Source organism: Dipodomys merriami, unplaced genomic scaffold, assembly GCF_024711535.1.
Source record: "Dipodomys merriami isolate MVZ:Mamm:240054 unplaced genomic scaffold, mDipMer1.0.p SCAF_1371, whole genome shotgun sequence".
NCBI classification, from domain to species: domain Eukaryota; kingdom Metazoa; phylum Chordata; class Mammalia; order Rodentia; family Heteromyidae; genus Dipodomys; species Dipodomys merriami.
In genome coordinates this window covers 11149-83237 of record NW_027202684.1, presented here as the reverse complement: position 1 = coordinate 83237, position 72089 = coordinate 11149, and the positions used below count along the sequence as shown (strand labels likewise).

The 72089-nt window shown below is 35.9% G+C and overlaps 1 long non-coding RNA gene across 1 annotated transcript; it reads right to left on the bottom strand.

Moving 5' to 3' along the window:
• Positions 1-19450: 19450 nt before the first annotated feature.
• LOC138825525 (uncharacterized) lies at positions 19451-70943 on the bottom strand. The gene is made up of 3 exons (XR_011371420.1): positions 70856-70943; positions 56891-56941; positions 19451-19622 (listed from the first exon to the last, which is right to left on the bottom strand). It is a non-coding gene; the product is annotated as an uncharacterized lncRNA (long non-coding RNA).
• Between the last annotated feature and the right edge of the window lie 1146 nt (positions 70944-72089).

Below are 72089 nucleotides of genomic sequence, written 5' to 3'. Positions count from 1 at the left end.
GAATCCTGAATGTAAACCAACAGAAGGAATGGGAGCCCAAGAAAACCATAACCAATCAACTAAGTGATTTGAGAATAAACACTGAACACCAAATTAAGGAAGTAAAGAAGTCCATACAAGATCTAAAACAAAGCTTCAACAAAGAATTTGAAGTCATCAAAGCTGACCAATTAGAAGGAAAAGAACTAAAAAAACAAAGTAGAAAGTCTTGACAGCAGGTTAGACCATGCAGAAGATCGAATCTCGGGGATTAAATATAGCCTAGATATTATAGAGAAAGAACATACAACCATCTAAGACAAGTCAAAGAAATATGATAGATCTATCCAACACTTGGAAGACACCATCAGAAGGCCTAATCTAAGGATAATGGGTATAAAGGATCACCTAGAAACAGAAGTTAATGGTCTAGGAATTTTTTTTAACAGGATCCTAGCAGAGAACCTCCCAAACAAACAAAAAGATAGTCCAGTAACATATGGAGGTTGAAGAACACACTGTTGAATCACGAGTGGGTCATGGAAGAGATTAGAAAGGAAATTCAAATGTTCATGCTATTCAACAAAAATGAGCACACAAATTACCAGCTCCTCTGGGACACAGCAAAGGCATTACTCAGAGGCAAGTTTATAGCTCTCAGCTCCTAAATCAACAAATTGGACAGATCTGAAACCAACAATTTAATGAGACATCTGAACCTCCTTGAAAAACAGCAGCAAGGTAAACCCCAATCCAGTAGACAGAAAGAAATAATTAAAATTAAATCAAAATTAAATGAATTAGAATCCAAAAAACTATCAAAAGAATCATCAAAACAAAGAGTTGGTTCTTCGAAAAACTTAACAAAATTGACAGCCCCTTAGCAAATCTTATCAGAAAAAGAAGAGAACACACCCAAATTAATAAAGTCAGAGATGAGAGTGGAAACAGAACCACAGAAAAAACCATGATTCAGAACATGATAAGGGAATATTTCTCAAAACTTTATGTTAATAAGTTTGAGAAATTGACAGAAATGGACCTTTTCCTAGCAAATATTGACATGTCAAACTAAACCAAGATGAGTTAAACCAGCTTAACAGGCCCATATCAAGCATTGAAATAGAAAGAGCAATAAGAGACCTCCCAGCTAAGAAAAGTCCAGGACCAGATGGTTTTACAGAATTCTACAAGTTCTTCAAAACCGAGCCCACACCAATACTCCTCCAACTCTTCAATGAAATTGAAAGAGAAAGTTCACTACCAAACACATTCTATGAAGCCACCATAACGCTCATCCCAAAACCAGGCAGGGACTCATCAAATAAAGAGGACTATAGACCCATTTCTTTGATGAACATTGATGCAAAACTTATCAAAAAAATTTTGGCCAATCGACTTCAACAATTCATCCAAAAAAATCATACACCACGATCAAACAGGATTCATTTCAGGGATGCAAAGCTAGTTCAATATACGCCAATCATTAATATCATTCATCACATCAACCGGAGCAAGATAAGAACCACATGGTTATGTCAATAGATGCAGAAAAAGCATTCGACAAGATCCAACACCCCTTTTTGATGAAGGTTTTAGAAAAATTAGGAATCCATGGAACATTCCTCAATACAATAAAGGCTGTAGATTACAAACCTACAGCCAGCATTATACATGATGGTCAAAAACTAAAGCCATTTCCTCTTAACTCAGGAACAAGAAAAGGATGTCCACTCTCTCTACTTCTCTTCAATCTAGTATTAGAATGCCTAGCTACAGCAATAAGACAAGATCAAAAACATAAAGCAGATCCAAATAGGGACAGAAGAAATAAAACTCGCCCATTTGCAGATGACATGATCTTGTATTTAAAGAATCCCATGGACTCCACTCCCAAGTTACTCAAGCTGATTCAAAATTTTGGCAAAGTAGCAGGGTATAAAATTAACCCCCCCAAATCAATGGCTTTTCTGTATGCCAACAATGAGAAAAGTGTGGCTGAAATTAAGAAAGTAACTCCACTTGTCATAGCCCTTCAAAAAATAAAATACCTATTAATTAACTTAACCAAAGAAATGAAGGACTCTCTGATGAAAACTTTAAAATCTTGAAATAGGAAATCCAAACAAAACTTAGAAAATGGCAAAACATCCCATGCTCCTGAATTCGAATGATTAACATCGTGAAAATGGCTGTAGTTCCCAAGGCTATCTGCAAACTCAATGCGATACCTATCAAAATTCCAACTTCTTTCTTCAAGGAAATAGAAAAGGCAATCCAAAAATTCATATGGAACAATAGAAGACCCTGAATAGCAAAAACGCTCCTCAACGGAAAGAACACTGCTGGTGGAATATCCATGCCAAATTTCAAACTTTACTATAAAGCCATAGTAATCAAATGAGTTTGGTCCTGGCATAAGAACAGACCTCAGGACCAATGGAATAGAATTGAAAACCCAGAAATGAACCTACAGACCTATAGCTAACTAATCTTCGAAAAGGGAGCTAAAATAATAGAATGGAAGAAAGACAGCCTCTTCAGTAAATAGTGCTGGCAAAATTGGTTAACTACTTGCAGAAAACTAAAACTAGATGCTTATATATCACCCTGCACCAGAATCAACTCCAAATGGATCAAAGACATCGGAGTCAAAGCAGACACTCTGAAAACATTACAGGATGGAATAGGAGAAACCCTAGGCCTCTTTGGCTCAGGCCGAAATTTTCTGGGTAGAGACCCGAAAACACAACAAATCATAGAAAGGTTGGACAAATGGGATTGCATGAAGTTGCAGAGCTTCTGCATGGCAAAGGACATAGCTAGCAAGATCAATAGAAAGCCCACAGATTAGGAAAAGATCTTCACTAGCCATACAACGGACAAGGGTCTCATATCTAAAATATACTTAGAGCTCAAAAAATTAAATCCCCCAACAACAAATCCTCAAAGAATCAACTGCCCAATAAATAAGTCGGCTAAAGAGTTGAAGAGAAACTTCTATGAAGAAGAAAGAATGATGGCCAACATACACATGAAGAAATGCTCAACCTTCCTAGCCATAAAATAAATGCAAATCAAAACAACATTGAATTACTACCTCACCTCAGCTAGAATGTCTATAATCAAGAACTCTAACAACAACAGATGCTGGAGGAGATGTGGACAGAAGGGAACCTTACTTCATTGTTGGTGGGAGTGTAAACTTGTTCAACCAATTTGGAAAGCAGTATGGAGGTTCCTCAAAAGACTTCACATAGAGCTCCCCTATGACCCAGCAATCCCACTTTTGGGCATTTACCCAAATGTTTACAAACAAGACCACACTAAATCTAATAGCACAACTATGTTTATTCCCGCATAATTTACCATAGCTAAGATATGGAACCAACCCAGATGCCCCTCAGTAGATGAATGGATCAAGAAAATGTGATATATATACACAATGGAATTCTATGCCTCCATCAGAAAGAATGACATTGCCCCATTTGTTAGGAAATGGAAAGGCTTCGAAAAAAATATATCAAGTGAAGTAAGCCAGGCCCAAAGAAACATAGGTCCCACAGTTTCCCTTATTTGCCATATCTAGTATATGTCTGAGTCAAGCAGAAAAGTTCAGATCAGGTTATGTTAGGGAAATGAACCCTAAAATATGTATTCAAATGTTTTTTTTTCATGTGACTGTTTCTAACATATATATAAGATTATTTCTTTGTTGCTTTGCATGTCCCTCCCCCACAGTACAACCCCTGCTTTCACTATATTTGATGTCTGTATAATTTGTGGAGGAGATGGGGAAAAACAAGTCGTTTAAGGATACAGGTGGACCCCATGCAACTATGAGAAGTACAAGTCGTCATGTCAAAAACTAACTTTACAACTTTGGGGGGTGTGGGTTTGGGTGGGGGGCGAGGTGAGGCTGGGAAGGGATGTGAAGGGTAAACAAAGGAGCAGGCTGCAATTCTTGATAAGAAATGTACTCATTATCTTGCCCATGTACTTGTAACCCCTCTGTACATTATGTTCACAAAAAATAAAAATTTAAATTAAAAAAAAAAACAAGTCGTTTAAGGATACAGGTGGACCGGATCTAACTATGAGAAGTACAAGTTGTCATGTCAAAAACGGACTTTACAACTTTGGTCCGGGAGGGGGGGGGAGGAATTGCTGGGGTGGGGGTGGGAGGCTGGGAAGGGATGTGAAGGGTAAACAAAGGAGGAGGCTGCAATGATTGATAAGAAATATATTCTTTGTCTTGCCCATGTAATTTTAACCCCTCTGTCCAGTATGTTCACAAAAAATAAAATTAAAATTAGAAAAAGAGAAAATGTTGATGGAGTGTTTATATGCAGAAAACCTGGGAAGGATAAATTTTTCCAATTAGCATAGTCAGTATTCTATGATCCCCCAGAGAGAAAACTGGGTAAGCATCCATTTACAACCGTCTGAATAATTCTGATTCTGCCCATATTAGTTATCTATCCATACCTATGCCCGAGTGAGAGGATTTTAAATGACTTTAGTGCTTTAAAATTTAAATTTAAATTTGGAATGAAATTAGTTCCAGTGCATTACCTTAAGATATTTCAAAACGACTAAAGGTCTATAAGATTTTTTTATTTGAAGTGAAGGGATATTGGAATTTGGTTCTCTATAGTTTAAGCAATTTGCAAAAAGAATTGGCAAAGTAAAATTTACATTTGCAGCAGACTTGACACTTATCAAATTTTGTATATTGAAAAGAGCATAAGCCTCAACAATATGTCAATGATATTCTGTTATTTATCTCTAAAGGTTTATGCTTCTGGTCTCTTAATATTAAAACCAATTTTTTTTCATCTTTAACTAGTTGTGCAAAGGGGTTTCACTCCATCATGTCAGTGTGGAATAGAGTGTATGTACATTTCATTGTACAACACATCTGGATCATTGTAAATCTTTCCACTTTTCTTCCTTCCCTTTCCCCAACCCCACCTATCCCTTCAAGTTTCCTACTTATATTCTCACATATGTACGTTGAGTGATATGACTGTATTAGTCCAACATTTCCCCCTCCATTCTTCTGTCCTACTCCCTTTAAGCCCAGCTCCTTATTTAAGACTTATTTCAACTTCATGGTATTTTGTAAAATATCTCTTACTTTGGCATTTGGCTTTGGGCTTGCCACATCCTCACTTCCATATTTGACCTACATAAATGAGGCTATTTCTCCACATTTTCAATCTGTGAATGCCTGAGATAGGTCTCCTTTATTATTCACCTTCTGTCCTAAATTTAGAATTGGACCTTCAGGGCCATCAAATAGAGCTTTCTCACTTTCTACACACTGAATTTGGAAGGAAAATAATTTCCATGCTCTCAATATTATGCTATCCATAATGAATGTCCATCACTTATCACTTCAACAGTCTAAATTTAAAGTTATGTTTTCTGCATTATATTCACACATTTTAAGAGAATATTCAGGACAATTTACCTAGTATTGGAAGTTTAGGGACGATTTTCAATTTCTGATGGTAGAAACAGGGGTCAGTTTTAATTATGCAGAATCCACTATGTAGTGAGTGCTGTAGTCTTCTAAATTTTCAATAAATTTCAAGTTACTTTTTATTAATAATTGAAAAAGTTTTATTTCAATATTTGAAATGCTGTCCCAATTATTTTAAAACTTTCACATTAAGTTAGAATGAAATCCCACCCCCCCATTTTCCCTACTAATTCAGGTTAAGTCTCCTTTGGCTTTATTGTTTGAGGGGATGAGGGTAAACAGATGAGGGTAAACAGAAAGATGATCATTGCTCAGATATCTACTTCCTCTTCTGTTTCTGCTATTCTTTTTTTAATTTTTATTTTAATTTTTTTATTGTGAAAATACTATACAGAGGGGTTACAATTACATGGGCAAGATAATGAGTACATTTCTTATCAAGCATTGTAGCCTCTTTCTTTGTTTCCCCTTCAGATCCCTTCCCAGCCTCCCTGTTTCTGCTATCCTTGTAGAAAGGAAGACTGGAGCAGGGAACAAGAGAAATACTTGGGCAAGGGAGCATTCCTGGCATATCAATTATTGTTTCTCAGAATCACTTAAACTGCTTACTCTTTCCTTGTCTCTAACAGTAACCTAACTGTGGCTTCCTTCCTGCAGGAATAAGCACACTAACAGGTTTTACACGTAAATTTGTATTTTATATCTCAGCTTACTACTACTCAAAATAGAAAGCTTTGGTTACATAAATGCAAGGGCACTATTGTTCAACAATACCTTGGTGAGGAATAGACAATTATACTCAGCTCCCCCCTCCTCTTCCATCCTTCCTTCCCCTTCCCTCCTATCACTTACCCTCGCTTCCCTTCTTCTTTCTTTATGTCTCTCTCCTCCATATTCATTTCTATCTTCTCTCTTTTTCTCTTCTAGTAGCAAGTGATTTGGTTTATCTGGCAATACATACGTAATTGAACAAATATGTTTTCTCCTCTTTTTGTGAATATTTATTATTAAGAAGTGAGTTCTAGCAGAGCACCAGTGGCTTACAGCTCCATACTAGGTGGGTTCAAGTTTGACAATTGTAATTCAAAGCTATTCCAAGTAGATAAACCTAAGAGATTCTTTTATCCACTTGTGGTAAAAGGAAGAAGTGAAAGTGGGTTTCAGGAGGTATAGAGTAACATTGAGAATTGCAGCCCAGATTGTTAGGTTTTTAAAGAGTGGTCTAGTAAGAACCACACAAACATGAGGTATTCAGGAAACGGATAAGTTTATTCATCATTCCCGCTGGCACCAGGCCATGTTGGCCCTCCATGTGGCTGGGAAAGTCCTGGGAAAGACCTGGAAAAGACCTGAGAAAGAGAGCAGCTAGGCCTTATCTAGGGTATGTGTGGAGAAAGGTGTGGCCACATCACTTTCAGATATAACCTCATCAGATGCAGTTGTGATATCTTCCAGGAGTGCCAGTTGCCTAGGTAACGCAGGTACTCGGAGGAGACTTTGCTTGGAGGAGGGTGGAATCTGCTCGCTATCCTGAAGCAGACCTTATATTCCAGCCTTTTAATAATCATGAAATAGGGTGTTGATCCTCTCTGGCTAATTCCTGCTGACAAGGTGTGTCGAAATTAGGGGTAAAAGTCTGGAATTTGGTCCCATCCCAGAGAAGGCAGTGAGCTGCAGCTGTCCCTTGGTGAGTGTGAGTCCTTTGATAAAGTCTGGCAGAGGCAAGTCTCTTGGATGAAATCTAGAGAAAGTCTCATGAGGCATTGAGGGCCTGGAAAAAATTATTAGATAGCAAATAAATGGCAAGTGGAAGGATTTGGGGCTGAAAAATGTTGGTAGAAATGTCCCTATCTGGTGATTAGGTAGAGGAGAATTCAGGTAACAAAGACAAGAATGTGAATTCCCATCCAGCTAAAAGGTAGACAGGTATGAACATTAGATGGTAGGCTTCTTACTTATATTCCGCGTGGCTCTGGTTAATTTTGAAAGGGCAGGCACAAAATGGCTGATATGACATCATCTCTTCTTACTCCTCTCCATGGTCCCTTGTTCCCCAGAATGGCTGAGTCTAGGTGCTCGTTTCTGGGATGACTTGTCTCAGTGAGTATTCATGGAGATTTGAACTCAAGGCCTGGGCACTGTGCCTGTGCACTTCTACTCAAGGCTAGTGCTCTACCATTTTGAGTTATAGTACCACTTCCAGTGTTTGGCTGGTTAGAGTTAAGAATCTTAAGCCATACTTCCAGCCTGGCTCTTTGCAGGTTAGTTGGGACATGGAGTCTTAGGGATTTTTTAGCCCCTGTTGGCTTTGAATTGCAATCTTTGTCACGAAAACTCTATTATTTCCAATTAAATAACATGGAGATCAAATAGAATAAGTAGAATTTACCTGGTCCTTACCAAGAATTGACCAAGTAATATCCTGAAATGAAATGACAAAACTCGTTAGATGTGAGAATCTTAGCACAGATATGCCCAATATTTTCGAATCACGTAGTCAGTACTAGAATACATAACACAACACCAAAAGGCAAAACTCAAAATCTAAATTTTTTTACATTAATATTTAGACATCTTTGCTAACAAATCACATCAGATAGTTGGGCCTCAGTTACCAGGGTCTGAGAAAAGAGCAAGTTGTTAGCAAGATACAATAGAATTGATGGATGGAGGAGTAGTATACTTGGTGGAAAGGTATGGGTCAGATAGGACCAAACCCTGAACCTACCATGTGGCCAAGATGGCAAACTCACGATGGTGAATTTCTGAAAGTATGCAAAGAAAGCCTGAACAAATAGATGAAGCCTAGATTGGCTAGTCTTTGATAGGGAAGCTAGAGGAGGTCCCCGGGACCCAACTCTCATTACACTCTTCAGGGCACAATCCAAAACGTTGTAGAAAAGAAAGGGAGAGATACACGAAGTTGGACATGATTAGCAGAGAGCAAAGAGATCCTGAAAATGAACAGACTTCTGACCGTTTAACATTGCAGAGGCAAAAATTGTCTAAATCTGAGAAGAAACTAAAAAATTAGGTGCTCTGGCTATCCAGGGAGTACAAGAGGCATTTCAGAGGGGTTTCAAGGCACTGGAGTTACACACAGTTCCCCATTAAGGGTGTAGGAGAGAAAAATAATCAGTGAGTGAAGGTGGGCTTATTGGAGGGAAGTGGTCCCACAACTTAACACTGAGCCCTCTAGGAGGGAGTGGCCAACCAACCAGAATCAAGTGTGCTCATCTCCAGACTTGACTGGGTTTCAGTTAAAGGCCTAGCAGGTTCTTCAGCGTGGAACCACATTTGGAGAGAGACTGAGGGACCGAGAAACCTTAGAGAGTAATTCACTCACCAAAATGTACAAGCATGGGGGTAGATGCAGAGTCCAGCAAGGAATTGATTCACTTTGTCCACAGCAGACAGACTGGTTCCCAAAAGGCCTTCAGAACTGTAGTATTCCTCAGAGCAAAAAAGGGAAAAACAAACAAAAGAAAGAAAAAAAAAAGGAGAGGAATCCCACCTCCTATCCTGACTTTAAGCCTTTCCCGGGTTCAAATGGCACCATTTATGTTAGGTTTTAAAAAGAGGTTGCTGAGTAAGAACCACACCACACATGTGGTATTAAGGTAAGCAGTAGGTTTATTCATCAATCCGGCTGGCACCAGGCCATGTTGGTCCACCACGCGGCTGGGAAAGGCCTGGGAAAAACTTGGGAAAGACCTGGGAAAGAGAACGTCTGGGCATGGGCTAGGCCTTGTCTAGGGGATGGGTGAAGATAGGTGTGGCCACATCAAATTCAGATGTGACCTCAGCAGATGCAGATGTGACATCTTCCAGGTGTGCCAGTTGCCTAGGTAACACAGTTATTGGGCGGAGACTTTACTGCAAGGAGGATAGAGTCTGCTCTCCATCCAGAAGCAGACCTTACACAGGTAGAGCGCAAGGCCAGGAGTTCAAACCCGAGTACCAGCACAATATAAAAAAAATGAGTCCTTTAATTTTGAAAAGAGATTTTTCTTCAAAAATTCATACCCAGGAAAATTTTCAAGGTCAAAGATTGTTTGAAAGGCTCTTTCACATCTTAAAATGATTTCTCTGTTTGATTCACATTATGGAAAATAGGAATCACACTTCACATTAAAAAGTGTGCACATTGTTGAACATTTTTAATGTTCAACAAAATGTAAAAATTGTTTGTATTTTTAATGTAAAGGAAGCATGGGAAAGGAATTCACCTCATTGGGTGAATTAGGTTTGACTCACTGACAGACTTTTGCAAGTAAATGAGGGTCTGTTTACATGTAAAGAAGTCTACACAGATGGATTTCTAGGAGGGAGAACAAGCTAGCTGCTGTCCAGGTTTGAATCAAAGTAATTTTATTCCTATGAAATGACAAAGAGTAGCTCATCTCATAGAATTCTATGCGAGCCAGCAATTTCAAAAGGTTTAAAAGACTCATGTCTATGTTGTGAACAACCAAGTTTTCACAAACAAAAGTGTTTCCTGAGCCAAAAAAATATGTTAGAGCAAAAGAAACTATGTTAAATATAGTTAATGGCTGAGGGATATTTGTAAAAGAGTTCTGTAATAACAAATAAACTATAAATTTTCATCAAGTCCCTAACAAGAATCTCCAAGATAGGCCTTGCTAAATCTGTCATAGAGGACTGGGTTTATGCAATTGTCAGTTTTGTTTAGGGTCCAACATCTACAGTCGCTTTCTTTGCAAATCACTCACACCACATGCAGTGTCTGGAAAAACGTGCTGTCTTGCTAGGCACCTAAGGGATTTTTGTGCCACTGTGAATATTTATCGTTTTACTTCTTGTAATTATACCTGTCAATGTGAAGTCCTTTCGTGGAAAGAATAATAGCTTCTGGAAGTGGTACCGTGGCTCAAGTGGTAGAGCACTAGCCTTGAGCTGTGGAGCTGAGGTACAGCGCCCAGGCCCAGAGTTCAAGCCCCATGACCGACACACACACACACACACACACACACACACACACACACACACACACACACACACACACACACACACACACACACACATACATATTTACCACTTTGACTCATGTTAGGTTCCTGACATTGGATATCGCACAATGATCTAATAATCAAACTTTCCTCCACAGACATAAAATACATTCATACTTCCACACAAACAAAAACACCAGATCATTCAAAATAATTACAATAATGAGCCATCTACTCCGTGATTTCATTCATTCATGACGATGCATTTTTCATATCATAATTAAAAATCTTTTTGAGTCTCTCTGATTAGTAGACAAAAGTATGTTATCATATAATAGAAACTGTAGGTAAAATTACATTTCCCAAGTTAATCTTTAATATATCATATCAAAGACTTCTCTTTCTTTCTTGCAGAGTCTGTTTCTGGCATTTTGCCCTAATGTCTAATATTAAATTACAAAGGATATGCCATATTCCTTAATTCATTTTTCCTAAAGTTTATGCTATAGAGTTGAATCTGATTTGTTTACTAATTCTAAATTAACTTTTCTCAGCAACTTGTATTATTGTTTATATTGCTCCTAAACCATTTGAAATGTCAAAAAGAACTGGATATTCACCTTAACAATGATTGTGAATGGCAGCAATGTTTGTGGGGAGATGAAGGACTTGAATTATCTGGAGTGCCTAAAAGATGGCAATGCTATCTAAAGGGCTGATCGTTTAGTTATCTTTTAAAGTGTGGTCTTCTTATTTCATCTAAAAAGATAAAAGTATGCTTTTCATCACATTCTGGCCTGTAAAACAGTGGAATCATTTCCTTCGTAAATCATATGCCCTGCTACTACTGTAGTGAAACCCACAAACAACTGCTCAGCTTTGTTAGCTGCTCTAGATTTTGAAATTTTCTTCCAGTAGCCCTCCCTAGTGATTCAAGCCCAGACTCATGAGATAGTCACATAATCCACAATTACAAAGCACCACAATATAAAAGACCACGTGCAAAATGAGGTTCATTTTTTTCTTTGTTTTTTCCTTTTTTTTAATGTACTGTCTTTTAAGGAGCGTGGGGCTGTTTATTTCTCATTATTGTTGGTATGACTTAAATAAATTTACCAGATTTTTGAAATAAAATACATATAAAAAGGCATATTTAGTCACAAAATAAAAGTAAACATTTGAGTGATTCTTTTCATTCTACTCCTGTTCACAGTTATTTTAAAATAACTTTGAGATGAGACAAGCATATATGTAAATTGCCACGCATCAAGCATACAGGACTCTGTAATCTTTGGGTTTTGATTTCTATATCAACTTCACCTAGAAAAGAAAATTATCACTTGCTTCATGTCTTAAATAATCTATTTAAAACAAGTTTTATTAATTTTATCAATACATCTCATAATCTATGGAATTGAGGCATTGCATAAGTATTTGATTTCTTATTTCCACTACATTAATATTACACTTATTGTAGTTTTTTGCAAAGAAATAATGACATTCTTGAGGATAAAACATTCCTGTTTTTCATTTTGGTTGCCGAAATGCAAGTATTAGAATTTTTGAGAATATAACTTTAAATCAAAACCTTCAAATTTCATAGGACTTCAATTGTGTTACTTACATCTTTAATGTTAGAATAAAAAGCATTATTAAATAGAAAGCAAAATTATGTTATCACTCCTCAATCTCTGAATTAATTTTATGATAAAAATAATTATATTTATATAATATATATACTGAAACAAAGTATGTGATATGGAAACAAAAAACTCCTTTTTTGTTTTGTGTTCATTGTTGTTGTTTATAGTTTGTGATGATTCTATAGTCTTTACCTCATGCCTGGTATATTCATTGTATGTCTTCAGGAAAGTATGGGTGGGCACAGAGCTTTAGTGAAAAATTGCAGCAGTGGAGTTCATTGAACATTGATAAAAGTGAACTATTTAACAAACGGGTAGGGACAGGAGGGTAGGACTGGGAACTAGTGAGGGAACTGAAGACATTTTATGAAAGGAAATGTACTCATTACCTGACTCATGTAATTGTAATCCCTCTATAAATCACCTTAATAATAACAGACTAAATTTATTTAAAGGCAAACAAAATATTGTTTCTTAGAATCCTAATAGTTTGCTTTGTTCAGTGGTTTGGGCTGGTTGAGTCTATCTCTGAAAATAGATACATTGACATTCATTGGGAGAAGTTGTGAGCTCATTGGGAGAAGTTGTCAGCTACTAGAAGATAAGTCAATTATGATTGTCTGTATGGTTTTTGAGACTCTGATTCATTTATTTCTTTATTCTAATTTGTGTTATTTCTGTCTACTGGTTTTTGGTTTGGCTTGTTCCTGTTTTTCAAGTACCTAATGCTGATTCAAGATTGTTCTAATTTGTTGATATACACACTCAAAGATATAAATTTTCCTTGAGTATTGCCTTTGCTGTTGTATCCCAGAGGAGGTAGCATTTTGTCTGTTTCGCTTCCACTGAATTCTATAAACGTTGGAACTTCCCTCCATATCTCATCAGTAACTCACTGATGATTTAGCAATGTGTTATTCAGTCTCTGTGTTTCAGAATTTTCTGTGATGCCTTTTGATGTCGAGATCTCATTTGGTCCCATCATGGGCTGACAGATTACAAGGAGTAATTTCATTTATTTTGAATTTTCACAGATTTTCCTTGTGATCTGAGATATGATCTATTTTGGAGAACGTTCTGTGGGCTGCTGAGAGGAATATATATTGTGACACTGCTAGATGAAATATTCTGTAGATATCTGTTAGGTATGGTTTGTCAATACAGTTATTTAGCACTGAAGTTATTTTGCTAAGTTTTTACCTGGCTGGCCTGTCCAGAGGTAAGAATGATGTGTTCAAGCAACCAACAATGTGTTTGGATGTATACATGTTTTTAGGGTAAGTAGTATTTGTCTGATAAATTTGGGAGCTCTAGGATTCAGGGCATTGATAGTTAGAATTGTTATATCCTCCTAATGGATAGTTTTCTTTACCAATATGTAATGTCTTTCTTTGTCTCGTTTTACCTTCATACCACTTTTAATTTAAAGCCTATTTTATACCTTCATACCACTTTTAATTTAAAGCCTATTTTATCTAATATTAGTATAGCTACTCTGGCCTGTTTATGAGGTCTATTTTTAATTTTTAAAGATGATGTACCGAAGGGTTACAATTACATTCGTCAGATAATGAGCACATTTCTTTTTGAAGTGTCATCTCTTCCTTAATGTTCTCCCAGTTTTTCCCTTCCAACCTCCTTCCCCTATAAGTTGTATAGTTCATTTTTAATGTAGTGTCTATTGAGTAGCACTGCTGCATTTGTTCACCCTTTGTCCCACCATTTCTGCTCCCCCTTGCCCTTTGAAAACTTACATATAAGACCAAAGGTGCAGAAAAAAAACCCAGCATCAGAAGAAAGAAGGAAAAAGCAAACCAATAAAAAATCTTTCATTATCATTTATTGGAGATCATTTTGATGAACATTATTTTATATGATAATATTCATATAACTATTGAGCTTTTGTGATCCTCTCCAAAGGGCATCCTGCTTTGATCTCAGTGTATACATGTTTAAAATCCCATATAATTTATCATGTCCAAGTGTAATGTTTTCTCTTTTACCATCCAAGTGTGTTTACTTGTAGAATTAGGGGCACATTCTAATAAAACAAATGAGGGAAATCAGGCAACCTATATTTCTTTGAGTGTGTCTTTCTTCACTTAATATGTTTGTTCAAAGTCTTTCCATTTCCTTATTAATGGTGTAATAGTATTCTATCTGGATCAATAGAATTGCATCCAACTGAAGTGTTTCTTCATATCAAAGGAAAAGTTAGCAGGATATATAGAAAGAGAACAGAATGGAAGAAGAATTTTACTAGCTAATCATCAGACAAGGATTTTCATAACTAACCCATATTTAGAAATGAAAAAGTTAAACCCAACAACAATAAACCCTCAAATAAAGAAGAACGCAATTAATATATGGTTAAATACTTAAAGATAACTTCTAAGAAGAAGTAAGAATAACAAATAGACACATCTCTCTCCATAAAAGAAATGCAAATCCAAATAACACTGAGACTCATCTCAACCGTGTTACAATTTCATTATGAAAAAATGAACTATCACAGATACTGATATGGCGGTGGCCCAAAGGAAACTCTATTTTTCATTGTTGGTGAGACTGTAATCTTGTTCAATCACTTTGGAAAAAACTATGGAAGTTGCTTACAAAACTGAATAGAGAGCTACCTATTATCCAGCAATCCCACTTACGGGATGCAAGGAGGTACAAATGAATTATCTGAAATGTCATAGTCCATGGAGAGTGAAAATACTATAATTCTCTTAAAAGACTGTCAAAGCCCAGCAAAATAAATAGCAGTAAATGCGTACTGCAAGAGATGACATTGGGGGGCAATGTGAGAGGGGTAGGAAATTGAAGGGGAAAAGGATAGAATACAGACAACAATCCATTGTATAATTCCTAGAATTGAAATATACAAAAGAAGGGGTAGTGTGAAATGGGAGTGGAGATGTTGATGTGGTAACACAATTACAGGTGCATTGTACATATAAACTGCTTTGTTAAATGGCAAGTAATTCCATAACAAAATATTTAGATACTTAAGGATTGGGCTTGATTGGGAGGGGTGGATGAGAATGTTGAAAGGGGTGATATTGATCAAGATGCACTGTATCCCATATACTGTTTCAGTGAATGGCAACTCCTTTGTACAACTACTTAAAGATAAAAACTTTTTGAACTTAATTATGATAGTTGAATGTAGTTGAACCTCAATTCAATTCCAATTTAAAAATATTTCTAACCTGGAGACTTGGTGAATAAAATTCAAATAATAAAATAGTATAAATATTATTATCAAAATTTGTGATATTTAACTCCAAACTACTTTGCTTTTTGTTAGCCATTGGGCTTTTATGAGAGAATACTTCAAAGTAAGTGGCATAAAATCAAAAGCAGTATATTACCCATACTCTAGAAGCTTGAACATTGATTATAAAAATGGTTGTTCCAAGCAATTCTTTTTCTCATGGGGGTCCACTTTCTGGTTCATTATAATTATTTGCTGGACATTCATAAGGCAGAGTAATCATATTGGGCTTCCTTAATCAGGATCATTATTGCAGGGTCATCTCTAAATGGTTGATTCTAATGTCACCCGACAGGGGAATCAAATTTCAACATGTGTATCTGAAAGGAGTTACATCGTCCAATACACTTTGCAACATTTGCTTTAACTTAGGGTAGTATATCATTTGGATATTATTTTATGGAAGATAATAACTTAAGGACAAGCTTATATCATTTGATTTATGTGGATGATTCTTCTTAAAATGGGAATAATTATAGTGATGGCAAAGTGAAGTATGATAGTTTAATGACTTTTGAATCACATCATAGGTAACCATGTAAACATTGTACAGCCTTTCTAAGGCCATTCTGATGTATTTGAAGAATCTCTGATGAGTTAATTGCTTTCAGAAATATTCGTTTAAGCCAACAAATACAAATATGTTTTCATTTTAATTACTTTCTGCTATTAGGACTTTCACAGACACCAAAATCAGAGGATATTAATTTCTCTGATAAAATACATAATAAATTTTTTGTAATTAATATAACATGAAGACTGTAACGTTAATAGCACTAAAATACTAATATGCACATTATATAATACATTGACATTCATTGGTTACATCATTTTTAGATTATTTATAATTTTTAGAATATTTATAAGTGTAAATTGTTTGCAATGTATAGACAATGAGAGAAAGATTTGCATGCATATTACTACAGATGCAAACAGATTCACCTGGTTATTCATGATCCTCAATTCGTTAGTTTCATTCATGCATGGAGAACATGCAAAGAAGTGAAAATTGCAAACTTGAATTTACTAAAGGGTTAATTACATCGAGTTTCTGTTGGACTAATAGATTTTAGAAATTAGTTTTGTCTCTTCCTTTCACCCTCCTTTCCTTCCTTTGTTCATTCATTTCTTCCTTCCTTCCTTTTTTCATCCTTCCTTCTTTATTTCTTTCCTTTCTCCCTCCTTCCTTCCATCCCTACTCTCTCTTTTTCTTTCTTTCCTTCCTTCTTTTCTTCTTTTCTTCCTTCCTTCCTTTCTTTCTTTCTTTCTTTCTTTCTTTCTTTCTTTCTTTCTTTCTTTCTTTCTTTCTTTCTTTCTTTCTTTCTTTCTTTCTTTCCTTCTTTCTTTCTATCTTCCTTTCTTTCTTTTACTGAGAATATTTCTAATGGCTATAGAAAATATACCAACTGTTGTACTCCAAGGTATTATGATTAATTATAAATATAACTAGTTTAATATTAATTTAAATATCCTGTTATATTTTGACAAATTATACTAAAAACAATTTCACAAGCGTTGCAAGATATGTAACAAATATTACTTTTCATGATATGGTTATTTCTTCAAACTAAAATAAGAATTTAGACATAATAATTTGTATGTGTGTGTTGTTCTTGTGATTTTAACTCAAGACCTAAAACTTAGTTTCATTTTTCCCTCAAAGATATTTCTCTATCATTTTAGCCAGAATTCCGTTTTTGGCTTTGTGTGTGTATGTGTGTGTGTGTGTGTGTGTGTGTGTGTGTGTGTGTGTGTGTGTGTGTGTATGTGTGTTTTATGATTTGTGTGTGATATGTGTGTGGGTTGTGATGTGTTTGGGCTTTGAACCGCAGCTTCCTGAGTAGCGAGGATTACAAGCTTGAGACATCTACGCTTAGCACAGATTTAATATGTGTAAGAATAAATTAAATTTAATATTATTTGAATTTTAGAGGCTCCATTTAACAAATTAACGTTTAGATTATTATTATTTATTAAACTTGAACTTGCAATGTGAAAACTAGTTTTCATTTTTATGAAAAAATATACACTCAAAGGTTTAGATGACAGAATTTTTGGACAAATTGAAATATTCTATTATTCAAAAGAGAAAAAGAATAATTAATCAAATTTCTCATGTAAACTAAAAGCATCAGGCTCTGTCAGGCTGAATGAAGCAATTTTACATTACATTAAATATTATATACTTTGAACATTTAATTTTCTCTTCCTTTAAACATAAGCTATATTTGACAGAAAAAAGTAGATTCATAAATTTTGGGGTATATAAAAATCTCAGTTATTTGTCATGTATTTCTAAGGTTTGAATAACAAGTCATTTCAGAGAAACACTGAATTTCATGTATTATATGTCAATAGTGATTTTAGAAATGAATCAATCTCAATATGAGATAACTAAAGCACGATATTCCATCAGTTATCCAATTATTCCAACAGACTTTAATAGAACTTATTTTTGAATAGCTACTCTCTATAGAATAACTAAAAAATAAATGATCATGATAGTATTTATTTTTCCTTCAACTAGAAAGAAAGAACCTCACTATAGATGACACATACCTGAATGGAAATGCCATAAAATTATGAAAAATTCAAGTCATTATGAGTTAGATGAAATAGTCATTTTTGAAAGTCAAAAATGAAATCTCTTGAAGCTTCCTTATCTGTCAAATAAAAAGTATTTGTACTTCTAAATATTTCATTCATTTCTCCAGCAATGGTATAACCAAACCACCTTTATGCCAAATAGCTTCTCTGATTAAGTCATGTAAATATTTAGGAACAGAAGTTATCACAATTGTATAGATGTATCTATCCACCACGCAATAAATTAAATCTGAAATCAAAAAGGATTGGGATTAATAATTAGCTTTCACTATGTTGCAATAAAGAGCTGAACCCTTTCAAGTGGGCATAGTCATAAAGATTTGGTCACTGAGAACTTGTGATCAAAGAGGATGTTAAGATCAAAGTCCTTTCTTCCTCTTCCTTCTTTTAATTCTCTTTCTCCTTCTCCTTTTCCTTCTCCCTCTCCCTCTTCCCCTGCTCCTCTTTCTCCCTTCCCCCACTCCTATTCCACCTCTTCTTTACTTCCTTGCTTCCATGAATACAAATAATCCATCACATATTCCTGACATGGGGTACTGTGCCACCAGCAATCCAAAGCAATGAGGATAAGAAACATACAATGAAATGTATACAATCAGAAGTCAAGATTTATCTTTCCTCCTTTTAAGTTAATTTTATAATGCATTTTGTTATATTAATAGGATACTGAAACACATGTTCTCATTTATGGTAAGCGATAAGATTTACTGGAGAAAAATCAGACCAACATCGCCATAATGAAATGATTGATTAAATTAATATTATATTAGGACAAATCTACTTTAAAATATTAGATATAATTGAATAAGAGGCAAAACATCACCTCTATGATTTCTCATGAAAAGACAGCAAAATACGATCTGTTAACAAAAATGGGTCCCATGGAACAATGGGAAACAAAATCTACACCTACAGATTGTGATATAGCTAGAAATTAGTTTTCACTATCCTAAGTCTTTGACATTTTAGGTTTGTTTACACAGCTACTGTCATCTCTTAGGAAATGACTTTATTAATACTCAAATGTTCGCAGCTTATAACCCAGCAACAAATAATTCTTCTAAATGTAAAAAGGCAGGGAGGTCTAGTTCAAAGCCTTGGCTTGGTGCCAGCTTAGTAAGGTATAGCTGCACCAGGGAAGATGAGTAAATCAGGGGTGGTTATAAAAAAAATAGCACTGGTCTGAAGCCTCAAAATAAGGACCCCATTCTGTGTGGACCAAACAGTCTCTAACATGAGGTTCTTTTTAAATTAACAAGCACGATTTTAGATTTTTGCAGAGTGAGAGGATGCATAGTTACAGACGAAGTCTGATATGTCAGGTAATGCAGTCTGCTCTTTCACATGTTACCCAATAGCCATGTTTCAACACATATGACTACAATGAGATTGTCCAAATTATACTGTGACTTTTACCTCTCATGAATCAAAATTCTAATAATGTCTGTCTTCCAGATGTTTTCACAACATTTCTCATGATCTTTTCTACTATGTTGTCTTCATTATTGATGCTCATACTACTTTTTTGTTGTTGTCTTTTGTGTATATGCCATTTTTAGTTCTTGAACACAATGTTTAATGGTCTCCCTTGTATTTTTTGCTCATGGCTGATGACACGCTATTCCTTGAGCCACATCTTCACCTTCTGCCTCCTGCTGGATAATTGGAGAAAACTTTTCACATTTTTGTCTGTTTGGACTGATATTGAGCTAAAATATTCAGGTGTTAGCTTCCTGAGTTTCTATGATTCTACACAAGAACAACTAACACCAAGCTTTGCTATACTATTATTTTAATTATGTCTTAGAAGAAAGTGAAGTCTATTTGTATTAAGTGTGCAATTTTCAAATACAAGTTTGAATCTACTTGATATAATGTAACTGTTATCAATTTTAACAGTTAAATCAATGAATGCTACATATTCCCAAAGAAATATAATTGAAAAAATGCATAATTATTTTCTTTAAACAAGGAACTATGAATTTCTTTCACTTTACAATTCATGTTTTATATAACTTTAATTAGCAAACTTCCATGACTAAAAGTAAATATATTAATTTTATACTACAAGAAGCAAAGTGATTATACTTAAGAATAGATATTTCATCACAGTCAGAAGATAAGTTTTTGAGCATTCTCCCCATAAAGAAAAGTTACATGCAGAAATTAATGGATATGATGTGGCTTGATCATTAAACAACATATAAATGAATGGGAATATCACTCCATATTTCATAAATGTGTAAAAAATAATTCTGTTGCTAGGCTCCAATGGCTCATCCTTGTAACGCTATTTACTAAGGAGGCTGAGAGGTGAGAATCATGGTTCAAAGTTAGCCTAGGCAGGAAAGACCATAAGACTCTTATCTCCAATGACCCACCAGAAAACTGGCTATGGCTCAAGTGGTAGATCAATAGTCTTGAGCTGAAGACCTTACCGACATCGTCCAGGTCAGGATTTCAATCTCCATGACTGACAAAAATTAAAAATAAAGTTACAAATAAACTAATATTTTGGTATAAATGTTAAAATATGTATTATAAAAAATCTTTAAATTCTCACTAGATATACTAGTTTATATAAACGTAGAGAAGTGAACTCTGGTTTTAAATGTCATTGAATCAATTGTGTAAATCACACATTTCTCACTCAATTCATATTTGTATGTTTATATACTTATATGCCATAAGTATATTTAACTGATATGTGATAGGCAGTGTGTTTTTAGGAATCTCCCTTGGCTTTCTAACATTAAACCTTCTACCGTAAAATAAATAGTCTCTCCAACCTTGTAAGAGGTTTCATCTCAATGAAGCAGAAAAATATAAACCATAATCATTTTTTGGAAGACCTGTAACATTTTACATGCATTTCACTTAGTTTAAGAACCAAAACATTCAAGTCATCTTAACTGTACAAGTAATAACACAATGTCTTCTGAGCTTTTCAGTCTCTTAAGAGATGAAAACCTTTAATTATATATCTATTTTTTTCTGCCTAACATCCTATTCCTTAGGAAGATCTTTTGTGTAACCTTGTGTTCCTGATTAGAAGACAGGAACAAAGGCAATAATGAAAATAGCTAAGGAAAATATTTGAAACAATTATAAAACAATCGCCTACACTCCTGTATTCACTGGTTTCAATGAGAATATACGTTAAAGTATCACGTTTTTGTTATCATTTAAAGAGGAATAAATGAACTTCAATTAACAGTGAAGAAGGAAAAAGAAAACTGAAGACAGCTAGACTTTGAACAATCCAACATAAGTAAAATGGATTTATCTTTTTTTTCTATGTAGTTGCCAAAATAATAGAGAGCAGCACCCAAAGGCAAGAAAACAACTAAGCCAAAGCAGTAAACGTTTGTCTATAAAATATGGTGAGGGTCTGACTCTTTCAAAGTCAGGCTTGCAAAGAGGAAAAGTGTATTTGCTTTAATGTGAACGATAAAAAATATAAAAATCCTTTATTGAAAATTTACATATCTAGACTAGGACTTCTTGTGTTGGAGAAGAGGAAAGATATGAAAAAGTTCAAGATTGACTATTCCCCAAGATCATTCTACTTTATCAGCTATAGCAATGCAAGTAGCCTTGGTTACTCTTAGTATCGTGCTTGTTTACATTTAGAAGCATTATTTGTTGCTGGGTTATAAGCTGCAAACCCTTGAGTATTAATGTAGTCATTTCCTAAGAGATGAAAGTAGCTAAAATGTCAAAGACTTAGTATAGGGCAAACTATTTTCTAGCTATATCACAATCTGTAGGTGTAGTTTTTTGTTTTTTGTTTTTTTTTTTACCATTGTTCCATGGGACCCATTTTTGTTAACTTCTTTTTCAACATCTGGTGATCCTATAACATCCTATACCATCCTGGGATTGCTTATCTTTACTGGATTCTCTAATTTCTGTTGGAAAGTTAAGAAGGAGAAAAGATTGAGTTACTGTTTCGGTTTTACCTTAATTTTATTACCTTAGAAACTGTAAATCAAAATAACATAAATTATCTTTATAATAACAGGAGACAGATTTCATTTCTATATTCTTAACCTAACCTTCTACATAACTTTGGTACTTAGTGATCCCCAAATATGAAAATGAAGATAGGGAGCTTCTTGTTTAAATATTATTTAGGAATTCAAGACTTCATTAATTCCAAGCCCTTAGTAGTATGTACATCATACATGTGTAAAAAGCTGGTGGCAACTTTTTCTTATTCTCAGAAACTAGGATTCGTGGTATCCTTGTAGTTGCATCAAGAAAAGGCTTGGTTGATTTAGCTTACTACACCAAATCTGCTGTAAAATATTTTTACAAGATAAATGTATTGAATAATCCGTATTTACCATTTACATTTCTAAAGGACAGAAATCTAAAATAAGTCTCACTAGATTAAAATAGAGCCTCCTACAGAGCTAAAATATTTTTCAGGTGAATCTAGTGGAAAAGGCATTTACTTCCTGTTCTGATTTCCAGAAACTTCAGTATGTTTGTTCTTGTCTTTTCCTTAATCTTCTAATGTAGCATCTTTACATCTTTCTGATGATTCTTACCTAATGATGTCCCGTTCGAACTACAGCTGGGACTTTTGAGTATTTTTGCCCATCTGATAATTATTCAAATTAGTGTTCCTTGGGTAATGAAAGGTGATTATTTTACAAACATATATAAAATATAAATCTACATTTGATTGATTAGATATTTCGGGACTATAGGTATTTTGGGAAGGTATTTTACTGCCTACCACAATGAGTGTGTAAGCATTCTTTCTACCTGTTACCCTTTCATTAATTTTGAACAACATATTTCTTCAATAAAATATAACGAGAAAAAATTTGGTTCCTGAAAGCATTTAATCCTGATTAAAAATTGTCATTTACTAGAAATCTTAAATATCAGACAGCAGCTGCTGAAGCAGTTCTGGCACTTTCACTTTTTGTATATTCTGCTTACAATCTTCTCTTTTCAAGAGAATTTGATTGTTATTATTTTGGAATTATGGTTAATAGTTATTTGACTGCTATTTTTAAAGAATGCACCACCAATATTAGTTCTCATCTTTTAACTTGTTTATGTATAATATATTTCTGAAAGAAACACAGCTATTTGAATTACATGAACTGCTTATTGAAGTGTGGAGAGGAAAAGAAGAAAAAAGACGTCCCTGTGTTTCATGTTGAAAATTTACCTAAAAGCTATTTTCTTAACATCATATATTTTTCATTTTGTTTGGATTCTGATAAAATTTAGCCTCTCAACTCACACAATGTTAATGCAGTCTTATTTCATGCTTACTAAAAGCAAACATCAAATTACTACATATTTTAAATTTTTTAATTGTCAAAATTATTATTTATTAAAAAACAATATTTTTTAAAAATTAGCCAAGGAATATTGTTTATTAGATGTTTAGAGTAGTGTTCAGTCTCTATTGTTGAAGCCAGAAAGGGAAAAACCATGCTTTTCTTCTTCCTTGAGCCACTCTGATTTATTTCATCTATTTCTGAAAGAATAAAATTCTGGCTTTGAAGCCTTTTGCTTGATATCCACAATGTGTTATTCTTTCTTTATTAATAGGAGAATTTGGAGAAAGGCTGAGAATTCTCACTAGAAAAAGGAGAAGAGGAAAAGAGAAGCGAGAAATCTAGGTATTTCTTTCTCATCTCAATCAGAAGTTCTTGATAATGATTGTGGATGTTAGATACAGTACTCTAGAGTGATTAAACACATTTATAGAAAGAGTTAACCCCACGTGATCACATAGAGAATGCTTATTTATTTAAAAAATGTAATAGCATCAAACAGGAAGTGTTATCTATTTGTTTAGTGCTTGTTTAGTATTTGTTAAATTCTGATGTGCTGTATTCATACAAGAATGGTAAGAAACTAACATATTATTATCACATACTAATATTCGCTTAATTCTTGCTGTGTTTGAGTTTTGCTTCAATTTTACATGCCATATTCTTCCAGTATATAAGTTGAAAAAAGTTTCCCTCTAGAAATATGCTATTTTTATCGGTAAGGGTAAAGAAGTTAGCTCTTAGACACAGACAACGGGATAGAAATCTTCCTCTAGAAATAGCCTTTGACCACTTCTGGTTCATTTTTGTAAGCCGAAGTAAGTCACATGACCCATCTTGACATTGCAGAGTAGAGGTAAATCTCACCTACAGTAAGCTGATACAGGACAGACTAATATGCCAAGATATGCAATACTTGAGATAAAGAGGAAAAAGAAGAGAACTATAATACAATCAGTCATACTTGCCATCACATATCTCTGCAGGAAGGAAACTATTATGTACTTTTGTTTCTAAAACTACTGAGATCTTCAAATCATGTCTTTTATGCTTCCATGTTACTGGAATTAGAGAACATCTTAATACTGTGAGAGCATAAAATCTCAAAGAAAGCTGCACTAATTATTTCAATGATACATTTTGTTCTGCTAGGACATGAAACGATTTTATAGACAATACTTTATACTGGTAACTTCTTTTTCCAGAACTGTATTTTGTTAATATATGTGACTATCCACCAGAATAAATGTCTTCATTTTCTGCATTTTGTGCAGACAGTATATTAAAGTAGATGTGGAGTTCGTCAGCAGCACTTTGTAAAAGTGCAAAAAATGTGGACTAAGAGCCAATATACATATTTTTCCAACTTCACCTTCTACATTCTCCTTCTTCCTTCCTAGGAAATACACCCAATCAATAAAAAGGTTTAGATTTTTGGCTCTTGAACTTAAAAGTGTAAGTATAATGTTGTGTATGTCAGGGATGAATTTTTGTTTTTTTATATAATAATGTAACATGCAACATCCCTATGAGTCCTGCAGGTCTTAACACTGTACTTCTTTAGGGTGATAGGAATGTTAGCCTTACTGGACTTAGTATTGTTTTCCACTTCCTTTTCTACCACCTAGCCTAAATTATAATACATAGTAATGGAATGAAAAAGTAATGCCATATTAAGAAAGTCATTTAGGGCTCTGGGAATGTGGCTTCATGGTACAGTGATTGCTTAGAATGCAAGAAATCCTGGGTTCAATTCCTCAGTACCACATAAACAGAAAAGGAAGTGGTGCTGTGCCTCAAGTGGTAGAGTGCAAGCCTTAAGCAAAAAAGAAAAGAAAAGAAAAGAAACATCTCAGGAAGTGTTCCCTGGACCTGAGTTCAAGCCCCAGGACTGGCAAAAAATCTTTAGCTAGTAAATGCCAAATAAAGAACGTATATTTGAATATATAATTGCTCTTTCCAATAATGACTTAATCATAGTTCTTAATTCATGTACTTTACCTATATTAGAAGGCTGTGTTGAGAAAAAAAAACATTTTGTTAGTAAGTCACGGCAATTAATGTCCGGAATGTGCTTAGATATCAAGTGAAGATTAATCCTGGAAATTCAAAGATTCCAAGATTTTGAGTGGTCACTGCTAATCACAATGAGAAGGGTCGTCTAAGTGAGAATTGGAAATCTTTTTGGTCAGCATGGCACCAAAAAGGCACCAGCTAATTAATAGTTGTGATAGAAGTGAAGGAATAAATCCAGATGGATGAAATAAATGAGAATTGTTAGTTTTTTTTAAAAAAAGAGATAGCCGAGCAAGAACAGCACCATGCACGTGGTATTCAGACAAGTAGTAGGTGTATTCTTCGTTCCAGCTGGCACCAGGCCATCTTGGTCCTCCACGTGGTGGGGAAAGGCCTGGGAAAGATTGCTGGGAGATCTGGGAAAGAGAAACAGCTGGGAAAGAGAGAGCTGGGAAAGAGAAAAGAGCTAGAAAAGAGAGAAAAGAGCTAGAAAAGAGAGTATCTGGGAAAGAGGTGGGAAAGGGAGAGCTAGGAAAAAGTGAAGAGAGCTGGGAAAGAGAAGAGAAGGAAAGAGCTGAGAAAGATCTAGAAAAGAGCAGAGAGAGGGCATCTGGGCCTGGGGTAGGCCTTATTTAGGGTATGGTTGCAGAAAGGTGTGGCCACATCAAATTCAGATTGACCTCAGCGGATGCAGATGTGACCTCTTCCAGGTGTCCTAGATGCCTAGTTAACACAGGTACTGGGTGGAGACTTTGCTGAGAGGAGGGTAGAGTCTGCTAGCCATCCAGGAGCAGACCTCACAATAATAATAACTAAATTATACCAGAAATTCTTCTAGGGAACCATATTTGATTATTGAAGAACTAGCTATGAACCAAGCTTACTCCTCATTACCTTTAGCATTCTATATCACTTAGGCTAGTTCTTAATCTCTGTGTGATAAATTGAATGCCATTCTTTGTTATTCTTTCCTATCTGATTTCCATTGCTTTCTAAAAATCTCAGTCTTTCTATATTTCTCTACTAACAATTATTTATACTAAGTCCACCGCCACAGACATCAGAAGATGCTAAAGTAAGAGTCCAATAGCTCATGAGTCTTTAATGTAACAACATGGAAAAGGAGGACATATTTATTGCTACCTCAAATTTTCTGAAAAGCTGAAATGTCATCATTTGATTCAAATTTCCATTATTTGTCTACAGTGTCATTAAGTGCACATAAATACAAATATGAGCCGGGTGCTGGTGGCTCACAGCTGTCATATTGGCTACTCAAGAGGTTGAGACCAGAGGATTGTGGTTCAAAGCTAGCATGGTCAGGAAGGTACATGGGACGCTTATCTTCAATTAGCCATCAGAAATCAGGAAGTGGTGCTGTATCTAAACTGGTAGAGCACTCAATTTGAGCTCAAGAGCTGAGGAACAATGCCCAGGATCAGAGTTCAAGCCCCACAACCAACAAAATAGTCAAATATCCTTTAAGCTTTCCCAAAAGGAACTACGAAGTGAATAGTAATCTTCCCAAGCAGAAAATTTTTTCCAATATGATTCAGTACACCTACTTTTGCTGAATTATTTAAGTTATGGCTTCTTTGCTGGATGTATTCTCTTCTTTTAAAAATGGTCAAATATTACCTTTATAATAATCTTAATCTAATATTTCTTGGTTCCAAAGAGAAGTCCATACAGTTGATGTCACTTAGCTTTCTTACTATCTCAGTTCAAAGCCAACCCAGGCAGGAGAATCTGTCAAATTCTTATCTCTAATTAAACACCAAAAAATCCGGAAGTGGACTTTTGGCTCAAGCAGTAGTGTACTAGCTTTGGGGGCAGGTGGGCAGGAAAGACAATTGTTCAGGGACAGGGTCCAGGCTCTGAGTTCAAGCCCCAGAAGCAGCACAAAGTAAAGAAACAAAAAAAGCAAACAAAGAACCCCACATATTTCTTTGGAACCATCCTTAAAGCACTGGTTTGAAAAGATGCTCCTTTTGCTGATCATACTCACTGTATCCTGCTTTATGGAATCCTTATGGATATGGCAAACTCAGGACCAGAAGAAAGGAATGATATCTGACTTTTACAACAAGAGAATCATCTCAGGACTTAAACATCCATGCATAAGTCATTTTAAAACCTCCTTGTCTTTGTTTCTTGGCAGTAGAACATTGTACAGCAATGTTATTTCCATTTTTTCTATGCTGGCCTTCAAATGGCATATTGTTTCCTTTTGTAATACTCTCAACTAGAAGTCTACAGAAAGTTTTATGAATAAAGAGCAAACTCGAAAAAGTCAGGGACAGAGTTTCCTTCAAGCCTTGGATTATTTTCTTGTACAGTAAAAGGACAACACAAATTAACTTGAAATTTGTCATTTCTCTATGTTCAATTTCTCTCCTGGATTCAGTTTCTACTTCCTGTAAAAGTTCCTTCCAATTACTTCAGTAACAATCTACGGTGCTTCTCCAGGCAAAGTGAATGTTTTCTGGCTTCATTGAAATAGCACAAAGACATCTTTGGGCATGAGGTAACACGTGTTTCAGAGACAACTTAGTAACAAGAAAATATGGAATTTACATGGCTTATAAAACATTATCCATGTACATATGGCCATGTAATAATATGTTAAGTGAAATGAGCCCCAAAATAGGGACACAACTTGTGTTTTTTTTCTTTTTTAATATTGTTTTTAATGTATCTAACATATATTATGTGGCTTTTTTTGTTTCTCTTCTATTTTCTTCCTCCATGATATAACCCATTTCCACTGTTTGATGTTGGTGACCTTGCACATACGTTTTTCTAATGTAGGGAGGGGAAGGGAAATAAAATAGTGAAACAAGGATACAGTATGACCTGTTGTAACAATGAGACGAACAAAACACTACGTTGAAAACGAACTTTACAACTTGGGGATAGGAGGGGAAAGTTGGGGTGGTGGGGAGAAAAGGCATGGCAGGGGGCTGGGAAGGTGGCCCAGTGGTAGAGTGCTTGCCTTGCATGCATGAGGCCCTGGGTTCGATTCCTCAGCACCACATAAGCAAAAAGCCAGAAGTGGCACTGTGGCTCAAGTGGTAGAGCGCTAGCCTTGACCTTAAGAGCTGAGGGACAGCGCCCAGGCCCAGAGTTCAGGCCCCACAACCGGACCCCCCCCCCAAAAAAAAAGAAAAAAAAAGAAAAGGCATGGCAGGGGAAAGACAAAAGTGGAGATAACAATGCTCGTTAGATAATGTAGTCATTAACTTACTTATGTAACTCTAACCCTTCTGTCCACCATTTTCACAATAAAAAACATGAAAAAGTAAAACATTATCCTGGAGTACATTAAGTTCAAATTTCCTAAGTGCTCTGTAAATTAAGACCTATTTTAAGTGGGAAGAAGGTTCTCAGAAACATTTTTTGTCAGTGTGTTGTGCATTATTATCCAAGTGTACATAAGTTAACAGAAGGAGAAAAAATAGGAATAGGAGAAAGAGAAGTTCTGTATTTAAGTATAATGGTTCAATACTCTATAGAAGACTCTGAAAATAAGACAACTTTCAAATAATAAAGCCAACGCCAGTATGTAGATCTATGGGAGTGACATAGACAAAGCATTACTACTAAGTGGAACACGAAGGATGAGACCAGTCTCCTTCTTCTACTAGCTCTAAATCATGATAGCTAATCATTCAAATTTGTGAAAAATAGAATGAAAGAATAATTTTGGTTCTAAGCAATTCAGATATAAGACCATGGACTTAACTGGAAAAAAGGCCATGTCAAGAGCAGGAATTATACTAGCAATGAACTAGTGGCTAAGATTACATTTCTTTTTCTTTTTCTTTTCTTTCTTTCTTTCTTTCTTGTTTTTTGATGGTAGTGGGGCCTGAATTCCGGGCCTGGGCACTGTCCCTCTATTCTTCAGCTCAAAACTTTTTCTCTACCTTTGAACCCCACACCACTTCCAGTTTTCTGGTGGTTAATTAGAGATAAATGCCTCAGAAACTTTCCTACTCATGCTGGATTTGAACTGCAATCCTCAGATCTCAGCCTCCTAATTGCCTAGGATTACAGTTATGAACCACTTGAACCCTGCTTAGGATCACATTTCTATCAGTGTATACTCAGCATATGTAATGTGTAGGTTCATCTATCTTTATATGAACTCGATTTAAAAATATGGGAAACAGCTTAGATTTTACACTCACAAAAATGGTTGCAGTTCAAAAGTTGATACCCCTGGAGAAATAAAACTTAAGAATGTAAAGGAGACTGGGAAGTTCAGTTTGCAACAAGCTTGGGCAAAACACTATAATTAACCAGCCAAAAGATGCATTAGAATAATGTCTCAAGTGATGGAATGCTAGTTATGAGCAAGATTGCTGAAGAAGAGCTTGAGGTTTTTTTTTTTTTGGGGGGGGGTTCCCGTAGTGGGTCCTGAACTCTGGGCCTGGGCGCTATCCCTCAGTTCTTCAGCTCAAGGCTAGCGCTCTACCACTTGAGCCACAGCGCCACTTCCAGCTTTTTTTTTTTTGCTTATGTGGTGCTGAGGAATTGAACCCAGGGCCTCATGCATGCAAGGCAAGCACTCTATCACTGAGCCACCTTCCCAGCCAGAGGTTGAGGTTTTTGCATACATATATACATACAAATGCGCACATACACACAGATGCACTTATATGTTCAAACACACGTATGGAACAACTCTCAGATTCTGTAGAAAAGTTAGAAAATATGTCCTGAATAAAAAGAAAATCAAGTGATAATTTTTAATATTTGAATGTCCTCAAGTGAAATTTCCCCAAAAAGCTTGAGAATATTACATAGGTGGGAACGGAGATAGTAAGAAAGTTAAGTCATCATTAATAAAGGGATTGGATCCAGAGTGGAATGAATCAGAGACCCCTTCAGTGCACCTGAAAATATTCATATCCTGTGCCAAATGTTAGAACATCTTTGAAAATAGTACATAAACAGCCTCAGCCATCATTCTAGTGGAAAATATTATTGGAGAAGTTCAGAATTGCTAGTCTGTATCTAGATTAAATAAATCAAAAAACTATGGTAGGACAATGTGATATAAGCCAGGAATTCTAGCACTCAGACTAAGACAGGTGATTAGAGAGTGGAATGACATAGTGATACTTTCAGTGGAATAGGTAGTATAATTTTGTCTCAATAAAACAAACCAAGAAAGGAATAAAAAATAAGCCAGAAAGGAATAGACAGTTGGAAGTATGGGCTAATTTTGTCAATATGTTTTGAGAAGTCAAGTTTCCTATTGAAATGCAACTCATATATAATCCTCAGTTGTGTTTAAATGTCGTCTTCATTACAGAACATTACTAGATGCAAAAGACCTCATGATTCCCAACCAAGAATTTGAAAAAGCAACCATCATTCTGTTAGATTCCAAAGAAATGATGAAGGATTTCAAAAGCTTAAGTCTAGAGAAATAGGAAAGTTCATTTAAAGTAGGACTTTGTAGACCTGGCTAAATAATAATTTAGATTTAAAATAAATATTTTTGTTTGTAATTTAATATTCTATAGGTTACTATAAAATTGTTTTTAAGTAGAAGATTTAATTTACAAATTCACAAATGATTCTGGCATTCTATTTGCCTAAAATATTCTTTCATGTAAGCTATAATTAGAACTTAGTTAACAGTTAATTTCAACAGTTCATAAGTAACATGATAATGTGAATAATCTAGATAAAGTTGACAACAAATTGATGCTATTAATTTATAAATTTACCAAAAGAGCAACTTTTTGAGACTTTGGTGTAACATGGTATGAAGAGAGTAATTGTGTGACATCTTAACTTCTAGGCCTGGGCACTGTCCCTGAGCCTGTTTTTGCTCAAGGTTACTGCTCTACCACTTGAACCTCAGTGCCACTTGTGTCAGGCTTTTCGTGAGCAGTTTATTGGAGGTAAGAATCTAAGGAACCGTCCTCCCAGAGTCTTCAGATCTTAATATTCAGACATTCAGATCTCCTGAATATCTATGATAGATAAAATATATAACTGTAAATAATATTTGCAAGTGTTCTGATCTCAAGGATAACACTGGGTGGAAAATGATGCAGCAACTTTAGTGTAGTGTTCTTTCAAGAATACGAAGGGCATCACATTAGCAGAAATGTAGTATTTTTTTACAATAGTTATATGCTTGTCATGTTGTGAATTTAAGGAATTTTAAGGTGCACATTACAAGTTGGAAATTTTGGGGCTAGGATGACTTTATGGCATAAAAACTTGGGATTGATGGTTATAGAAATGATGGCTTACTTTGATGGACAAATTTTTACTCTTGAGGAATTAATATAGATACTTCATAGTTTTACCTTCTACCAGACTGTGGCTATTTTTTCTGTTGAATTTAAATATGTAAGGCTCCATTGAAAACTGCACTTATTGCAGAATTAAATAAAATGCAAACAGGTACTGTTTTGAATGTCTCTAGTGTGGCATGTTTAGAATTTGAAAATGAGTAGTTAGTAGTCATAGGAATGTTGAAAAACATATATACTCTGTCCTCTTAACAATTATTCCGTTTTAAAAGTTAGGAGTTTCAACAGAATTGAACTTTTTTTGTTTTAGTATGAGACAATACTAAAACAATCTTTTTTTTCAAAATACTGAAAATATTGTATAGTTTGATAATATTCAAGTTGATGACCCTCTGATAAAGGGGTAATTAATTCAAATTAGCAGCCAAAAATGTTCATTTCTTTAAAAGGTAATACACATAGAATAATATTTACTATACCAATAGAGTAATATTATATTTTATACAGCTAATTTTTAATTTAATTATATCGTCAAGGTGATATATAGAAGGGGTTGCAGTAATTATAAGGTAGTGAATACATAACATGTGTAACTTTTTACCCCCTCCCTCATTTTTCTCACAGTTTTCCTTCAGCCCAATACCCCTCATAGTTGTAATGTAAATTTCCAACATGTTCTTTTGTGAGTATTGCTATTGCATTGGTTTGCCCTTTGTTCTTAGTCTTGCCATTTCGTTGTTCCTCTTCCCTTGCCAAATTAAGATAAATGTATATACAATACACAGGATATTGAAATCAAATATAACAGGGATAAACCAAAGGAAAAACACAAAAGAAAAAAGAAATCACATAGTACATTAAAAACAACCACAAACAGAAAATTCTGTTCCCATATCCAGGATTCCATTTTTCTCATCATCATCTTATATGGTCATACATATATAGTTATTGAGCAATTCTGCTCAACTGCTATTACTATCCTAGACATTTCCTACTTATTAAAAATGAGCAAACCACGGAATCTGTTTCTTTGTGTCTTGGTTATTTTACTTCGTGGGATTTTTCCAAGACTTTCCAGCTCCGTATGAATTTGAAGTATAGAATTCCACCGTGCATACATAAATCCATTTTGTAAATTCTTTCATCTACTGAGTGGCATATTGGTTCAAAACATGACTGCATGTAAGTATCACTTAGGGTCATTCAAAAATGAGAGATGCCACTTCCCCAGACATTCTAAAACCATGATTTCTAAGTAAGATAGGATTTTATGGTGGTACGATTTTTGAGAAATCTGGATGAGTCTTATGTATATCTTGCACTGAATTAGGCAGGAAGCTATCCAATATCATAGAGGATAAAATGGTAGTGTCAAAAATATTTCCCTTGAGAAAGATATAGGAGGCTGCCAGAAGTATAAAGTAGTTCAGATAATTTTGAAGAATTTAGAAATGCAAGCTTAAGTATGTCTCTTTAAATAATAATTATGTAAGTAGAAGGACAAAAGAAGGGGACAGGAAGAAAATAACTGACAGCAGATCATTGTCCCAAGATAGAGTAAAAAAGACATAGTCTATAACTATCAAAGAGAGACCAGTAGAATACATGCCATTTAATTTAGGTACATGCAAAATAATTACTTGGCTTTTTCCTACTTTAATGCTCCAAAACAATTGAAAACTTATAAGAAAAGTTATGTGATTGCCATTGCTTCAACCTGAATACTAACTGTGATGAGCCCTTTTTTTTCTCACTTTGCAGGTGGAAAATATCCCTAGTTGATGATGATGTGGCTGAGTAGAGTCAGAGTTATGGGCTTGTTCTTGTACATTTATCCCAGAAGAGGTTAAAGCAGTTGCCCCCCCCCAAGATATCCTAGTACATTGTCTGAATCTGTACTTTGAACACACCCTCACACCTGAGCACATTATTTGAAAATATACTTCAGCATGTGGCACATTCTACCTTGTGCCCTTGTCTTCTTTGCACATTCCTTTTGAGTTCATCGTTGTTCTATTACCATTTCATCTGTAAAAACTGCTAAGAAAATTGTTCAACTACCACTTCTTCTTTGACATGCCCAGTCTATGTATGAAGGTATATTGTCCATATTAAGCAGTAGGGTAGTGCTCACTCTCTGAAGAGAAAAGTTCCATAATATGACCCTGTGTCCACATTAGAGTGTGTAGAATTTAAAGCATTTTAAGACAAACTGTGATATTAGAATTGAAAGGCTCCTTATGGACATTATCTGGGAGCTCATTAGTTTTCCCAAGAAAAACATAAATATCCGAAAATCTGGATTAATATTTTTAATGTTACCACTGTGCATGCATCCATATTAAAGATTTGCACAAATAAATAAACAAAAAAAAACTAAACCATAACAGGTAGATTGACTATGTGCTTATAACAAATTATGGAATAGATTTTGGATGTATTGCAAATTCCTAACCAGAATGAATTAACTTCCTCTCTCCCCACCACTACACACAAATATTTAAGAGTGTGAACAGAATTATTTCAAGTAACATACTGTAAATATTACTGCAATATCATGTGTATATCTAAAATTCCCTTGAAAGTAATAGATTCTACATTCTATTGAAATATTAGTTATTTTATTCTACGAAACATTTGGAACAATAGACTGTATATCTTTGAAATGAAAAAAGTCAAAAAATAGTAGCATAAAAGTTTTAGAGGAAGTCTGTCTTCAGCAATATATATATATATATATATATATATTATATGAAGAAAGACATACAGTTTAGAGATTATTTGTCATCAGAAATATATACATATATATGAATTTATGTGTAGAACGATGTACATTATAGTGAAACAAAAATCTTAAAACATAATTAAAATTAAAAAAATACATCAACCAAGTGCCAGTGACTCACGCCTGTAATTTGAGCTATTCTGCTTAATGAGATCTTAGAATTGTGTTCGAAACTAGCCCAGACAGGAAAATACTTTTTAGGGGGCTGGGAAGGTGACTTAGTGGTAGAGCGCTTGCCTTGCATGCATGAGGCCCTGGGTTCGATTCCTCAGCACCACATAAGCAAACAGAAAAAAGCTGGAAGTGGCACTGTGTCTCAAGTGGTCGAGATCTAGCCTTGAGCTGAAGAGCTGAGGGACATTGCCCAGGCCAGAGTTCAGGCCCCATGACTGGACCCTCCTCCCCCTGCAAAAAAGTATTTGTTAGATTCTTATCTCCATTTAACCACTAAAAACAGGAGTTACCTCTGTGCCTCAAGTTGTAAAATGCTGGCTTTGAGCATAAAAAGTCTTAGGGATAATGCCCAGGCCTTGCAAACAACAACAATATATATCACATTAATTTCAAAAAAGCACCTTTTAACTGCTGTGAACATTTCTTAGAAACAAGAATACAAGCCCCTGGAAAATGTTAAGTAAAAACTATAGAATATTAAGTTTATGTTAAAGACATGACTATTTAATTTAAGATATTTAGGTAATGATTAGGAATTAAGAATAATGATAATATATTGGGACTGGTCTTTTATTTTATTTTACTATAGTAATAAAATGATATTTGTAATGATTGTATAAAAATAATCTTGTTTGGTATTTGAGCTATAATAAATAATAAACATTTTTAATTGATTTCCATAGGAAAAAATCATTTTCTTAATGGTATCAATTCTTTTGATTTTTTTTTCTTTTTTTCTTTTCTTTTTTTCCTTTTTTTTTTCCTTTGACTCGCTTTTTTTTAAATTTTATTTTTTATTGTGAACATACTGTACAGAGGAGTTACAATTACATGGGCAAGATAATGAGTACATTTCTTATCAAGCATTGCAGCTTCCTCCTTTTTTTACCCCTCACATCCCTTCCCAGGGGATCAATTCTTTTGTAATGTCAAAACAATTAAAAAAATTATTCCAAGGCTGGTTTGCTCTAAGACTATATTTGTTTTCTTGTTCTAGTTTTTATATGTTGGTAGAAATTAACATTCCAAAAATTCAATGGATATTGATATTCAGGAACATATTCATAGGTACTAATATTGGAGTCGCTTAAGTGGAATTGTTTTATTTAATTTGTTATTTTCACAAATAAATTAAAATGATTATGTATTTTGTTTCTTTTCACTGCTATTGGCTCTTACATTAAGAATAGTTTTTTTTTTTCCTAACAAAGTAGAGAATACAATTGGATTGAGGAAGTAACATATGACTTTCATAGAATGCAGATGCATAGATTTGGGTCATCTGTCATTTGCTAAAAGTTTCTTCCAGAAAAGGTTATCAATTACTTATAAGTGATGCATTATTCCTAGATATTACAGTTATCGCATACACTTTTTGATTGAGTTATCTCTGTATAAACTCAAAAAAAACACCGGATCAAAAAAACTCAAAGTACACAGAAATCACATCTTTGTTTTAACGCTGTAGTTTAACAAGGAATTTTTAGCCAACACTGAAAACATCTTTTTAGGTATTCTGCAATTTGTGTGAAGTGTTTTTAACAATAGTTTTCTTTTTTTGCTGACATGAAATTCACATCAATAAATAATCTCCTTTTATTGTATACATTTTAGTGCTTTGGAAGTAAATTGTACAATAATAGGTTTTCCAAGCATAATTTTCACAAACTTTCATTTCTTCAAATAGAAATGCTGTAAATTTTAGAACCGACATTAAAATTGATATAAAATTCACTTACAGGAATTTTCCAGCATACATCCTCTATAGTGTGTCTTTTCACATTTGTTTTTGGGGATTATTTCCAGGGTCTCACACATATTATTCAAGTGCACTGTCAATAAACTACATTCCCTGTCCAAACAAGTTTTTTACTTCTCTTTAATACATACATAGAAGTGTAATGGCTGGATAATATGCAATTCTCTTTGACCTTTTGAAGACTTGCAATTTGCTTGCTAAAATGATCACAGTATTATACAAATCATTCTCCTATGTAGAGTTTATCATTTTCTCCACAAATACATTACTATATTTTGTGTCATCTTTTTATATTAGGGTCATACTAGTGAGTTTTCTTTGTCTTTTTTCTTAGAAACTAAAGAAGAACTTATTTCATATGATCCTCCTATTGACTATTAATTTATATATGTTCTTCAAAGAAATATCCTATTCAGGTAAAATTTATATAGAATTAGAAGATATAAAAATACTTAAGATTCAGAAATATTGTAGCATTAACAAATATGTTCCCTGTATCTGTTGGATATGTTTTCACTTCGGTTATAGTATCCTTTGGATTATGAAAAGCTATCACTTGATATTATCCAGTTTATTCTTGTTTTTCTTTAGCCACTAATGATTTCCATGTCAAATTTTTAGAAATCCTTAGTGATGCAATGTCATGAAATTTTACATTTATGGTTTATAGGTTTTCACATCTCACATTTAGTTTGATAATCATTTTTATTTTAATTTTTTGTATAAGGATGGAGGTAGGACGGGTGCCTGAGGCTCATATCTGTAACCCTAGTTACTGAGGAGTCTGAGATCTGAGGATCACAGTTTAAAGCCATCCCGGGCATAAACGTCCATGAGAATCTTATATCCAATAAACTTCTAGAAAACCAGATCTGGTTCTGTGACTCAAGCGGTAGGGCACTCACATTGAGCGGAAGAGCACACAGACAGCGCCTAAGCCCAGAGTTCAAGCCCCATGAATGACAAAAATACAAAACAAAACAAAAAAGGTTTGAGGTAGTAGTCTAAGATCATTCTTTAAATCTCGAGAGAAAATAGTGTCAATACACCCATTTAAGATTTTATTTTTATTTCATAAAGTCATAGGATAGTTTTCAATATCTATTGATCATAAAACTAAGAATTTATTTTTGCAAATCTGTTACATTCTTCTATGTATCTGCTCTTATAGTAGAACTATTTTATCTTTACTACTAAACGTGGTAATAAGATTCAAAACTAGTTTGAAGGCTGAAGCTACACCCATTTTACAAGAATGTTCTGACTGACCTGTATTCCTTGAATTTACATACAAGTTTGTTGAGCAGGTGGACCAATATTCTACACAGATATCTAGATGTTTGTTAGTCACTCATATTTTGTACCTTGGAAAAACACAAGACCCCAGATATTATACATAGAGAAATGTCTTTAGAGAATACTGGAAACAACTAAAATTAATTTAGGAATGAGTTAAGATTTAGATAATGCTGTAGCATAATAAATCTGAATGATAACAACTTGAGCTTTACAACAGAGGAGAGTGAGAGGGGAAAGAATGATGGACCACATAGGAGGTATATGTCATTGCTATTGTGTTTCAAAACACAGAAAGACTTCAGAGAAGAGAAGGAGAAAAGTAAAGTGTCCTGAGTCAAGTTTCTTTTTAATCCATCTAATAGTTTGGACCAAAAGTCAGTGAAAAATGGGAAAAAATAGAAAATAAAGCATTGTATAATCCTGTTACAATGTAAGGAAATTTAGTAGGAATATGATAATTAATTCCCAAAGAAATAAAAGAAAGAATAGCTAAACTATAAAGGGAGAAAGAATGAAGAGAGAAAAAAAGCAAAGTAAAACCTTTATCAATAACAAACACAAGAGTTTGGAAGTGGAGAGGCAGTGGGAATATTCTAAATAACAATAAAAATTGCTAGCGTGGATAGAATATGGATCACATTTTATCATATATAATTTTGAAAAAACATACTAGGAATGAAAGTTTCAAAGTCATGATTTAAAACAATATTTGGACTATAGGCAGTATAGCCCAGTGGTAAAACATTGGCCTAGCATGTGTGAAGCAATGGTGTGATCTCTCAAACATTACAAAGTACACACAAAGCACACACACACAAAAACCACATAAACACACACATACACACCACATACACACATTTGGAATATTGATATTATCATATTAAATGGAGGAAATTATCACAAATAGGAAAAGTATGTTATATATGAAATCTTAATATTGCTCGTACAATTTAAAAGTTTAGTAGAAATAAAATAATCACAATATACTTGGATTTTATAGATTAAGTAAATTGAAAATTATTAGAAGACATGAGAATCTTTGCAAATAAGTTTCAATAAAAAACATTTTTAAATATGTGTCCTTTTATTTTGACAAAAGATTGATGTTACTGGTGTTTTAACTCAAGATTTAGTATATGATAGCGAGGTGCCCTATATAACACTAGCGATGGCTGTATCCCTAATCATTTCATTCTGAATAGTTTTATAATAAGGTCACAGAGTTTCTCAGTATCTCTCGAATTACAAACCCTATTTACACTTTCCACCATAGCGAGGAAATGGATGCCACAAATCACAATGCGGAGATCAAACTTTTTTTTTAATTCAAGTAAAAATATTTCCAAAGAGTGACCAAGTAATGAAGCCTTTCTTAATAAAGTATGTGCTTCTTGAAAATACAGTACGTATTTGTTACCTGGACAAATATGTTTATAAGTATAAGAAAATAAATTTATTTAAAATCAATAGCCATATAAGAATTAAGAAAATAATTTAAAATAGTCACATGTTAAATATTATAAAAGCAAAATACATGTGTCTGAATAGTTTACATGTGTAAAAACATTGCAAAAATAAATTAACTAATCGTACAACTCTGAAAAAATGAATTAACCTAAAGAAACAAATCATTTAAGCCCAAAATTTGAAATTTAGAAAATAAAATGAAGTGTACTCTTTAGTTTACTTACGTGTAAACCCTCTGTATATCGATTTTATAATAAAAGTGCATTAACAAAGAAAGCAAAAGTACCCATGGAACAATAGCAACTGCAAAAGCATCAGTAGTTCTCCTTTTGAGTGTACAAAAAATTGATGGAAGAGATAACAATGTTCCCTCCCTATGAAATGTACTCATTACTTTATTTATGTAACTGTAACCTCTGTGTACACTACCATTGAAATAAAATTAAATTGAAATTAAAAATAAACCAAATGATATACCAATTAAGAATTCTTAGAATCCATTGGTTAAAAACTTTGTAAAAAACTGCCATAAATACCCAAGGAATATACTTTGATGATACTATTTAAATACTTCAACTTCAGCAGAAAAGCAAAAAGTTTAAAAACAGTTACAAAGTAAAGTAACAAATCAGAATATATTACTATTAATGATAATCATAAGATGAATTTATAGTGGTAGTCAAATATGTAAGAAATGATGCAATTTGCCAATAATTTGCACTTAATAAGTGAGAAAGAATTTTTAAATTATCATAAGATTAATGAAGAAACTGTTCTGTCACATCATATGATAATCAGATGAAGCTGATATTAGAGCAAAGAAGAGATTTTACTAAGTTTTTGAATGTTCATGTATATACTTACTTTGGTTGTGGGAAATTGTGGATATTTCAACTTGGGGGTATATTTTTCTTGCTAGGCCGGCGTCATATCAGTGGTTAATTTTAGGATAGGGGTTTCCTTTCCACAAGAACATGCACCTGATCTGTCCTTTTAGCTTTCTCATCATCAGTGGCATCTGAGATAAACACCAACTTTTCCAACCTGCTACCTTGACTGCCCTGGATCCACAGGCCTTCCAATCGTAGTAACTAGGTAGTGAAGGATAGTGGAAATGATCCAATGCAGGCAGCTATAGATTGAGAAGTAATTCCACTAAACCTTTGGCCTGGGTTCTGTTCTCAAGCCTCCTAAGTAGTTAAGAGTTCAGATAGGAGCGCCTGGTGCCAAGCAGTAACAGTACTTTTAAAGCAATTAGGCATATATATGACTTAGGCTTGTGATTACCTCAGGAAATGAATAAAAGAGCAGTGAAGCATAAAGGACAGGCAGAATTTTAACTAGGGACTCAGAGGCTGAATAAGCTTAACTAGCTACTCGGGAGTCTGAAATCTCATGACCACTTCAAAGCCAGTCCAATCATGAAAATACAAGTGATTATCTAAAAAACAAAAAACAAAAAAAACACAGAAGTGGCTGAAGTGGTAGACCACAGAAGCTGAGGAATAGTTCTCAGGCACTATCAAGCCTCAAGAATGATGAATGCATGCATGAGCACATGCACATGTGTGTTTCCATACTCGTATGCGCATAAACACACACACACACACGAATGAGTATTTTATTGTGAAGTTCTTTATTTTTTTACCTTGCTGTACTTTATTTCCCTGTATTAGGTCACAAATTAACAAAATCAGCTAAGGACCTATTTACATAAAATTCATCATGTTTCTCTAAAATCTACACTCTTTTTGGATGCCTGCTTTTATTTGACCCAAAAGTAAATTATTCAGGAAGTCAATTCATCACTTTCAAGTCTGTAGTATTAGATGATAGCTTAGGTTCTTCCTAGCAATATGATTTTGTGAAATCCTGCATCAAGCAATATATTTCTTTCACTAGAAGGGAAGCCTCTGTCACACAATTAATAATAGGTTTTTATACTCCTGGCATGCATCTGTAGTTATATTATCTTCATATATTTCATGATCTGTGTATGACAAAGACTACTGTGAAAGTAAAAACACCCTTCTCAGCGCTTAACATTTGTATACCATTCATAGATATGAAGGTGTTTAAATGTTACTGAAATTGCTTTGGAATGAATAATGTTCACCCTGACTATCTTGAGAAAGAAGAATTCGTTTCTCAGCACTTTAGGTAAGAATATCAGGGAAAGAAACAAATGGAAAAGTGAGGAACAACTCAACACATTCATTCAAATGAAACAAAACAAGACAAGAAAACACAAATTAATTCAGTACTCAAGAACCTGCAGGAAATGCAAAGATTTTTTAAAAAATAAGCTATGACAAGCTTATGAAAATCCTGACTACATGGGAGTGCACTGATGTGAGAACAGTGGCTAACGCCGAGACTAGACAGAAAAAAATTATAAATAATACCATGCACTTGTTATTCTAAATTCCAGGAAGAATAACATAAAGTGGACTGAGGCCAAGATCTTACACATGTAGGAAGCCAGTTTCTATCTGAAAAATTGTCAGGATAATTTAGGGCTGGGCACATGACAAAATGGAAAGAACACCCATTTAGGGGACACAAGACACTGAATTCAAACTGTAATATTAAGGGTATTAAAGAAAAAAGGTATGATTTTAAATAATTGGAATAATTGTAACACTTGAGTATTTTAGTGGAGAAAAATCCATTAGAGAGATAGAATGAACCCACGTTCCGATGCTACTTTAGTGATAGTGCTTAGTGGTACTTCAGACAAAACAGATTTACCTTGCGAATGAGCATGGATGTGCATTTGGGTGATGGAAATACTCTACTTACACAGGTGTAAATTAAATAGATTTTTTTGGGTAGATTGTAGTTATTGAACTAAGAACCTGGGTGATGTCCCTGAGCTTTTTCTCTCAAGGCTACCACTCTATTACTTTGAGCCACAGTTCCAATTCTTATTTTCTGTTGGTTGTTTGGAGATAAGAGGCTTATGGACTTTCCTGCCCAGGATGGCTTTAAACGATGTTCATCAGATCTCAGGCTCCCGAGTAACCAGGATTCCAGGCATGAACCATCGATGTTTTTAATAATTTAGTAAATTGTATAGTTACAGAAGTTATAAATTATCATTGTAACCTGTGTAATATATGTATGTATGTATATATCAATACATATGGATAGAAATAGTTTAACATATTTTTGTATCTACAGTACATATATGAAATCATCCTTCATTATAAAATAAAATGGAAACAAAAGTTAGTAAGTAGCAAAACAAAGGGAATTGTTACAAGTTTCTTTTTGTTGAATGAAATATGTATCAGTTTTGAAAAAAAACATCTCTATTTTAACAAAATGGATAATTGCTATTAATTCCAATCCATCTATTTGCCCATATTGTGCATCCTCACACATGAGTGTCAAAATCAAACCAAAATTTTTATCTGTAACTCACCTGTTATAATTTAGGGGATAGATGAAGTAATCAAATAAAGATTAAAATAATAGTAAGTGAGGCTATGAGTTAGAGCTAAAAAAAGATTTTAAATATGATAATAGCTAATTAAAATATATATTTCTTACTTTTACTCTGTTGTTATGTCTCTTATTCCCACATTAGGAAAGTACATAGAAAGTTCTCACTAAATTTATGTAAGTATTAAAAATTTATTGAAAGAATATGGGCATAGTGTGGTTTTAGCTTATTGAGACATGTATGGTAGAGTGTATTTTTGAGGACTTGCAATATCTTGTGATAGAGATGAAAGGAAGGATGTGCTTATTTTAGAAAACTGGCTAGAGGATTGCTCCCAGAAAGATAGTGATGAATTCTTCCAAAAGGTTACAGTAAAATCACTTTCACAACCTTGTTCATTACTGCACTATTCACCACAGCCAAGTTATGGAAACAGCCAAGATGCCTTTTGGCAGAGGATGGTTGGAGAAATTGTGTCATATATACACCATTGGATTGTACCTATCCATTATGAGAACTGTTACATTATTTGCAAAGAAAGGGATAGATCTAAAAATATGTTAAGTAAAAGAAGTCAGAGCCAGACACACAAAGGACCCATGTTCTGTCGCCTATTTGGAAGCCAGAATTTTATGCAAGTTAAACAAGAATATTAACCAAAGTTTTCATTTTTCAGAGCAGTATTTAAAAGGTGTAATTTCTTATAAAATTGAACTTTTAATCCAACAAAATGAATACCAGGAAACTATCACTTGGAAGATGTGAGGGGAAGTCAAAGGGAAGAAATAAAGAGAGTTATGGAGTAAGAGTGAAGACATTATATTCAATGCAAATAATATGAAACTAGAAAAAATTAAAGGGGTGAGGTTTGGAAGGGTAGGGAAAAGTTATATAAAGAACCATTATACTTAAAAACTCATTTATTGAATGGAAATTCCCGTGTACACCTAGTTAAGATAATAAAAATATGATTAAAAACAATGGAGACATTTGATCTTCAACTGTGTTCTCTTAAACCATGAGTCAATAAAATAGTTTCCTCCTCAGAAATTTCCTTTGCTGGTATTTTCCTCAGAGTGACAGAAAACTGATCCATGCAATGAATATCAATACATCACATTGCACATATAAAATCACGGTAAAAATATTAGAATTCATCACATGATAAAATAACAGGTAGAATGTGCCAAATGCTAATTGATTATTGTTCCAAGTACTTTACCTATGGTATATAATTTAATCCTCACAATAATTGCATAAAGTGGAACTCCTTACATTTTTAATTCTCAGATGATGATATTGAAGTCTTCAGAGTTGAAATTACTAGTACAACATTGCACACATGGTAAGTGTGAGCCTGAGGATCATCTCCCACTGTATCAATTAACCTCATTCTATTTTATGACTAAAATACCAGCACTTAGTCTACAAATTCTAGGAAAATTTCCCAGAATTATTGTTTTCACTTTCACAATATTTCACTTTATCTTTGTTAGAAAACAGGGAACTATAATATGAATCTCAAAGTTCATAATCAATGCATACCTCCCTGGTGAAAGGAGCTGTTAAAGAATAATATTCTTGATTTCTAGCTCAAAATAGTAGAAATCATATTTTATGCCTTCACTCAACACTGCATTGCCTGGGGACCCTATCTCTGTTTAACACTGTCTTATTGAAATAATGACCTCCCAATTCCTGATGGAAACAGACTGCAGGTCTTATGGACCAATCATTTCCATACTGTAGCTCAACGAAGTTGTTTACCATTCGAAGTATTTTGATTACTTTTTATACCCAACATTTTGAGAGAAAGGAACTACTTTAAAATGCTATTAAAGCAAGACTGCTATAAAAATCACCTTTGACCCCCAGATAAATATTTTACCTTTCCTATACTCAAAAATGCACTCTGACCTATCATTAATGTTAGGAATGAGAGGATAAAAAATCATAGACACCAAGATCTAAGTATGAATTAAAGACTCTCCAACTTGTGAATACTATTGGTTTAAAAAGACATGAAGGGCTGGGAAGTTGGCTTAGTGGTAGAGTGTTTGCCTTGCATGCATGAAGCCCTGGGTTCGATTCCTTAGCACCAAACAAGCATAAAGAAAAAAGCTGGAAGTGACGCTGTGGCTCAAGTGGTAGAGTGCTAGACTTGAGCTGAAATGCTGAGGGACAGCGCCCAGAGTTCAAGCTCCACCACTGAACCCCTACCCCCAAAAATGAAGACATCAATACTACCAATTTTTTTCAAAATTTCTTATGATACTGAAGATTCAATTATAAACTATTAACACTTGAAAATAACTCATTTTCATGGGAGTAGAACACAAAACACAAAATTAATCCTAATCATATTAAAAGACATTTATTTTTACTACAAATTCACTCTTATAACTACAAAAATTCTAAAAATAACTGAAGCACAGTGATACAAAAATAATTTAACTGCATCATCTACATTCAAAGGACTGTGCTAATAGAAAACAAAATTATACTAATAATTAAGTTACCCAATTCACTTACATTCTTTTATTCTATTTCTTTTAGTTTCAAAAAAACTGGCTTTTCATAAAATGATCCATAAAAAATCCTATATACCCACTTACATTTTCAGATCTTAACAATATTTATTTCAGAAATGTCTTTAGCTGTATAATCAATGAACTAAAATATTACTAAAATATTTAAATGGTTTTCTGAAATTGCAAGACACGGTCTGGAATGTTATTTATATTGCAAAAGATATTCGAAAAGCCTTATTTGTTAAAGTTGTGATAGTTACTCCCACAAAAGAACTATTAATGAAGAAACCTTTGTATGTACAAAACAACTTCAAATGCATCCACAATCTAGAGATGACACATGTTTTTGTTTCTTTAAATATATATCTAACAAGCATAGCAACAATACTGATTTTCAGTCAATATGATGCGATATTCAAACCTTAAAAATACGGGGTTTATTATCTTAGTGTGAATAGATACGATCTTACAAAGAATGTTATTTTCAACAGAAATCCGGAAAGAGTTTATCCAACTTGTGTTTCACAGAAATAACCAGAGAGTAATACCTATTTGGTCAAGTTGGTCAAAATCACTCCATGAATATTTCTTAAAAATATAACCAATTTAAGAAGTCAAGTACATATTTTGTACTGACAGTCTTCTTACAGCAATAACTTACTACCTAATTATATGTGTATCTTTTTACCTAACATATATTAAGAACTGAAAATGATCTCTTTTATATAACTTATGTTGTAAATGCTTTGATTATGATGATGTTATTAACAAATAAAATGTACAGAAGGGTGGTTCCACTGAAATGACAGGACAGAACACTGATAAATAAAAAGAAACTTTGCAATACAGTTCTTTTTAGCCTCACCCTGTTCATGTTGGCAAGCAACATTACAACAGCACACACACATACACACACACACACACACACACATAAACACATATGTGTGCACACGTATACACACATATACATGCATGCCAAATTCAGGGTTTATTGTACAAAAAAGCTCAAATAAAATATTAGTGATTATGACAAATGATAATTTGCCTTATTACAAAATAATACATAATTCAGTCATCATTGTAGTTACATTTTTTCTGCCCCTCCACATGTGAACACTTCATTTATTTTAGGTAATTCTTTAACTAATTCATTCCTTCATTAGTTAAATACTAATACTAGAGCTTGAACTCAGGGCCTAGCTCTGTCCCAAAATTTATTATTTTTTTGTTTTAGTTTTCTCAAGGCTAGCATTTTATTGCTTGTACCACAGCTCCATTTCTAGCTTTTGCTGGTTACTTTCAAACCAGAATCTAATAGATTTTTTTCTTCATCTGGTTTCAAACCACAATCATCAGATTTCATCTTTCTGCTTATCTAGGAATAAAGACATGAGCCACCAGTGTGGCTCTTACTTTTTCATATACTTATCTATTGCACATACTTAGATAGCAATTTAATATTGACAGTATAGAAGCAAGATGTATAGTGATTACATTGTTCTGTCAGAAATTCAAGTTAGTAATGTAAATTTCTTCTTAAGACCATACACAAAAAATACTTAAGAAGAAATCTGATGATGATGATGATGATGATGATGATGTGTGTGTGTGTGTGTGTGTGTGTGTGTGTGTGTGTGTGTGTGTGTGTGTGTGTGATGTGTGTGTACTGTTGCAATATGTTTCACATATAAGCACTGTGCAGGGGTGTCCAGACATTCACAGTAATTGCGTGAATATCTGCCTTGAGCTACCAACTCGTGGACATTGTCTAAGTGTCCACTAGGCTTCCCGATGAAGAGGGGTATACTCATCCTTATCCCTAGTATTCATAGGGTGGCCTTTTTGGAAAGTAGTCTCCGCACTGTAATAAGTGGCAAGAAAAGCACTCTACCACTAGCCACTTTCCTAGCCCAAGGATTAAGATTCTTGTTTGTAATTTGTTCAAAGCTATGTCTCTTTATGTAGGCTACTAAAAATGTATTTACTAATTTCAAGTAAATATATAAATTCTATTTCCATCTCTTTTAACAAATGAAAAATAAAATTGTTTGCTTTGTAAATGGATCAGAAGCATGGATTTTTTGGCTAGCTAGGTCATTGCACATCTGTATCTCTCTTCCTCTCTCCCTTTCATGAGTCTCATAGACAATATGGTTGCTCCATAATTATCCTAATTTATTTTGCTTTTATATTTTTGGTTGCATCATTTCACTTTCTGCTCTGCCATTTCCCAAATCAGCACCACATAAACAGAACCACAGAAGTGGTTCTGTGGCTCAAGTGGTAGAGCGCTTGCCTTGATTTGAAGAGCTCAAGGACGGTGCAAAAGCCCAGAGTTCAGGCTCCACAACTAATTTTTTTTTTAAACGAATCTAAATCCTTGATAATTCTAGGAACCGATCTGACTGAAATCAGTTGACTCACACTTTTCCTGCAAAATGAAAGAAAAGGTCCAGGCTAGGAAAGCAGCTAGAGAAGGCAGGCAGATTGTATCTGTGACAAAACTTTGTGGAAAATGGTATAGAGGATTACCTACTGGAGATCCATTTGCACTGGAAGCATGATGTTGAACTATTGCTTGCTGATTCTGAACTATTGCTTTGATCATTATATTCTCCAAGAAGGAAAAATGAAATTTAATTGATATCAAAGGACGACTAATACATTTTGACTTCTCATTAAGCATCTTCAATCATCAAAATCACCTGAAGACAATAGATAGGCCTACTTTTTTTTTTTTTTTGGTCCTTTCCTGGGGCCTGAACTCTGGCCTGGGCGCTGTCCCTCAGCTCTTCAGCTCAAGGCTAGTGCTCTAGCACTTGAGCCACAGCGCCACTTCCGGCTTTTTTCTTTTTGCTTATGTGGTGCTGAGGAATTGTGTCTACACAGGATGGCAAACAATCCTAGCTTCCTGCCTGATGGATACAGATGCGGCCCAGTGAGGACAGCCCTGTATCCTTCAAGGAATCGGCCACCAGTTGAGGAAAAAGAAATCCCCACTGCCCACTTAGGGGCAGGTTAAAAAGTTGACTGGAGAAGGACAAAAGGTGTTACAATGCAATGGTAAACCTGTCCCAGCTGAGAACTTGTTCCTGGCCATGTGTGCCCTGCTTACTATAAACTCTGTCCATGCTAATGCTAATTTAAGTTATTAGGCCTTTATTCCTAATCCTCGTTATTGGAACCTGTTATTTGGGGAGACATGGATATAACCGTCTATACTGTTCCTGCTGTTTTATCTCCTCCTTGGAATAATTTCACATTTTGCAATAAGGATGATGGTAGCTTTTTAAATTTTACTTACTATACTCATTCCTTGCCTGTTTGACTGGGGCCTCCTCCATGTTTAGTAATGAATTGGCAACATTGGGTTTTACCTGGGAAACGCACTTCCAATTCTAAAACACAGCTGCAGCGAATAACTACTTGGCCATTAATAGTAGCTGGGAAAGTGTCACTGATGGCACGTTATCCTTACCTATGTGCCCTGATTTACTTATATTGATTTAAAATATCAGCCTTTTGTGTGGCAAGAGTGTAGAGGAATATTTGGAAAAATGTTCAATAATTTTATTAATTGAGGACCTTTTGGGCAGTTTATTAACACATGTTCAGAATGGAATATTACCAGATGTGATTTATCAAATGTTACTAGGATGCCGGAAGCCATTAATGGATCGCATACTGGAGCTCGATTGATGGCCTGGAGAGTTGGAGGCATTGCTGATGCTCTATGGGCTTTCATGGCTGCACCCACTGCTGTTCAGACTCATCTTTGGAAGGTCGCAGCGGCGCTGAAACCCGTGATGCTATCAAATGGATAGTTTTCAAGGACAGTGAACTCTGCATCGACTTATAATTTTACTTTGTACAAATCTTATGATGCAACTGCTTGTGTACCTCTGCCTTATGCATTTTTAGTGGGAAATTTTACATTTTATCCTACTATTTCTTGTTTTAATTGTCACCTGTGTTCTTGCATAATTCCTCTCTTAATTTTAGTGACAGTGATAGTATTATGATATTACCAGAAAGAACTCATATTTGGCTACCTGCTAAATTAGGAAGAGAGTGGTCCCAAAATCCTTTGGAGAGTGTTGTTATTGAATTTTTTACCAAACTACTAAAACGTACAAAGCGTATGATTGGAGCCATTGGAGCTTAATTGCTTAATTGCTTAATCTTAAGCTTAATTGCTATTACCACTGTTGCTGCGGTGTCTGGAATTGCCCTACACACTTCCTTACAAATTAGCACTTTGTGGAAGAATGGCACCGGGATTCACATGAATTGTGGGTCTCACAGGTAGAAATTGATGCTCTATTACAAACACATTAATATTCTTAAACAGACAGTGGAATGGTTAGGAAACAAGTTATTGGTTGTGGAAAAACAGTTATTGTTAAAATGTAATTGGAATTTTACTACCTTTTGCATTACTAATATAAAATATAATAAATCCATACATGATTAGAATGTAATACAGCAGTATTTATCTGGAAATTCTACTGCTGCTCAATTGATTGCTCAGTTACAATTTAATGTACATGAGATTTTTGGTAAACAATTTACAAATGATGATGCTTCTAATATTGCTAATGCATTCATTAAACAATTGGAAGGGTTAGATCCGAAAGAAATACTACAAAGCATTTCACATACTGCTAGTGGTATGGAAATTATGATTGTTATTATTTTGTCTGCACTTGTACTGTTATATTTGATTTTTATTAAACCAATGCAAGCATCTATGATAACTCTGTGGAAAGCTTTACTTTTAAAACAAAAGAAAAAAGAAGGAAATTGTGAAGACTCAGGGTCTATGTTGAGGGGGCCGAATGATGCAGGCTTCGCCTTAGGATTATCTGAAAAATGTATTTGAGTATTAGCAAAGCTCTTGGCATGCCGGGCTAGAGAGGGAAAATGTTCTCTCTCCCTATCTAAAAACACATGTCACAGACTCCTGAGAGCTGAGGAAGTAGCTCTTCTTCTTGCTTAAGCATAGATGAACAGCTGGTCAAGCATTTTCCTGATTGGTTTGAGCTTGCTCTAAAATAGTTTATATAATTATACACCAAGACATTGTCTCATAGGTCAAGTAAAAATGTATCTGTTGAAATTTTTGTGTCAATGTCTTCTGACCAAATCTTGGCAAGATCAAGCTTGCTTGTCATTAAATACCACTAACAATAAAGCACAGCATGCAGTGACAATTGCTGTTTGCACTCTGCATCCCCAGTGTCCTGGTGATTTCATTACCCTTACCCAGGGACCCCAATGCACTAGAGGTTGACAAAAGCCCACCCAGGCAGGAATGTTCTCTAGATTCTTATCTCCAATAAACTTCTTCTTTTTTTTTTAATTGTATTTTATTTTATTTGGGAACATACTGTACAGAGGGGCTACAATTACATGGGCAGGATAATGCATACTTTTCTTACCAAGCATTGCAGCCTCCTCCTTTGTTTACCCTTCACTTCCCTTCCCCGCCTCCCCCCTCCCCCCACCCAATTTTACCCCCCTCCCCCCACCCAATGATACCCCCCTCCTCCCCCACACCGACATTGTAAAGCTGGTTTTGACATGACATTTTGTACTTCTCATTGTTGCAACAGGTCCACCTGAATCCTTAAACGACTTGTTTGTCCCCATCTCCTCCACATGTTATACTGACATCAAATATAATGAAAGCGGGGGTTACACTGTGGGGGATGGACATACAAAGCAACAAAGAAATAATCTTGTAAATGCGTTAGAAACACATGCATGAAAGAAACGAAAACATTAAAATACATATTTAAGGGTTCATTTTCCTAACATCACATTATCTGACCTTTTCCGCTTGACTCATACCTATACTAGATATTGCAAATAAGGGAAACCATGGGACCTATGCTTCTTTGGGCCTGGCTTACTTCACTTAATATAATTTTTTCCAAGCCTTTCCATTTCCTAACAAATGGGGAAATGTCATTCTTTATGATGGAGGCATAGAATTCCATTGTGTATATATACCACATTTTCTTGATCCATTCATCTACTGAGGGGCATCTGGGTTGGTTCCATATCTTAGCTATGGTAAATAATGCTGCAATAAACATAGTTGTGCTGGTAGCTTTAGTGTGGTCTTGTTTGTAAACATTTGGGTAAATGCCCAAAAGTGGGATTGATGGATCATAGGGGAGATCTATGTGAAGTCTTTTGAGGAACCTCCATACTGCTTTCCAAAGTGGTTGAACAAGTTTACATTCCCACCAACAATGAAGTAAGGTTCCTTTCTGTCCACATCCCCTCCAGCATCTGTTGTTGTTAGAGTTCTTGATTTTTGCTGTTCTAACTGGAGTGAGGTGATATCTCAATGTTGTTTTGATTTGCATTTCTTTTATGGCTAGGGATGTTGAACATTTCTTCATGTGTCTATTGGCCATCCTTCTTTCTTCTTCAGAGAAGCTTCTCTTTAAGTCTTTCGCCCACTTATTTATTGGGCAGTTGTTTCTTTGAGGATTTGTTGTTGGGTGGTTTAATTTTTTGAGTTCCAAGTATATTTTAGATATGAGACCCTTGTCCGTTGTATGGCTAGTAAAGATCTTCTCCCAATCGGTGGGCTTTCTATTGATCTTGCCAGCTATGTCATTTGCCCTGCAGAAGCTCTGCAATCTTATGCAATCCCATTTTTCCAACCTTTCTTTGATTTGTTGTGCTTCCGGGTCTCTATTCAGAAAATTTCTTCCTGAGCCAAGGAGACCTAGGGTTTCTCCTATTCCATCCTGTAATGTTTTCAGAGTGTCTGCTTTGAGTTCAAGATCTTTGATCCATTTGGAGTTGATTCTGGTGCAGGGTGATATATAAGGATCTAGCTTTAGTTTTCTACATGTAGTTAACCAATTTTGCCAGCACCATTTACTGAAGAGGCTGTCTTTCTTCCATTCTATTGTTTTAGCTTCCTTATCGAAGATTAGATGGCTATAGGTCAGTAGGTTCATTTCTGGGTTTTCAATTCTATTCCATTGGTCCTGAGGTCTGTTCTTATGACAATACCAAGCTGTTTTGATTACTATGGCTTTATAGTAGAGTTTGAAATTTGGTATTGATATTCCTCCAGCAGTGTTCTTTCCATTGAGGAGCGTTTTTGCTATTCGGGGTCTTTTATTGTTCCATATGAATTTTTGGATTGCCTCCTCTATTTCCTTGAAGAATGAGGGTGGAATTTTGATAGGTATGGCGTTGAATTTGTAGATAGCCTTGGGAAGTATTGCCATTTTCACGATGTTAATCTTGCCAATCCAGGAGCATGGGAGGTTTTGCCATTTTTTAAGTTCTGTGTTGATTTCCTTTTTTAAGATTTTAAAGTTTTCATCATAGAGGTCCTTCACTTCTTTGGTTAAGTTAATTCCTAGGTATTTTATTTTTTGTGGGGCTATCACAAATGGAGTTGCTTTCCTAATTTCAGCCACACTTTTCTCATTGTTGGCATATAGAAAAGCCATTGATTTTTGGGGATTAATTTTATAATCTGCTACTTTGCCAAAGTTTTGAATCAGCTTGAGTAATTTGGGAGTGGAGTCTATGGGATTCTTTAAATACAAGATCATGTCATCTGCAAAGAGGGAGAGTTTTATTTCTTCTTTCCCTATTTGGATCCCCTTTATGTCTGCATCTTGTCTTATTGCTGTAGCTAGGCATTCTAATACTAGATTGAAGAGAAGTGGAGAGAGTAGGCATCCTTGTCTTGTTCCTGAGTTAAGAGGAAATGGCTTTAGTTTTTCAGCATTGAGTATAATGCTGGCTGTAGGTTTGTCATATACAGCCTTTATTGTATTGAGGAATGTTCCATGGATTCCTAATTTTTCCAGAACCTTCATCATAAAGTGGTGTTGGATCTTGTCAAATGCTTTTTCTGCATCTATTGAGATAACCATGTGGTTCTTATTCTTGCTCCTGTTGATGTGATGAATAATATTAATTGATTTGCGTATATCGAACCAGCTTTGCATCCCTGAAATGAATCCTGTTTGATCATGGTGTATGATTTTTTGGATGAATTGTTGAAGTCGATTGGCCAAAATATTCTTGAGAAGTTTTGCATCAATGTTCATCAAAGAAATGGGTCTGTAGTTCTCTTTCTTTGATGAGTCCCTGCCTGGTTTTGGGATAAGGGTTATGATGGCTTCATAGAATGTGTTCGGTAGTGAGCTTTCTCTTTCAATTTCATTGAAGAGTTGGAGGAGTATTGGTGTGAGCTCTGCTTTGAAGGCCTTGTAAAATTCCGCTGTAAAACCATCTGGTCCTGGACTTTTCTTAGCTGGGAGGTCTCTTATTGCTGTTTCTATTTCAATGCTTGATATGGGCCTGTTAAGCTGGTTTAACTCATCTTGGTTTAGTTTTGGCATGTCAATATTTGCTAGGAAAAGGTCCATTTCTGTCAAGTTCTCAAACTTATTAGCATAAAGTTTTGAGAAGTATTCCCTTATAATGTTCTGAATCTTGGTTGTTTCCGTGGTGATGTTTCCATTCTCATCTCTGAGTTTATTAATTTGGGTGTGTTCTCTCCTTTTTCTGATAAGGTATGCTAAGGGTCTGTCAATTTTGTTAAGTTCTTTGAAGAACCAACTCTTTGTTTTGTTGATTCTTTCTATAGTTTTTTTGGATTCTAATTCATTTAATTCTGATTTAATTTTGATTATTTCTTTCCGTCTACTGGATTGGGGTTTATCTTGCTGCTCTTTTTCAAGGATGTTTAGATGTGTCATTAAATTGTTAGTTTCCGATCTCTCCAATTTGTTGATGTAGGAGCTCAGAGCTATAAACTTTCCTCTGAGTACTGCCTTTGCTGTGTCCCAGAGGAGCTGGTAATTTGTGTGTTCATTTTTGTTGAATAGCATGAACATTTGAATTTCCTTTCTAATCTCTTCCATGACCCACTCATGATTCAGCAGTGTGTTGTTCAGCCTCCATGTGATACTGGACTTTCTTTGGTGGCTTTTGGTGTTGAGATCTAATTTTATTCCCTTGTGGTCAGAGAGAATGCAAGGTATAACTTCAATGTTTCTGAATTTAGACAAGTTTGCTTTGTGGCCTAAAATGTGGTCTATTTTAGAAAACGTTCCATGTGCTGCTGAGAAGAACGTGTATTCTGTTGCTGCTGGGTGAAATGTTCTGTAAATGTCTGTTAAGTCTAGTTGATCTATGCAGCTGTTTAGATCTGCGGTTTCTCTGTTGAGTTTTTGCCGGGTTGATTTATCTAGTGGGGAGAGTGGTGTGTTAAAATCCCCAACAATTAATGTCTCTGGATCTATATGGGATTTAAGGGAAAGTAGTGTTTCTTTGATAAATTTGGGTGCTCCATTGTTTGGCGAATAGATATTTAGAATTGTAATATCCTCCTGAAGGAGAGATCCTTTAATTAGTATGTAGCGACCTTCTTTATCTCTTCACACGAATTTTAGTTTGAAGTCTATTTTATCTGATATTAGGATTGCAACTCCCGCCTGTTTATGAGGGCCGTTTGCTTGGTTGATGGTTGCCTTAAGATAGGGTTATGGCACAAATCTGGTGCAATCTTTATCTCAAATGGGCCGAGTAAGCCGGAAAAACACAAGAAAAATGGCAAATTCGGGTATCTCAATTCCCAACCTTGATAATCAGGGATTAGAACAGATAAAGAATAATCCAGAGGAGAGTTCCCAAATAGCTCTACAAACACTAATAGCAAACATGATAAATGAGAAGTTTGACAATGTACAAAGGACTCTGTATGAGCGTGATAGGGAGAGAGAGGAGGCATCCCAGAAGTTTATACAGGAATATCATAAGCGTGAGGAAGCTTCTCAAAAACTGATACAGGATTTGCGTGAACAACTTGAGAATACCCAAAGAGAAAGGGAGGAATGGCGTGAGCAGGCAGAGAACACTCAAAGAGAACTGCAGGAATCCCACAGAAGGGAGGAAACTAATCAAAGAGTAATTCACGAATTAAGAGACCAGGTAGAGAATACACAAAGATCACTAAAGGCATTCATGGAATCCATTAAAAAAGAGCTGAAGGAAGTCAGGGAGACCACAAAGGGAATGCTGAATGGAACCCAACAGAAGGAATGGGAGTCCAAAGAAACCATAACCAATCAACTAAGTGATTTGAGAACAAACACTGAACACCAAATTAAGGAAGTAAAGAAATTCATACAAGACCTAAAACAGAGCTTCAACAAAGAACTTGAAGCCATCAAAGCTGACCAATTAGAAGGAAAAGAGATAAAAAACAAAGTAGAGAGTCTTGACAGCAGGTTAGACCATGCAGAAGATCGAATCTAAGGGATTGAAGACAGCCTAGATATTATAGAGAAAGAACATACAACCATCCAAGACAAGTGCAAGAAATATGATAGGTCTATCCAACACCTGGAAGACACCATCAGAAGGCCCAATCTAAGGATAATGGGTGTAGAGGAGCACCTAGAAACAGAAGTTAATGGTCTAGGAAATTTGTTTAACAGGATCCTAGCAGAGAACTTCCCAAACATACAAAAAGATAGGCCTATTCATATACAAGAAGCTTTTAGAACCCCAAATAGACCAGACCAGAAAAGGACATCCCACTGTCACATTATAATCCACACAGGATCAACCCAGACCAAGGAAAAGTTCCTTAAAGCTGTCAAGGAGAAAAGGTTAATCACCTATAAAGGGAAACCAATCAGAATTACCTCAGATTTCTCAGCAGAGACAATCAAAGCAAGAAGAGCCTGGAATGACGTATGCCATGCCCTAAAAACAAACAACTATCAACCAAGAATACTGTACCCAGCTAAACTCTCCTTCATAACTGAAGGCCAAATAAAAACCTTCCATAGCAAAGAAAAATTGAAACAATACATCTCCACCAAACCAGCCCTGCAAAAGATTCTTAAAGATATCCTACACGTAGAAAACCAACAAGAACACAACAAAGGCCAAGAAACTGCACCCAAACTGAGAATCCAAGAACCTTAGGAAGAACCCAGTTTTCACAGCCCCCAAGAAGGTGGATAACATGGCAGGCACCCCCAAATATCTCTCAGTCCTATCTCTTAACGTTAACGGACTGAACTCTCCAATTAAGCGACATAGACTATCTAGTTGGATTAAAAAACAAGACCCTTCTATCTGCTGCCTGCAGGAGTCACATCTTGCCCGTAAAATCTGCAATAAACTTCTTAACAAAAGCCAGCCACAAGTGAGCTGAGGTTGGAAGTGGTAGGACACGGGCCTTGAGCATAAACAGGCTCAGAGACAGTGTCCCGGTCCCTGAGTTCAAGCCTAGGACAAACCAATAAAACAAAAACGAAAATAAAAGAAATCCCAAATTTAGCATTTTTCTCACTGTATAAAGATACACGTAATTAAGGAAATTGCTGCCTGTTTTACATACAGGTAGAAGAAAGAAGCTGTCACACAATTAGTCTCTTCATACCATGTTATACCAAAGCCTCAGAAAATCGCCCTTTTTCTAAATTTATAAATTAATATCATCCATTTGTTGCCAACTCTGTCGACATTATTCACATTATCATTTTATACATGAAGTGTTGGTATATCTATTAACAGTTCTAATTATAACTCTCATGAAAGAAACTTCTAGGCAAATAGAATTCCAGAAACATTTGTAAATTTGTCAATTAAACCCTCTATTTAAAAAGAATTTTGTAGTATCCTATAGAATATGAAATTACAAACAAAACCAAAACATTTATTTTAAATCTAAACTCTAATTTAGCAAGATCTACATAGTGCTACATTAGATTAACTTTGCTATTTTTTCAGTCTTAAGCTTTTGAAATCCTTCATCCTATCCTTGGAATATATCAGAATGATGATTACTTACTTTTTCAAATTTTGGATGGGAATCATGAGCCATTTTGCATCTAAGAATGTTCTGTAATGAAGAGAACATTTAAAACACAACTGAGGATTACATATGAGTTGCATTTCAATAGGAAACTTGACTTCTCAAAACATAATGACAAAATTAGCCCATGCTTCCAACTTTTTATTCCTTTCTTGTTTGGTTTGTTTTATTAAGACAAAATTATACTACCTGGTCCAGGGAAGGTATCACTGTGTAATTCCACTATCTAATCTCCTTTCTTAGTCTGAGTGCTAGAATTCTAGCCTTGTATCACATTGCCCCTCCATAGTTTCTTGGTTTATTTAATCTAGATACAGACTAGCAATTCTGAATTTCTCCAATAATATTATCCACTATACTGCTCAGAGTGTTCATGTACTCTTTTCAAAGATGTTCTAACATTTGACACAGGATATGAACATTTTCAGATGCACCTGCAGGAGTCTCTGATTCATTCCTCCATGGACCGGTTCCCATTAATAATCATTACTTGACTCTCTTACTATCTCTGGTCCTTATCTATGTAAGTAATATTCTTAAAATTTTTTGAAGAAGGTTCTCTTGAGGACTTTCTAACATTAAAAATTATCACTTGGTTCTAGTCTTACTCAGGACATATTTTCTATTGTTTTCCAACTTTTCCACATATTCTGAGAGTTGCTTCATATGTGTATTTGTGTGTGCATATAAGTGTCTCTGTATATATGTGTATGATTGTATGTATGTATGCAAAAGCGTCAAGATCTTATTCAGCAATCTTGCTCATGACTGGTATTCCAATACTTGAGCCATGTTTCCAATCCAGCTTTTGGTTGGTTAATTATAGCTTCTCAAAGACTGTTCTGCCCAGGCTGGATGCAAACTGAACTTCCCAAACACCTTTATATTCTTAGGTTTTATTCCTCCAGTAGTATCAACTTTTAAATTACAAACATTTTTGTGAGTGAAAAAGCTAAGTTGTAGCCTATATTTTTAACTTACGAATTTATATAAAGATAGATGAACATGCACATTATATATGCTGTGTGTTCACTGTTAGAAGTGTGATCCTAAGCTGGGTGGTGATGAGATCTTCGGATAGGGTTCAAAGCCAGGCCGGGCAGGAAAGTCCTGGAGATTCTTTTTCCAATTAACTACAAGAAAACTGAAAGTGGCACTGTGGCTCAAGTATAGAGCATTAGCCTTGAGCTGAATAGCAGAGGGACAGCTCCCAGGCCCAGTGTTCAAGTGCCAAGACCACCACCAACAAAAAATACATAAGTAAAAGAAAGAAAATAAATGTGATCTTCTCCACCAGTTAATGGCTAGTATAATCCCTGCTCTCTCAGGATGGACTTTTTTTCCAATTAAGTCCATGCTCTTATATCTGAGTTGCATTGGAAAGAGAATTATGCTTCCATTCTACTGTCTACAAAGTTGCGTGATTAGCAAGCGTGATTAAGAAAGGGAGTGGCCTCATACTTCCTGTTCCACGTGGGAGTAATGCTTTCTCTATATCACTCTCAAATCTACATACTGGACATAGCTTTATTGTTTCAACGTCGCCTTATTTGTAGAATCTTCTATAGTGTATTGAACCCTTATACTTAAACACAAAACTTCTCTTTCTCCTATTATTGCTATTGTTTCCTTACTGTTAACTCATGAACAGTTGGGAAATAATGCGCAGCACATACACTCACAAAAAAATGATCTGAGAACCTTCTTCCCATTTAAAATTCACCTTACTTTATAGAGAACTTACAAAGTTTGAACTCAATATTCTCATGGAAAATGTATTTAAGAGCAATATAAATTTCATATTTTCTCTTTACTAAGTTGTCTCTGAAACACGTGTAACCTCAGATCAGGGGGTCTTTGTGTTATTTCCATGAAGCAAGAAAGCATTCATTATATCTCAGGCAGCACCGTAGATTGTTACTGGAAGTAACTGCTACTGGATGTGGAAACTGATCCCAGGAGAGGAATGGAACATAGAGGATTGACAAAGTTCAAGTTAACTTGTGCTTTCCTTTTTACTGTACAAGAAAATCAGAAGGCTTGAAAGAAACTCTGTCCCCGACTTTTTCGTGTGTGTTTTTACTCATATATAGCTTTTCTGTAAACTTCTAATTGAGAGTATTACAAAAAGAAATAATGTGCCATTTGACGGCCAGCATAGAACAAAAAGAAATAACATTGTTTTAAACATGTTCTACTGCAGGGACTGGGAAATTGCCTCAGTGGTAGAGCGCTTGCCTTTCATGCATGAGGCCCAGGTTCGGTTCGTCAGCATTATATAAGCAAAAATTAAGCCAGAAGTGGTGCTGTGGCTCAAGTTGTAGAGCACTAGCCTTGAGTTGAAGAGCTGAGGGACAGCGCTCAGGCCCAGAGTTCAAGCCCACGACTGGACCCCCCAAAACAGTTCTACTACCAAGAAACAATGACACGGAGGTTTTAAAGTGTCTTACCGCTGGTATTTCCTCCCCTGAGATGATTCTCTTGTTTCAGGAGTCAGTTATCAATTCCTTTAGTTTGGTCCTGAATTCTCCAGAGCAATAGGGATTCCAAAAAAGCATCCAGTGAGTATGATCAGCAAAAAGGCACCTCTTCTCAGACCAGTACTCCTTTAAGCAGGGTCCCAATGAAATATCTGGGGTTTTTTTGTTTGCTTTTTTTTTTTTTTTTAGTTTGTGTTGGTTATGGGGCTTGAACTCATAGGCTGGATCCTGTCCCTGAACAGTTTTATTTCCTGATAATCTGCCCCCAAAGCTAGTACTATACTGCTTGAACCAAAAGTCCACTTGTGGCTTTTCTGCTGTGTAATTAGAGATAAGAGTTTGACAGACTCTCCTGCCAGGGTTGGATTCGAACTAAGATAGTAAGAAAGCCAAGTGACATCGACTGTATAGACGTCACTCTTCAAAGAAGAAATATTAGATGTTTATTGTGAAGCTAATATTTTACATTTTTTCTTTTTTTATTGTAGGAATACCTTACAGAGGAGTTACAATTACACGGGCAAGATAACGTGTACATTTCTTATCAAGCATTGTTGCCTCTTCGTTGTTTCTGCTTCCCATTCCTTCCCATACTCCCCCTCTCCAAAGTTGTAAAGTTCGTTTTTTGACATAACGACATGGACATCTCATTGTTGCAATGGGTCCACCTGTATCCCTAAACAATTTGTTTTTAGAGAATATGTCCAGCACAGATTCCATAACATAACTCACCAAAAGTAGGTGCACTGAATAATTTTGGAATTAATTTTTTTGGAATTAATTTTTTTGCTTGGGAAGATTATTGATCTTGTCGTTCCTTCTGGGGAAACTTAAAGTCATATTTCACCTTTTTTGTTGTTTGTGGGGTTTGAATTCTGATCCTGGGCACTGTCCCTCCACGTTTCAGTTCAAGTTGTGCACATTACCACTTTAGCTACAGCACCACTTCCGGGTTTCTGGTGGTTAATTGAAGATTAGTGTCTCATGGACTTTCCTGACAAGGCTAGCTTTGAACCACAATCCCCTGGTCTCAACCTCCTGAGTAGCTAGGATTACAGTTGTAAACCACCAGCACCAATTTCATATTTGCATTTAGGTGGACTGAATGACACTGTGTAAACAAAGAATTGAATTTTAACCAAATGATGACATTGCAGCATTTCAGAAAAATTGAGGTAGCAGTAAATATGTCTCCTTTTCCATTTTGTTACATTAATGACTCAAGAGCTATGGGACCCTTATATTAGCATCCTGTGACATCTTTATAGGTGTATTTACTATCAGGAAATGTTCATAGGGAAATATAGAAAGACTGAGATTTTTAGAAAACAAAGGAGATAAGGTATGAAACAACAGCATAGAAGGAGGTACATTTTGGGAGTTCCGGGAAGATGGCAGAGGAGAAGCTGGAGGCAAAACAAGCTCTCCCATAGAAAGCAGTTTTAGAGTTCCAGTGAAGAGTCCTAAGCCAGAGAATCACACCAAGTGTGCCATCACAGGACAGAGAGTTAGGCCAGAGAGGGAAAATCCAGGCAAGGAGACAGATCTGAGCTCTTGCCAGAAACTGCTGCTGCTGCTGTGGCAGCAGTGGTGGCGGCGGGGGCGGTACCGCCATACCTGAAACAGAGAGAGTCTGGGGACTAAAAGAGCCAGATGCGGCAAGCAAGCAGAAACTACTCAACACCAGGAAGAACCAACAAGGAGCAGACATCTTCATCCTGCATTTCGCAGACTGGAGACGACCCAGGAACCAAGACTCAGCGTGAGTAGAAGCCTGACTTCCTCACTCCTTCTCAGGTAGCAGAGGAGGGAAGGCCACCCCTTCCCCCCCCCCCCCAGTACCAGAGATCTCCATCTTGGATACTGACAAAGCTCCGCAGAGCTGCTAGCTCCAACTCAGGCCTTGGAATAAAAATAGGGTCATTTAGCAGGTCACAAGAACTTAACGGCATGACCTGCCAGACTCAGCTCCACCCAGGGAAAAGTCACCCAGTTCGGGCACCAGCCCTGGGAGTGGCTTTCTTCATTGGGTAATCAGAGCCACAGACTGCCCCTCCCTTTAGTAGCCTCGACATCAGTAAACAGAAACCCTGCGAGTGGCTCCAGGCTGGCCTCTGTGAGTTTCTCACAAACTAGCCCCAGGGAAAAGCTACTGTTTGCTGAGAGGCCTCAACTCTACCCAGAACATAGCCTCATCACAGCATTTCCAAACTTGAGGAAAAAGCCATCTCCCTCTTTTGTAATACTCAAAGCACACCCCCATCTCATTGAACTAACTTGGGAGGAGGATCGAAAAATCCAGGGTAAAGCAGAAAATTTTTTCTGCCTGTCCATCAAACTGACTTAAGAAACCAACCAAGCCACAGGACCACAAGCAGACCGGAGACTACAACCAGAGGCTGATTACAGACACAAGGGAGGTACAGGATTTTTCCCAACCCTCCCTAAAAAATCAAAGAACTATTTTTGTCCCTCTTCTTATTTTTTATTACAACTTTAAATTTTTTTTTATTTTCTAAAACTTTTTAAAATCAATTTTTACCTTTTTTGAAAAAAAATGTTTTCTAGTAACTTTTTTTCCACCTATAATCTTTATTTTAGGGATACATGCATGTGTGCGTTTTTCTTTCTTTTTTTTTCTTCTTTTAAAAATTTTTTTTCTTTTTGTGTTTTGCTTAGCTCGACTGAATTTCTGATCTTTTTTTTCCTTTCTTTCTTATGCTTCTCACCTTTTCCTCTCTTTTGTTCCTCTTTATGGGACTTAATTGTTGTTCTGCACATCCTCAGATAAACCCATAGGTGACTATTAGCCTCTATCCCCCATTGTGTACACACTTAATCCACAAATTTATTACTCAATTCAAAACTTCTGAGAATTAAATTCCTTAATAGCAGTACTACCTCTTTATACCTATATAACACTTTAAGTATTTTTATTTTTAAAATTTTCACATCTCCTTTATATCCCTCCCCTTCTTTCAATATATTCCCGTTCTTTGAATAGTTTGTTCTCAAATCTGCATATTACTAATTTTTAATTTTCTACTTTTTCTGGTCTCTTTTTTCCCTTTCTCTTTCTTCTTGTTTTCTCCCTACTTCCATCCTATCTAACCTATTTCCCGCTTTGAGACTAGGACTTAGTTAACTCTCCCTGTACCTTCCCACATCACTCCATTCCTAACACTAATAATTTCCCTAACACTAATAATTTCTGGTTTACCAAATTCTTCTTAGCGGTTCATAGCCCATTAATATATAGTTGTTTGATGTTGAATAGAGATATCTGTTGAACTAGATTGTATCTACAGACTATTGACTATGCAAATTCAGACTTTGGTTGATGCTTGCCTAAAGTTAGTGTTCTTGCACAAAACTGCTGTTACTTTCATCCCAAATGGGCAGAGTAAGCCGGAAAACCACAAGAAAAATGGCAGGTCCGGGTATCTCCACTCCCACTCATGATAATCAGAGGACAGAACAGATAATGTATAATTCAGAGGAGAGTTCCCAAATAGCTCTACAAACACTGCTGGCAAACATGATAAATGAAAAGATTGAAAACATACAAAGAACTCTGTATGAGCGTGATAGGGAGAGAGAGGAGGCAAACAATAGGTCAATGCAGGAAAAGATTGAAAACCTACAAAGGACTCTGTATGAGTGAGAGAGGGAGTGAGAGGAGGCAATCCAAATGTCTATACAGGAATATCATGAGTGTGAGGAAGCTACTCAAAAACTGATACAGGATTTGCGTGAGCAGTTTCTTGAGAATAATCAAAGAGAAAGGTAGGAATGGCGTGAACAGGAGGAAGATAAGCAAGGAGTAATACAGGAATTGAGAAAGCAGGAAGAGAATACAGAAAGTTCACTAAAGGCATTCATGGGATCCATTAACAAAGAGCTGAAGGAAGTCAGGGAGACCACAAAGGGAATGCTGAATGGAACCCCACAGAAGGAATGGGAATCCAAGGAAACCATAACCAATTAACTAAGTGATTTGACAATAAACACTGAACACCAAATTAAGGAAGTAAAGAACTCCTTACAAGATCTAAAAGAAAGCTTCAATAAAGAAATTGAAGCCATCAAAGCTGAATAATTAGAAGCAAAAGAAATAAAAAACAAAGTAGAAAGTCTTGACAGTAGTTTAGACCATGCAGAAGATCGAATCTCGGGGATTGAAGATAGCCTAGATATTATAGAGAAAGAACATACAACCATGCAAGACAAATCCAAGAAATATTATAGATCTATCCAATACTTAGAAGACACCATCAGAAGGGCTAATATAAGGATAATGGGTATAGAGGAGCACCTAGAAACAGAAGTAAATGGTCTAGGAAATTTGTTTAACAGGATCATAGCAGAGAACTTCCCAATCATGAAAAAAGATAGGCCTATTTAGATACAAGAAGCTTTTAGAACTCCTAATAGACCAGATCAGAATAGGACATCCCAGTGTCACATTATTATACACACAGGATCAACTCAGACCAAGGAAAAGATCTTTAAAGCTGTCAAGGCGAAAAGATTAATCACCTATAAAGGGAAACCAATTAGAATCACCTCAGATTTCTCAGCAGAGACAATCAAAGCAAGAAGAGCCTGGAATGATGTATGACAAGCCCTAAAAACAAACATCTATCAACCAAGAATACTGTACCCAGCTAAACTCTCCTTCATAACTGAAGACCAAATAAAAACCTTCCATAGCAAAGAAAAATTGAAACAATACATCTCCACCAAACCAGGCCTACAAAAGATTCTTTTTTTTTTTTTTTTTGGGGGTCCGGTCGTGGGGCCTGAACTCTGGGCCTGGGCGCTGTCCCTCAGCTCTTCAGCTCAAGGCTAGCGCTCTACCACTTGAGCCACAGTGCCACTTCTGGCTTTTTTTCTTTTTGCTTATGTGTTGCTGAGGAATCGAACCCAGGGCCTCGAGCATGCAAGGCAAGCGCTCTACCACTGAGCCACCTTCCCAGCCCCCAAAAGATTCTTCAAGATATCTTACACATAGAAAACCAACAAGACCACAATAAAGGCCAAGAAACTTCACCCAAACTGAGAATCCAAGAACCATAGGAAGAACACAGTTTTCGCAACCCCCAAGAAGGTAGATAACATGGCAGCAACTCCCAAATACCTCTTAGTCCTATCTCTTAACATTAACGGATTTAACTTTACAATTAAGCGACATAGACTGTCTAGTTGGATTAAAAAACAAGATCCTTCTAACTGCTGCCTTCAGGAGTCACACCTTGCCCATATAAACAAACACATTTTCAAAGTTAAAGGCTGGAGCAAAATCTACCAAGCAAATGGCCCCCATAAACAGGCGGGTGTTGCAATCCTAATATCAGATAAAATAGATTTCAACTTAAAATTAGGGAGAAGAGTTAAAGAAGGTCGATACATAGTAATTAAGGGATTTCTCTTTCAGGAGGTTATTGCAATTCTTAATATCTATTCGCCAAAAAAATGTAGCACTCAAATTTATACAAGCAACAATACTTTCCCTCATATCCCACATAGATCCAAAGACATTAATTGTTGGGGATTTTAGCAAACCACTCTCCCCGCTAGATAGATCAACTCGGCAAAAACTCAACAGAGAAACCGCAGATCTAAACAGCTGCATAGGTCAACTAGATTTAAAAGACATCTACCTAATATTTCACCCAGCAGATTCAGAATACACGTTTTTCTCAGCAGCACATGGAACATTTTCTAAAATAGACTACATTTTTGGCCACAAAGCAAACTTGTCCAAATTCAGAAACATTGAAGTTATACATTGCATTCACTCACACCACAAGGGAATACAATTAGAACTCAACACTAAAAGCCACCAAAGAAATTCCGGTAACATATGGAGGCTGAACAACACTGTTGGACCCCCAGTGGGTCATAGAAGTGATTAGACTTGAAGTTCAAGTATTCATGATATTCAACAAAAATGTACACACAAATTACCAGCTCCTCTGCGACATAGCAAAGGCAGTACTCAGAGCAAGGTATAGGTCTGAGTTACCAAGTCAACGAATTGGAGAGATCTGAAACCAACACTTTAATGAGACATCTGAACCTCCCTGAAAAAGAGCAGCAAGATAAACCCCAATCCAGTAGATGGAAAGAAATAATTAAAATTAAATTAGAATTAAATGAATTAGAATCGAAAAAAACTATAGAAAGTATCAACAAAAAAAGAGTAGGTTCTTTGAAAAAAATCAACAATATTGACACACTCTTAGCAAATCTTATCAGAAAAAGAAGAGAACACACCCAAATAAATAAACTCAGAGATGAGAATGGAAACATCACCACGGAAAAAACCCAGATTCAGAACGTTTATAATGGAATAATTGACAAAACTTTATGCTAATAAGTTTGAGAACTGGACAGAAATGGACCGTTTCCTAGCAAATATTGACATGCCAAAACTAAACCAAGATGAGTTAAATCAGCTTAACAGGCCCATATGAGGCATTGAAATAGAAACAATAAGAGACCTCCCAGCTAAGAAAATTCCAGGACCAGATGGATTTACAGCAGAATTCTACAAGGCCTGCAAAGCAGAGCTCACACCAATACTCCTCCAACTCTAAAATGAAATTGAAAGAGAAAGTTCACTACCGAACACATTCTATGAAGCCATCATATCCCTCAGACCAAAACCAGGCAGGGACTCATCAAAGAAAGAGAACTATAGACCCATTTCTTTGATGAACATTGATGCAAAACTTCTCAACAAAATGTTGGCCAATAGACTTCAACAATTCATCCAAAAAATCATACACCACGATCAAACAGGATTCATTTCAGGGATGCAAGCTGTTTCAACATACGCAAATCAATTAATATTATTCATTACATCAACAGGAGCAAGGATAAGTACTACATGGTTTTCTCAATAGATGCAGAAAAAGCATTCGACAAGATCCAACACCCCTTTATGATGAAGGTTTTGGAAAAATTAGGAATCCGTGGAACATTCCTCAATACAATATTGGCTGTGTATGACAAACCTACAGCCAGCATTATACTTAATGATCAAAAACTAAAGCTATTTCCTCTTAACTCAGGAACAAGTCAAGGATGTCCACTCTCTCCACTTCTCTTCAATCTAGTATTAGAATGCCTAGCTACAGCAATCAGACAAGATCAAAAACATAAAGGGGATCCAAATAGGGAAAGAAGAAATAAAACTCTCCCTCTTTGCAGATGACATGATCTTGTATTTAAAGAATCCCATGGACTCCATTCCCACATTACTCAAGCTGAATCAAAACTTTGGCAAAGTAGTAGGGTATAAAATTAACCCCAAAAAATCAATGGCTTTTCTGTATGCCAACAATGAGAAAAGTGTGGATGAAATTAGGAAAGTAACTCCATTTGTAATAGCACCTCAAAAAATAAAATACCTAGGAATTAACTTCACCAAAGAAGTGAAGGACCGGTATGATAAAAACTTTAAAATCTTGAAAAATGAAATCAAAACAGAACTTAGAAAATGGCAAAATCTCCCATGCTCCTGGATTGGAAAGACTAATATTGTGAAAATGGCAATACTTCCCAAGGCTATGTACAAATTCAATGTGATACCTATCAAAATTCCAACCTCATTCTTAGAAAAATTCATATGGAAGAATAAAATCCCCAAATAGCAAAAACGCTCCTCAATGGAAAGAACACTTCTGGTGGAATATCAATACCAAATTTCAAACTCTACTATAAAGCCATAGTAATCAAAACAGCTTGGTACTGGCAAAAGAACGGACTTCAGACCAATGGAATAGAATTGAAAATCCAAAAATGAACCTATAGACCTATACCCAATTAATCCTTGATAAGGGAGCTAAAATAATAGAATGGAAGAAAGACAGCCTCTTTAGTAAATGGTGCTGGCAAAATTGGTTAAAAACTTGTAGAAAACTAAAATTAGGTCCTTATATAACACCCTCCACAAGAATAAGCTCCAAATGGATCAAACACCTCGGAGTCAAAGCAGACACTCTGAAAACATTACAGGATGGAATAGGAGAAACCCTAGGTCTCCTGGCACAGGCCAAAATTTTCTTAATAGAGACCCTGAAATACAACAAATCAAAGAAAGGTTGGACAAATGGGATTGCATGAAGTTGCAGAGCTTCAGCATGGCAAAGGACCTAGCTAGCAAGATCAATAGAAAGCCCACGGATTGGGAGAAGATCTTCACTAGCCATACAACGGATAAGGGTCTCATATCTCAAATATACTTGGAACTAAAAAAATTATATCCCCCAACAACATGTCCTCAAAGAAACAGCTGCCCAATAAATAAATGGCCTAAAGACTTAAAGAGAAACTTCTCTGAAGAAGAAAGAAGGATGGCCAATACACACATGAGGAAATGCTCAAACTCCCTAGCCATAAAAGAAATGCAAACCAAAACAATATTGAGATACTACCTCACACCATTTAGAATGGCTATAATCAAGAACTCTAACAACAACAGATGTTGGAAGGAATGTCGACAGAAGGGAACCTTACTTCATTTTTGGTGGGAGTGTAAACTTGTTCAACCACTTTGGAAAGCAGTCTGGAGATTCCTGAAGACTTCACATAGAGCTCCCCTATGACCCAGCAATCCCACTTTTGGGCATTTACCCAAATGTTCACAAACAAGACCACACTAAAGCTACCAGTACAACTATGTTTTTTGCAGCATTAGTTACCATAGCTAAGATATGGAACCACCCCAGATGCCCCTCAGTAAATGAATGGATCAAGAAAATGTGGTATATATACACAATGGAATTCTATGCCTCCATCAGAAAGAATGACATTTCCCCATTTGTTAGGTAATGGAAAGGTTTGGAAAAAATTATATTAAGTGAAGTAAGCCAAGCCCAAGGAAACAAAGGTCCCATGGTTTCCCTTATTTGCAATATTTAGTATATGTATGAGTAAAGCAGTAAAGGTCAGATAATGTGATCTTAGGAAAATGAACCCTTGATATGTATTTAAATGTTTTTTTCTTTCATGCCTTTGTTTCTAACTCATTTATGAGATTATATTTTTGTTGCTTTGTATGACCCTCCCCCACATTACAATCCCTGCTTTCACTATATTTGATGTCGGTATAATTTGTGGAGGAGATGTGGAAAAACAAGTCGTTTACGGGTACAGGTGGACCTGATGCAACTATGAGAAGTACAAGTTGTCATGTCAAAAACGAATTTTACAACTTTGGTGGGGGTGGGGGTGTTGGTGTTGGGGGATGGGGAGAGGCTGGGAAGGGATGTGAAGGGTAAACAAAGGAGGAGGCTGCAATGATTGATAAATGTACTCATTATCTTGTCCCTGTAATTGTAACCCCTCTGTACAGTATGTTCACAAAAAATTAAAATTAAAATTAAAAGAATAAAAAATTTAAAAAAGAAAAAAGAGGAAAAAATGCACACAAGTAAAAAAAAAAGAGCGAAACATTTATCACGCAGAGATTAAGAACTAGCCTAAGAGATTTAGAATGATAAAGGCAATGAGCAAAAGCCTAGTTGACAACGAGTTCTTCAATAACCAAAAATGGTTCTCTAGACCAGTTTCTGGTATACGTTATTTACTATCATTTTTTCCTTCCATCTGGAGTTATTCCTTATTTTCTGTCACAACTAGTAATTAGCCTCTGCCTTTTTGATGCCAAAACTGATCCAAAAGATTTCAAAATCACACTTAGACTACTTTTCACTTTGTGATTAGCAGTGATTACACAAAATCCTTGAATCCTTGAATTTCCAGAATTAATCTTCAGCTGACATCTAAGCACATTCCTAGCATTAATTGCTGTGACTTAAAGAACAAAACTTTTTTCAACACAGTATCCTAACTTAAGTAAAATACATGAATTAGGGGCTATTATCAGGTATCAGTATGGAAATAGCAATAATGTATTTCAAGTATGGGTCCTTTATTTTCCATTTACTAAATTTTGCCAGTCCTGGGGCTTAAAATCAGGGGTAGGGAATTATTCCTGAGCTTTTTTTTCTCAAGGCTAGCACTCTACCACTTGAGGCATAGCATTCCTTCAAGTCTTTTTCTTTTTTTCTGTGTTACTGAGGAATTGAACCCAGGTTTTCATGCATGCTAGACAATCACCATACCATGAAGGCACATTCTCAGAGCCCTCAATGACTTTCTTAAGAAGGCATTATATTTTCACTCCATAACTATGTATCATAAGTTTGGCCAGGTGCTAGAAAATGATGTAGAAAGCAATACAATTCAATAAGTCCAGTAAGGCTGGATGGACAATGAATTTCATGGTCTAGCCAGGGAACAGTGGGGCTTACCTCAGGGAGCTGTTTCAACAGGCTGAGCGAGACAGCTCCTGACCCACAGCCCACCTCCAGAATGAGAGGGTCACCTTGGATTCCAGCCACATGGGGATGCTGGACCCCCTTCTCCAGCACCAATTCAACCAGTTTTTGTAAAAGAGAGAGAGAAGTCAGAATTAAAATGAAGTTGAGTGCCAGTGGCTCAGAACTCTAATCCTAACTACACTGGAGGCTGAAATATGAGGATCATGGTTCATAGCCAGCCCCCGCATTAACGTCTTTGAGCCTTTTATTTCCAAAGAACCATCAGAAAACCAGAAGTGGTGCTGTGGGCTCAAGTGGTAGAGCACTAGCATTTTGCTGAGGAGCTCAGGAACAGTGCCCATGCCTATGGTTCAAACCCCACAACTGACAAGAAGTGTACTTCCTACCACAAGAAGTGGATTGAATAGCACCCATTGTCCTAGGGAGCATGGTAGTGAAGTCAGGCTGAGCTTCCTGTGAAGTTGAAGTCATAAGGAGGTCACCTGACTTCTCTGTGCCTCGGTTTCCCCAGATGCAAAATTCAACACAGTGAAGGATCCCCTTCCTCATGGGGATAGGGTAATGATGAAAGAGAGCCATGGTTTGTTTCAAAATCCCCAGCTGTTGCATGATTAATAACTGGCCCAACCTGAGCCCTTTGTGGGTATCTTCCTGTCATTTGCTCACAGAATTGCAGAGAACCTTCTCTGAATGCCACTCCCTCCATGCCAAGTCATGCTCCAGAGATTCCCTCTCTATAAATCCCTTGTTTCCTCAAAACTGTCCTGTGAGGAGAATGAGGTCTGATGGTTGTGGCCCTACTCAGAGCTCCACTTGTGGTCAAGAATCGGCTGCTGTGGATTAAAAGTTTGGGATAATCCATCTAAATCGATGACTGAGCATGACGCTACGTGTTTACCATCCCAACTACAGAGGACCAATCCTGGTGGAGCATACCTGTCCCAGATAGGAGGACCTCAATCCAGTCCAACTAGAACATATAATGAGTTTCTGTTTCAGAAATGCCCAAGACAGAAAGGTTGCTCCTCAGATCCAAGAAAGTGGTCATGGTGCCCCCAGAGGGGTGTCTGATCCCAGGTAGTGGTGATTTGGGGGCAGCCACTCACCTGTGCTGCTGGGAAAAGCTGCTGGAGGTTGCTCCAGGTGGGGCAAGCAGCAATGGCAGCGGCATTGCAAACACATGGGCCACGAGCAGAGAACCAGGGCCAGGGACCAGGTCATGGCTTTATGCGGGCTGGCTGTGCACCATTGCCTGAGGTTTGAAATCCTACAACTTGGAAAGGTGAGGAGGGAGCAAGGTGCGGGCAGGCTTCTCAATTTCCTACTATACTCCAAAGTTGCTTGAGTCTCTTCCTCACCACTCAGCCACCTCTACCTTCCTCAACTGCTGGTAGTGTTGTAAACTAACAGAGGGAATCCGGGGTGCTACTAGGCAGCATGGAATGTGGGCGTGGTCACCGTTCTTGTATCTCATTGGTCAGAAATAACCATGAAAGAATGGGGGTGTGGCCAGAATTCTGTGATGCAAGCAGCATGGGCGGAGTCAAGAAGATAGGAGCTCCCCCAGCCCTTTTCTCAGGGAACAATGTCAAATTCATTTGGAGATGAGATGGTGACCTGCTTTAGCTGGATGGCTGCACAGATTGTTCTGTATGTCTGTTTGTTGCCAGACCCGGACCGTGAACTCAGGATCTGGGCACAGTCTGTGCACTGCTTTTGCTCAAGGCTCGCCCTCCACACTGGAGCCCTGGGCTTCTGGCTTTGTTGGCACTGAAGTTGGACAGAGGTCTCAAGGACTTTCCTAACTAGGATGACTTTGACCATGATCCTCCCATCACAGCCTTGTAAGTATCAAGGTGGACTGCTGAGAGCCACTGGTGCCTGTCTAATCACTGGTCTTGCTGATATTCTTGGACAGCCCGGTGAGTAGCCTATCCCCAGGTTGAAGTGGTGGGAGCTGGAGCTCACATTTGGAATCCTGGTCCTGCCACCTCCAAATGGCTGGAGATCCTAAGGAACTCATTCCTATCCATATGAATACCAATGGAATGTGATGTATGTCATGGTTGGGAAGTACTTGAATGATTCTAGGATAAAATTATACACAATTATATTATAGGACACTGATCGATTTTAGTTAATTCTTTATTAAGCAGTTAAACAATCACATTCATAAAATGGAGGCATAATGAAAGGCTTAAGAATTGGGCCTCCCATACTGCAAAGGTACCATTTTTCTGCCAGGACTGGGATTGAAACTCAATGTCTTGGTAACTCTGTTGCACTGTGTGGGAATGGGAAGCTGGCCTACTTAAAGTCAAGAAATTCAGGTCTGTTCCT